Source organism: Kogia breviceps, chromosome 4 (genome assembly GCF_026419965.1).
Source record: "Kogia breviceps isolate mKogBre1 chromosome 4, mKogBre1 haplotype 1, whole genome shotgun sequence".
NCBI classification, from domain to species: domain Eukaryota; kingdom Metazoa; phylum Chordata; class Mammalia; order Artiodactyla; family Physeteridae; genus Kogia; species Kogia breviceps.
Window position 1 is genome coordinate 22,798,702 of NC_081313.1, and position 72,089 is coordinate 22,870,790.

A 72,089-nucleotide genomic window follows, 5' to 3' on the forward strand; every position below is an offset into this window, starting at 1 on the left:
TAATTTTCCAATTATTTATTGAAAAAGTGCTTGACTGTACTCGGCACACAAATTCAGAAAACTTGACAAAATCTGTAAATGTTGATTTAAATAAAAATATCACCCAAGAGTTCTTTGAAGAGAGTCACAACAAATGTTTGGGTTCTGAGTCAGCCTTTGGTATTTGTTTTCTTTGACCACCCTGAGATCACTGATTTTAGCTATCTTCTGAGGTCTGGAGAGTGAATATTTCTCAGCTGCCCAATTTGTTCTGAAAATGTTAGCTCTCAGGAGAAAACTTCATCTTTCAGACCTTTTTCACATTACCCTCTAGCTGCCAATGCCATGGTATATATACTCCTGAGAGACGACCCAAAGTTTCTAAGATGTCTTCTAAGTAGCTAGAAGGGAATATCAGAGATAGTCTCTCTCTCTCTCAATCACACACACACACACACACACACACACACACACACACACACACACACACACACACACACTTCCACAAACACAGAGCTTGTAGTCAGTAAATTGTGGATTGGTGTAGTATTTGCAACATTGCTTATCTGATTTCTTCCTAAAGATTTTAACCTTTACAGAGTATCAATCCTATGCAAAGTTGTGAAATAATCAAACCATGCCTTTAGAGCCTTTGGTCTGACAAAGAATATTGTTCCTTTTTGAAAGGCAGCTTATTCTAACTCGTCTGTTACTGCATGTCCTTCACGTGCTTCTCCTCCTATGAATCCCTCCCACCTGCCGCATTGACACCTACATAAAGATCTGTAAAGCTCACTCCCGAAAATGTATGTTAATATCTTACCAGCTTCAAGGTAGTTCCTATTTTATGTGTGTTTTGCATTTTCCTATCTTCCATCATCACATGTGCTAGAGCATCATCTTTTGCTCCCTGAACAATCTCAGCATTTTTGACCATATATGTATGAATTTATATCTAGACTCGTTATTCTGTTTGTTTATCCTTATGTTAATACTATGCTATTTTAATTATAGTAGCTTAGAAAGCTACTATAAAGAAAGCTACTATAAAAAGATCCTAATAAATCTTGAAATTATGTAGGGTATGTTGTCTTCCAAAATGATTTTAGCTATCTTAGATCTTTTGTATTTATATATAAATTTTAGAATCAGTTTATTTCTTCATAAAAAGACTGCATTAAGTCTATAGAGCAACTTGGAGATAACTTCATATATTGTTTCTCCATTTATTTTAGTTTTCTCTAGTTTATCTCAGCAATGTTTTATAATTTCTAGTCCTCAGCACTTACATATATTTTATCAAATGTATCACAAAGTATTCATGTGTGTTGATGCTACTCTAAATGGTAGTTTTTAAATGTTCAATTTCCAATTTTTCCTTGTTAATATATAGAAAAACAATTCACTTTTGTATATTAATATTGTACTGTTTCCTTGCTAAACAAATTTGCAAGCTCTAGTAGCTTTTTAAATAGATTCCTTAAGATATTCAATGTACACAAACAGGTCAGCTGTGAATGAAGAGAGTTGTATTTCTTTCTATCCAATCCACACAGTCTTTATATCTTTCCCTTGCCTAATTCTACCAACTAGTATTTCTAGTTCATTTTTGAATAGAATTAGTGAGAGTGGAAAAACCTTCTTGTGCCCAAACATAAAAGTAAATTTTATAATTTCACCATTACATAAAATATTAGCAGTTGCTTATCCAGTTTAGAAAGTTACTTGTTATTCCCAGTTTTTACCGTTTAGGTCTATGATACATTCTGAACTAATTTTCTGTTTGATTAAGGTAAAAGTTGAGGTTATTTACCTATTGTTTCATATGGATATCTACTTGTTCCAAAAGGATTTGTTCTAAAAACATCCCTTTTTCCACTGGCATTTTTGTTGAAAATTAATTAACCATGTATGAGTGTATCTATTTCTTGATATTCTGTTACATTAATCTATATTTCTATACTTACACCAATACCATATCAATGTGATAAAGTATGTTTAGAGTAAATCTCGAAATCAGGTAGTGCATGTGTTCCAACTTTTTTTTTCCCTTTGAAAATCATTTGGGCTTTTCCATGTCCTCTGCATTTTCATAAAATATTTAAAATCACTTGTCAATTGCTACAAAAATAATAAATATTTTTCTGCAGTATTAATTTAGATTGTGTTAAATCTATATATTTATTTATTAATGATGACATTTGGAAAAGTCCATTTAATAAAAAAGTTCTCATGCCTTCTTATAATCATTATCATACTTCACATAATGTATATAACAAATAAAACATATACAACAAAACAATCTATAGTCATTGGTATAAAATATTATGATCCATCAAATGACAATGAGGTGTTTCTAGAATTTGGGTCAGATGATGACTCAAGGGTTTGTTTGCTGGCCTTAGAAACTATGCAAATAATTGAGGACATACACACACACACACACACACACACACACACACACTTTGGAAATGTAACATAAAATATTGTCTTTTAGAGCAATCTAATAAGGAAAGATACATTCATATCAAATTAAACAAACTAAAAGATTAGGCCAGCAGAAGAAGTCATCACTTTCTTACAAAAAAAAAAGCATGTATAGATGAAAAGGGATAAGTAAGAGGAATATTGCAATTGTAGTTCTCATTATAATGTGGGAGCTGTAGGCAAGAAATGTTTCATAGAAGCAATGAACTTCCTGGATTACATACTATGAGTTAACTTTGTCATAGCACAATAGTTTAAAAATCCTAATTCAAACTCAATCTTTTGATATTGTTGAAAATTCATGTGGTGGGAGTATGTATAAATTGACTTTCAATTAATGAAATTACTATAACAATTCCTTTATAAATACTTAAGAGTTTAAATGTATCCTAGCATTTTTGCTTATTTGGTACTGCTTATAATTTTGCATTTATCCATTATTAATACATGGAACACATGAGTCAGAAAACACCCATACTCATTAAAGTTAGAGGTAACATACATAGGCAGGGTTCCAAATTTTATTCTACAGGTAAGTTTGAAACTTTGCTTTTGTCATTTTTCTTTTATTTTGTAATTGTAATTGGACTTACCTCAGTAGGAAACTGTTTTAAACTTGAGTGCAGTTTCCATATTCTCTTAATTTTTCTTTGCATTTTCTTTGATATATTTTCTCAAAAACCATAGTAATGGTTTAAACGTAAATAATTAAATATACCGTTCATTCTTGTTAAACATGTTTAGGTATTAAAAATGACTGTGCCCATTGGCTCCTCTTTTCTGTTAGCGGCTGGTGTAGGAATCAGGCTCTGCATGACTATGCAGCTTGAGACTGGGAAATGTGAAAGGCCAACAGAAGAAATAGGAGTTAGCAAAGAACATTAATTGTCTTTAATGACGTGTTCTGTTTAGGTTAGAGGGGGCCTAAGTTACAGTTTTTCATTTTTATAAGAGTAAAGCAGTTCACTGATATCACATTAGATTATTTTATTTATATTACAGGGCTCCTTACTAGTTGGTAATCCCTGGATGTTGTCTGGCTCACCTATTTCCGTATCACACTCTAATATCACCAAGAGTTCAAATTGAGTTGCCCCTACCTACCTTTCCATCCAGAAAAGACTTAACACCACCTATCTCATTGATTCTCCAGGTCTTTTACCCCAAAGTCTATAAGGCTATTTCTTAAAAATTCCCTGACTCACTGGTTAAAATATCTATGAATTGAGTCAGCTATGCTAGAGACAGGACTGTGGGTTGGAACAAGGCTTTAATTCTGAAGTTGGGGACTTCCCTGGTTGTTTAGTGGTTGAGACTCCACATTTCTGCTACAGGGGGCATGAGTTCGATCCCTGGTTGGGGAAGATCCCATATGCTACATGGTGTGGCAAAAAAAAAAAAAAAAATCTGAAGTTTCTGGGAGCAGAAAGGTATAAGCACCCTTTACATTGTTGCACAATTCCTTTACCTTCCAGAAGTAACTGGCAACTTGATCAAAAGCCTTGAACCTGGTGTGACATAAAGGAGGTTTAGTAGCTCAAACAGGTGGCTTTGGAGCCTCTATCCTTGTCAGAGAACTTGAGGGAATCATGTCTGGAGCTTTAGCATAGATACACAGGTATCCAGTTGCTGACTATGTGTAATGCAGGTATTCTCTTGAAAGAGAGATCATTTTGGTGATCCTCTGCTAAAGCATTAACAAGAAAGAGTCTCTGACGTACATCTCTTCTTTAATTTAGTATAAAAGAACCTCTTTTATTACCTCTTTTCATTAGTACTGGTACATAAACTTCAATGTAACATAAGGTTGCCTTTAAGTAGGCATGAACTTTTCACTGTTTCATATATTTCTCATTATAACACAGTCTTCTTCACACTCATTCTAACAGTAGGACAGGCCTCTTGAACTTAGGTCTGCATGTTCCCGAACATTGTGTAAAAACCTCGTTTATATACAGATGAGAGCAGCAAGATTCTCATCCACATGTTTCTTTTCTGGATGTGAAAAATAATTAATTGTCCATTAAACACTCCCAGTGTCCATTACTCCTGGTATGTGATTGTACTGAACAACTCTGTATTTTTCTGCTTATTGTTTTATCAATTCTCACGGGTGGGTGGGGTTGAAATATAATTTATGTGCAGCTATACTTTATCACTTTTTCACCATTATGAGATTAAAAGGTCAATATCATTCTAAAGGTCATAACTGACAGGTTATTTGCAATATTTTTATAGATTTATAAGAAGAAAAATTAATTTGTTGCATCTGTTCACACTAGAAAAACTGTTTTGGGAAAACATAATTGTAGAAGTCTTTCCTGTAGTAAAGACTCATACTTCTGCTGTTTTAGGTATGGCCTATAGTCTCAATAATATTGTGGGGCTTGGAATGTAAGTGTAACTAAAGACACAAATTCGGTGCCTCAGGTAATCATAGGATTATAAAATGCTTAAATAGTTCCTACTTTGCCCTCAATTTTATCTTATCTACCTGTCTCATAAGCATCATGTTTTAGCCTTGGTTTCCTAGAAAGCAGAACATGAGGAAAAGCTTACATATTCAATTATTATTGGAAGAGTGGTAATCAACTGAAAGCAAAAGTGTAGAAAAAGAGGGATAGGAAATAAAATGTCATGTTTTATCAAACTGAACATAGTTTCAAAAAAACAAGTACGATTGCTCAGTTATGGAACATCTCCATGAGATTACACAGCACCACTTAGAGCAGTTCCTTGAAGGAAGAAAGGAAAGACATTTCTGTTAGGTGCTTTCCACCTCCTGTCTCTTGTAATGAAAATCTTTGTGAGGCATTCATTCACCTAAACTGGGCCACTAGGAAGGCAGGAATTTGCAGTCGGACATGAGTCCAGCTCAGGTGGACTGGATGCTGAAGCTGCTGTAGCTCATGCCTTGGAGGGCACATAGGTGGTCATGTCTAATACCCATCCCTGGTCCTTTGGCACCCTGGGACAACTTACGGTGTTCAGAGATGAGAGGCAGTCACTGGAGCCAGGACTTTAAAATCATTGCCTTCACTCTGGAAGTGAGGGAAATGAATGAGACCCAAGTAACTATGAGTGATGTGTTGACAGGGTCTGTAACGGTTCCCCCTTCATGCTAATTAAATAGCATACACTCTTACGATATACAAATCTGTTATTAGTAAAAGAGGCCCTGAATTCTATCTCAAGAAAGAAGGAGCAAGTACAATCCCTCAAAGTAGAGGTCAAAGTCAATATCCTTCAGTATATTCCTTGATGTTACAGGTGATCCTAGAATCAAAGTTGATATTTATCTTATACTTCCTGTACCATTCATTCTAGATTTCACTCACCTTTGGACAACATTTTTTTTTTTCTTTTTTTGTGGTATGCGGGCCTCTCACTGTTGTGGCCTCTCCCGTTGCTGAGCACAGGTCCCAGACGCACAGGCTCAGCGGCCATGGCTCACGGGCCCAGCCTCTCCGCTGCATGTGGGATCTTCCCGGACCGGGGCACGAACCCGTGTCCCCTGCATCGGCAGGCGGACTCTCAACCACTGCACTACCAGGGAAGCCCTGGACAACATTTTTATTCTCACTCATTTGTCTGATGGAGTGATGAGAATTTCATCTCTTGAGGCATAAGACTGTTGATAAGAATTTTCCTACTTCTACCACTCAGTTTTCAAACCTTTAACTTTCACCAGACCCTGTTAAGTCTCTTGCTCTGTAGTTCACAAGGACCTAGACCATTTTGATATTCCAGAAAACAATATGCTGATTCACTATATTAGTGATATACTCGTTAGACCAGGGAAGCAGTAAGTAGCATGTAGTCTTATCTACTAAGTCACAGGCAAACCAGAGGGTGAGAGATAAAGTTTCAAAGATTCATCAATCTGCAGTTATTTGTGACGTTTATGTGAGTCTAGTGCTCTGTGACATTAGAGGAAATTCTCCTAATTTATAATACTTGTTATACTTTGAACTTCCAGCCTATAAAAAATGAGGTGTGGTTTTTAGTGGACCACTTGAATTTTAGAGGGCTTGTGGTTACTGTTCTGGTGTTTTTATGTGGTATTTTAGAAGGTTACTTGATTTGAGTGAAGCATAGAGAGGGTGCTACATGATATTGCAGCCTACCACTTAAGTATATAATCCAGCATTTCTAGTGGTAATAAATATATCTGAGGTAGGTAAGGATGCTAGGCGGAGTTTTAGAGGATTCTCTACAACCAGAAGTTGTACAGATAGAGGTGGAAAAGACGAAGGCCTGGTTGAAAGTTTGGCATGGTCTAGCGTCACTATGGAAATTAACGACTCTCTCATTGCAGTGCTCCCTCTCTCCCTGGGCTGACCAGGGTTTGGGTGATGGGAAATACTCCTAATAGGCAAAGGTACAAGCAATACACTTAGTTATCCAATATGTATGTCTGATGTGTGGAAATACTCTAAATTCTGTGCTGTGGTAGAGAACTCTGCCATGAGATCGATGGCCTGAAAAGACTAATGCAAGAAGCTTAGGGCTAAGGAGTTCTAGGGAAAATACGTATGGATTATTTAGAACACTTTAGTAAGGACTGGGTTGGTGACTACAGAAAGAGTAAATCATGATTATTCTCCCTACCATAGGAAAGAGGAAGCCATGGAGATGGATGGCTATTCTTACTGATTCAAGCAGCCAGCATCATAGTAGAGAAAGATAGAATCTTCCATTCTAAGCAATTCTGAATATTAAATTTGCTCTGGATATAGATTTGGGCTCTCCTGTTCTCAATTTACACTTTTTACCCAGAACTAAGTAAACCATACCACCTATACACTGAAGACACCCAAATTCAGTATTTGGGATCATTGGAAAGGCAGCCGTATTTTCATAGAAGATAGTGATGGAGCAGACAAGGATGTAGGAGGACTGTGAAAAAAAATGTACAAACTTGGAGGCCAGTCAAGAAATGTGAGTATTTTAAAAAGGAAAAAGAGTTCAACTGTATTGAATGTTGTTGCTAGATCAAATAAAATTAGATATCGGATCTTAGCAAAGGGAAGTCATTTGAGTGTTAGGTGCAAAGCACACATAGAGGTTGGTTAAAAAGTGAGTAGGTATATAGGTGAAGGCATCCTGAATCCACTAAGAATCTTTACAAACAATTTTCCATTTTCTAGTAATTTTTTTTTTACCTTTTCCACATTGACATCAAGCATAATTTTGCCATATCTTAAATGATTACAGCTAATCTACTTCTTTTTTGTTTTAGTAAAACCATTTACCCTTTTATCTCCCTTACTCCTTACTTCACTGACTTTTGATCTAAAAAATAAAAGTGAATATATCATGAGTCTTGACCCATTGCCATTTTCCTACTCTATTAATCTCTCTACTTTCTTATCCTGTCACTATAGATCCACTGACTAACCAAAAAAAAAAAAAAAAAAAAAATGCAAGTAACTAATTAAGATAGTGTGTCTATCATTTTACTTATTATTATTTCTTTGTATCTTCATGTAATTCTATAAGAAGATCATTTTTTTTTACTCTCTTTTTACAGATGAATAATCTGACACTCCAAGTCACAAAATACAGAAGTTGTAGAAATGGGTTTCAAACCCATTCATTCTGATTCGATACTTGTTTTTTGATCACAGCTCTCTATTAACCCCTTACCAATCATTTGAACTACCCTTTTGTTCAAATTCCTCATACCTTAAAGCTTCCCATGAATTAGCTATTGCAAGATGTCATCAATATAGAGTAACTTCTATGTCACTGCTATCCTCTTTCTCAGCTCTGACCTTGCCTTGTACTTCACTATAATTATTAAGGTCAGAAGACACAAGATAGCTATTTTCTTTGTCAATCACATTGTATTTTTTATTCAGAAACTCAACTACATGCTTCCGTTTCCTCAGTTCCAAAGGCTGGGTGCTCATTTCCTTTGCAAGGTTATATCAACTGTCTCTGCATTGGATTCTATCTTCTTCCATCTGTTTCAATACTGAAATATTGCCCTATATTTAGGACTTTCTCTCTTCTACATTTTTAGTTCTCTTATCAGTTGCTCTTTTCTCTGTATGTATAAAAATACTTAAGTATTTCCCATAGTGGTTAAAAAATAAATCAAAAACAACAACAAAAATATTCTAAAACCTGTGTACTCCTGTAACTATTTATTGAAATAAAGAAATATCTAAAGCTGCCTAGTAAATGTAGTCATAATAATCAATGCCAAGATATATCCAAAGTGAAATTATTAGATCTTTTGAATAAAGAGTCTTAGCATACTCAAGACAAAATAATAATAATAATGTATTGAACTACTCTGTGTGTACCCAGTTTATTCCTTATCATTCCATTGTGTGACTGTAGCAAAATCTGTGTATTCATTCTATTATTGATGGACATTAGGGTTGTTTCCATTTTTTGGCTACATTATATGTAGTGTTGATACCAATGGTTTTGTTCAAGGTTTTAGGTAAATATGTATAGTAATGTCTATAAATAGGTTACTTATCTAACAGTGGAATTGTTGGGTAATATGGAATAATATTGTTCAGTTTTAGTACAATACTGACAGTTTTCCAAAATAGTTGGGTCAATGAACACTAGATGTTCAGTTGTTCCATAAAATTGCCAACACTTGATACTGTTTTTCTTTTCATTTTACCAACTCTGTTGAGTGTGAAAGATTTCTTAAATTCAGAAACCACTAAGCATAGAGGAAAAAAAATACAAGTTTACCTACATAAAATAAAGACATTCTACTTATCAAGAGACACCTTTAAGAGTCTAAAAAGGCAAGCTTCAGCATGGGAAATATATTTGCAATTCATATATTTGTAAGATACACATAAATATTTACTAAGAAATTGAATAAATTTTAATTTATTCAAATAAATTTCTATGAATAAATCATAGAAAAAATGAGCAAAACACTTGAACAGACCTTTTACAGACAAAGATAACCAAATAACCAATACATACATGAAAAGGTGCTTAACTTCCCTAGATGTTGGGGGAAAGGCAAAATAACACTTTATACCAATCAGAATGGCTAATCTGGAAAATATTTTCTTTTGTTTCTATTAAGTTTCTGGAGTGATACCAATTAGTCATATCTTTAACTTTTTGAGTTTGTATTCCCTTGACTCTTGAATAATGTAAATTTAAAACCCAAATCCTACAAAATAGCAGAATTACAGTATATGATTTTTCACGAGAGCTTGCCTTGCATTCTCCATCTAGCATTCAGTCCATTTTAGATTTCTGTCATGTAAACAAATGCACTTTTTTGTGTGTGTGTGGTACGCGGGTCTCTCACTGTTGTGGCGTCTCCCGTTGCGGAGCACAGGCTCCGGATGCGCAGGCTCAGCGGCCACGGCTCACGGGCCCAGCCGCTCCGCGGCATGTGGGATCTTCCCAGACCGGGGTACAAACCCGTGTCCCCTGCATCGGCAGGCAGACTCTCAACCACTGCGCCACCAGGGAAGCCCAACAAATGCACTTTTTATTTCCTGCTGATTTTTCCATAAAGGTATAACCCTTCAAAGTGTCAGTTTCAGCCAAAATATCGATTCCAGCTGACCATCTTGTGTCAGGACAAAATATCGTCTCCTATTCCCACTAAGGCTATTCAACCTTGGGATCTGGGTTAAATATACCATCATAGGCCTTCAGGGAAGCCTTGGTTTCAGGGGCAGTTTACTTGTCTGACTTTCCACTTATTTTCACTGTCGGCCTCCTACCTCCTGGTTTGGAACTAAAAATGTTAGCAGTTGGATTTGAGTCTGAGCTGAACGTGTCTGCATATCATCCAGACTGAAAACATGTCTGAAGATCAAATTGCTGCATGAGAATATGTAGAATGAGGAGAGACTATAAGCTAGAAAAAAAAAAATCTACTGGAATGTTCACATTTAAGAGGCAAATGGAGAAAAATTAACAAAGGTGAAAAAGAGTAGAAGAAATTAAAAGTAGGAAGAAACATCTCAAGATGTTTGTTAATGAAGAAAAGGAGAGAAATAATATGATAATTCATGTGAAGTTTGCTAATAAGCACGATTTTGGTTAATTTGATGAGACAAAAATGAACAACTGCTGATGAGGAGGATTCGTTTTGAAGGAGAGATGGTCTCTGAAATATGGAGGAATAAATATTCCAAGATTGAGTCATTGTAAAATGTCTCTCTTTAAGGAATGATGTTGGATCTATATGATTGATATCTGACTGATAGTTTACATTTCCGTGTATGACACAGTATGGATCATTGACCAAATAAGTTGTTCCAACTTTCAACAGAAATTTTTCTTAGTCCTACCAGTTCATAGAGATCATATTACTCATCTCTACTCAACTGAAGAAAGCCATTGTCAATATTTGCATATCTAAATGATTATTTGACCATATGTCTCTCTTATAACCCTAAGCTTGCTCTCCTCCAAAAAAATGGCAAGATTATTTCTCCAATTAATTAATTGATAAATTTGTCAGCTTCTCTCTTTTTCTTCTCCTTTTGTTCTCTTCAATTCCCAAAACTGTGCCATCTGCTATGCACAAAATTTTTGCTAATATTAGTTATCTACTACTGGCGGCTACTTATGCATAGCTACCCTCCCCAAATTTCATGCCTAAGCCATGCCAATGATACATTTATATATATTTTTTATTTGCTTTGCAAGTGTATTCAATATGTCCTTATTGTTAAATAAAGTGGACATTTTTCAACCCTCATTTTCTTTGGACTGAAATTTTTTCATATCTATTGCATAACATTTTCATAGTTATATATGTACTTCCAGTGCTGCCCATATTACTGTTTTGTGTTCTGGATTCTCCTCCCCTAACTGTTTTCCAATGCTGAGGTTGCTCAATTAATCTTGAGACATCTCTTCTTCTTAAGAGAGTCATACATTCCCTGATGTTTAAATGGTGATGATAGTGATGGCAATAATAGCTAACATTTGTGAATATGTATAAAACTCTAGACGTATGATAAGTGTCTTGCATATAATATCTCATTGAATTTCCACAATAATCCTCTAAGGTCAATGTAAAGAGGTGCCACTGCAATCCCACTTTTGCAGGTGAAGAAACTGAGGTATAATCCTTTGATTAGGAAAATTGTTTGTAAATGGTCAAGCTTTTAAACCCAATCTATCCAGTACCTCTCTGCTTGTCTATAAGCCCATTGTACTCACATACTTTCTTTATAGCCCAGAAATCTTATTTTTTCTACTTGATAATATCTTGCAGACAATTGGACAGCTCCACTCAAATTTTACTTGTCCCAAACTTAACTTGTGATATTATTCCATCAAAGTCTCTCCTATTCCTGAATCTCTTTCTTAGTAAATGGATTGACATTCCATTAATACAGTTATCACGCAAGACACCTTTGCCCGCTTGTCACAAAGCACCAAAAATTCTTTACTCTCCCTCCTACATTATTTATTTTCTCCATTTTTTACTGTCACCTCTTTCCAGCTGCCACTATCATTCTGTTAACTACTGAAATGACCCTTAACCTTTTGATCTGAATTCCTTTTTTTTTTTTTCCTTTCCAATCCAGCATTCACATTGCAAAGGAAACAGTTTACAGAAACACAAACTCATCCTACAGTTATCACATGTAAGGTATTTCCACAGTTTCTCTTTTCTACTTAATAAAACCGCAAACCAAGAATAATTTCAGGGTTTTTTTAATTGATATGATCCCTTCCTACTCTTTTAAGCTCATTCCATAGCAGTCTTTTCCTCTCTTTATATTCATGTTGAACTTTCTTTTTCAGGACGCCTGGGCTCTAGAAAGTTTTTCATCTGTTAGGAAAGTCTTCTTTGCTTGCTTCCAAATGCACCTTACCCTGTGTTGTGTTATACCTCCCTGTGGTATATTTTCTTGTCATATTTTGACTTTGCTTAGAAGAGAGTAGGAAATTTGCCACGTGTTCAAGACACAACTTGTTTCAGCCCAATCTTAGAAAATGTGCAATTTCCATGTGTATGTAAAGTAGGGCGGAAATTCATGGCTAGCCTATGGTAAATTGGACAAAACAATTACAAAATAAACTGACAGAAAGAGGACCAGACACTGATATCCCCAGTTCTTTGTAGGGGGAGCGTATTTTTCTCTTGACCATATGTTTTCATAGATGTTAATGATGTGCTTTCCCTTGTTCTTCTCTTCATCCTCCACCTCCGCCGTCTTCTCTTTCTTCTCCATTTCTTCTTATTTTCCATTTGAGCTAATTTCTTTAAAAAAAATCTTGACATTTCTCTTCAATATATGTAGAGAAAATCTGAAATTCATTGAGAAAGAATTTAGGGACATTGAAATAGCTCCCACCACTCACATTGGAGGTCTAAATACAAAGAACTTATCTGATATCAATGGATTTTTAGTGTTTTGTATGAAAATTAAAAACTTGATTCTCCCCATGTCCTTTTCCCTTTATCTGTCTTCAATTTCTACGGAAGAGTGAATCTATGAAGATTTCTCTTTAGTCTCTGATACTAGTTTCATTTCACTCACATTTATGTTTTGCTATGCTCATCACTTTACAAATTATTGTTATTAATTAAATTTTATTTCACGTAAAATAATATACAAAGATATTTTTATTTATTTTACTTTAACTTTCCCACCTCCTCTTGCTGTACACTGTAAGATATTCTCTCATTCTACCCATTATGCCAGTAATATATTCTTCCAAAGTCTTAATGGAAAAATGTATCATTAAAACATTTTATTACCATTATGCAAAAAATGTTGTAGGACCTTATGAAACAAGCCACTACACATAGTCTTCATACTGAATTAAGCTGCATTTTGACAGGAAAAAATAAAAGAAAAAGAATTTCCTTAAGATAGCGAGAGATGTTGTCATTCCCTTCAGATCTGCTCTACGGATTTCTGTGGGGAAGGATTTTACTCTCCAGCATGGACTTTGACGCTCTTTCTACACCAGTTTTTCAGTTGAGACGATAGTACTAGATGTTTGGGGAAGTAAGTTTACTGATGGGAAATACATTTATATGCAGACCTATGACTCCCCCCAACCCCGCCTCATTACATTAAAGAAAATGTCACTAACAGGGGCTTTATGGCAAAGAGTAAGCAAAATTTTGGTTTTTGATCATCAAACTTGATATATTGATCAATATTTGAAAAGACAGCTTTAATGATTCAATATTTGCATATGTTTATACAGGATACCTACCCTTACATCACCTTTGGCACTCAAAGTGACAGTTAAGGAGATTAGCAAAGAATAAGTGCTTGGAATGCAGTTAAATGCAGCATAAATGGATCCTTTCTTATAACAGTTTTAATGGTTACTTAACCTACATATGACTCCATTTCTTCTACAGAAAAATAGGGATAATATTTATCATTCATAAAACTTTTTGCTATATTAATCTCCTATAGCTTTGTATAACCCTGAGAGAGAAAAGCTCTAGACAAAATACAGAGGCTGTAATGCTGGCACTCAATTTTAGATACAGAAACTGATATACCCAAAGGCTTGAGCTATTGCAATTTAAAGCTGTTACAGGAGTTGCAATCTTTCACAACAAGCTGAAACTAAATAACCTGGACTTTTGCCTCACTAAGTTACTTAAAAATATAATACATTAGTAATATAAGGACACACCAAAGCAATCAATATTTTATGAAACTGCTGCACTGTAATATGGATTTTGAACAGTATTAGTGTTAAATGCATTAACTTTAATGAGGAACTTAGAAATGGTCTCTTAATAACCTTATTGGGATATGACTACTTTCAAATGGCTTTTACTTTGTCCTTGGAATTCATATGATGCATGTGACAGGGCTTGTTTAGTGTTAACAGAGGATTAGATGAAGGAAATTAATTAAAGCTTCCTAGCAACGTTTTCCCCTTGAGCTATTCAGTACGCTAAAGTGGTGTGACAGGGTACCATCCTTTCTCTAAATCTACTCATTAAATAACTCAATTGGGTTTAAACACACATCCTTTTTAAAAAAAATTAGACCATAATTTTTCTCCTTGTCTTTCTAACCTGACCCCTTCCAGCCGCTGCCACCTCTGTGATTTGTAATTACCTTTTAGCTTCTAATAAAAGGACGGCCACGAAGTGTGTCCATGTGTTTCAGAGTCCACCAATTCACTTCTTGAGACCTGTCTTCAATTGAGATGACAAATATAAATAGGTTAGGGACATTTGTTTAACTAATCCCCTGGACAAAGAAGTATCTAGAATGATTTGCTATATTACATGAAATACAAGTCTATAAATCTTTTTAAACACTGTTCATGCCGCACTTGAATACTTGTAATAATAATCATTTTTCAATTTTATATTTTAGAAATAAATAGATCTATTTTGGCTTTAAATTCTCACAAATTGTGATTTTCTCTGTTTTTAAGACATTGTTATAAATGTACTAATTCTTAGCTATTAAAAACAATTACTTATAATACAAAATAAAATTTACCAGTATTTATTGTTTGTGGATTTTTTTAATGGTAGCCATTTTGACTGGTGTGAGGTAATATCTCATTGTATCGATAGTTTTGATCTGCATTTCTCTAATAATTAGCAATGCTGAATATCTTTTCATGTGCCCCTTGGCCAGCTGTATATCTTCTTTGGAGAAATATCTATTTAAGTCTTCGCCCATTTTTTGTTTGGGTTGTTTGTTTTGATGATATTAAACCACATGAGCTGTTTGTAAATTTTGCAGACTAATCCTTTGTCGGTCACATTATTTGCAACTATTTTCTCCCATTCTGTGGGTTGTCTTTTCATTTTGTTTATGGCTTCCTTTGCTGTGCAAAAACTTTTGAATTTAATTAGGTCCCATTTCTTTATTTTTGTTTTTATTTCCACTACTCTGGGAGACGGATCGAAAAAGATATTGCTGCAGTTTATGTCAGAGAGTGTTCTGCCTATGTTTTCCTTTAAGAGTTTTATAGTTTGTGGTCTCACATTTAGGTCTTTAATCTATTTTGACCTTATTTTTGTGTATGGCATTAAAGAATGTTCTAATTTCATTTTTTTACATGTAGCTGTCCAGTTTTCCCAGCACCATTTATTGAAGACACTCTCTTTCCCCCATTGTATAGTCTTGCCTCCTTTGTCAGAGATTAATTGACCATAGGTGTGTGGGTTTATTTCTGGGCTTTCTATCCTATTCCATTGCCCTATATTTCTATTTTTATGGTACTGTTTTGATGACTATAGATTTGTAGTATAATCTGAAGTCAGAGAGCCTGATTCCTCCAGCACCATTTTTCTTTCTCTAGATTGCTTTGGTTATTCAGGGTCTTTTGTGTCTCCATACAAATTTTAAAATCCACAAACAATAAATGCTGGAGAGGGTGTGGAGAGAAGGGAACCCTCCTACACTGTTGGTGGGAATGTGGATTGGTACAGCCACTATGGAAAACAGTATGAAGTTTCCTTAAAAAACTAAAAATAGAGCTACCATATGATCCTGAAATCTCACTCTTGGGCATATATCCAGAGAAGAATATGGTCTGAAAGGATACATGCACCCTAATGTTCATTGCAGCACTGTTTTCAATAGACAAGACATGGAAACCACCTAAATGTCCATTGACAGAGGAATGGATAAAGAAGATGTGGTACATATATACAATGGAATATTACTCAGCCATTAAAAAGAATGAAATCATGCCATTTGCAACAACATGGATTGACCTAGAGATTGTCATACTGAGTGAAGTAAGTCAGACAGAGAAAGATAAATATTGTATGATATACCTTATAGGCGAAATCTAAAAACAAATGAGACAAATGAACTTATTTACAAAATAGAAACAGACTCACAGACTTAGAGAATGAACTTATGGTTACCAGGGGGGAAGGGTGGGGGGAAGGAATGGTTAGGGAGTGTGGGATTGACATGTACACACTGCTGTATTTAAAATGGATAACCAACAAGGACCTACTGTATAGCACAGGAAAATCTGCTCAATATTATGTAACAACATAAAAGGGAAAATAATTTGAAAAAGAATAGATACATGTATATGTATAACTGAACCACTTTGCTGTACACCTGAAACTAACACAACATTGTTAATCAACTATACTCCAGGGAATTCCCTTGCGGTCCAGTGGTTAGGGCTCTGCACTTTCACTGACAAGGGCCTGGGTTCAATCCCTGGTCCGGGAACTAAAATCTCACAAGCCGCGTGGTGTGGCAAAAAAAACAAAACTAAACAAAAAAACTATACTCCAATATAAAATGAAAAGTTAAAAAAAATATTCACAAAGGAAAACTTTATCTTCTTGGAAAAAAGAGAACATTTGACTATAACAATGGCATATGAAAAGTAAACTAGAATATAATACATCTTTTGAGTTGTATTAAATTTGATGTTTTCAGGTAAACAAGTACAAAATCCAGAGTTCCTTATTTTCTAATCTCAGTCAAATAAAAAGCTCAAGCTTTAAAATGTTATGATACCTCCTCTTTTGATGTCAGGTATGAAGATATAAAGCTATCCCTTTAAAATTAGGGTTAGACTGTGCAGTCTTTCTTCTTTTTTTCATCAAGATTTTATTCTTCTACACACAATTTCAATGAGGAAAACCAACCTGGATAAAGGAACATGACTTCTGTTTAAAATAATTATTTAGGAAATCAGAAATAGATGGTCAGTAGCATGGTTGAATTAATAACACTCTGTTCAAAATAGAAATAAAATGTGTTCACAAAGATAAATATAACTGTATTTTAAAATATCAGTATTATAATTAAACATGTACTCTGTGTGCACACAGGCATATGTGCACTTTCACACACACACACACACACACACACACACACACACAAGGACTGTTTATCCAAATTGTTCATATACTTTGCTGATTGCATTGTGGTAATAACTCTGTGAGAAAGCCAGTGTTATTATTCCTCATTAAATTGGACTGTATCATCTGAAAGTAAAAAAATTAAAGCTGATCACATTGACAAATTTTACCTAATTTAAAACACAGATACACCAATATAAAAAGCCACTGTTTATATGGTTAGCACATTTGTTAATCCATTATTTTAATCATTATAGGATTGACAGTTTAATTCTTCTGCAAGTCAGACACATTCGATTTTTGAATTAACCCTTCTAATAAATCAGATGTCTAAGATTAAACATTTAAAATAAGTTAGAATGCAAATTTGACCAAGTGAAATGTATTTGGTGTGTTTCAGGATCATAAAAATTAAGAGATGATAGCTATTGTTCTAAAATAAAATTCTATGAGTGTAATATTTAATGAGATTCAGAAATATTATAACACATTCACATAAAATTTTACTCCATCATTAGTGAGAAGCATAGTAATTCAACTGTCTTAAAGCATGTACATAACATTTTATTGTGGAAAGGATCAGAAACATTTGAATTCTCACATGAATCTAAATTCTCTATTCTCGTTGTGCATGGTAATGAAAGTTGTATTTTACCTAACTAAAAATGTGAACTGCAAAATTGCAAGATTTCCTGTAGTCAAATATAATACCAGTTTCCTTGTGGAGTTTTTGATACATTGGTAAAGAGTATAATTACAATTGCAAACAATTTTTTTGCTTGGACATTAAAAAATTAGTTTACCTAAATAACAAATAATAGGAGTTTTGTCTTAATCAAATCACCTAGAAGTTCTGTCCTTGTAGTGTTTTTTAATTAGAATGAATCTCAAAATAATTCCAATGAATAAAGATAATGTCTTTTGACATTGAAGTGCACCATTTATAGTAAAATTCAGGTAATACGTTGGCAGCTGGTAGGAAGCTCCAAACACAGAAGTATTTCCACAGTGTTTGTTTAGATTTAGGTGGATTTCCAACAGTTACTGTGCTTTTACTTCATCAGTCCTCTACAGTGGGATTTCTGAATTTGTAATCTGTACAGCACTTTCATCAGAAGCAGCAGGAGTGCTTATTTCAAATGTGAATTCCTAGGTCCCACCAGAGACCAAATGAATCAAAATCTATGTGGCAGAGCATGCATTTGCATTTTAGTGATTCGTCCAAGTGATCCTTATGCACATTAAGTTCGAGAACCCATGTGCATCCTTAAATCCAGGTAAAGAACTACCAAGTCGTTCACGGAGTTGTTAGTCACAAATAAGACCAGGTGAGCAAATGCTGTAAAAGAAAACAAATAGTTTATATAATCTGACAATTATAACCTATTTCCCAAACTTTAAGTACAAATGAGGAAGATTAAAAGGCTCAGAGTGTGCCAAGGTCACAGACCTTCTCTTAGCCTTGGTGATTTTCAAGCTTGCCTGAAGGGTGCCCAGGAGGACTACAGATACACTATAGATAACAATGTCACAATACAATCTCCTGAATGAGAATCTCTTGGGGCAGAGGTCTGGTAATCATTACGTTTAGCTCTCTAGTCTGGTGACATTTATCATTAAGGAAGTTTGGAATATATTTCCTTGAGCATTCCCAGGCTGGCACTACAAAACACTCATAATAATCTGAATTGCTAGTGTGGCATTATAGCCTTAGCCAGCCCAGTCACTTTAATTTATGTCTCTAATATCTATTAACACCCTATATGCCATTACTTTTTACTTCAAAGGATTGACTTAATACTGACATCTTATTACTGTTTTTACCTAGGAATGTTTTTAATGAATAATCATTAATGTACTCAATATTTGTACACTCTAATCTGTGAGCTGTCTAATTTTCCTACAAGAATTTTCAAAAGTTTCATTGCATATACAAATGCATTAATAGCATTTGTACTGACAATAGTTAGGGGAAATTGTCATATCTTATAATTCGACGAGGTGTGATCATTAGGGGTTTTTCTCTAAATATTCACTTCCACATATTTTTCTATATATTTTCTATAAATTCAATATCTTGAAATATGTGTATATATTATGGCATGAGACAAACAAGCTTAGAAATTATTACTCTTTTCAACACTCACGTAAGTATATTGATTAAAGGCTTATAATTTAAAAAACGTTGTAATGAATACAAGTGAAAACAGAAAAACTAAAATTATTCATCTCTCAGTTAAGAAAACATTTATACAACTGTTTAAAAATAACTGTAAAGGCCTTCCCTGGTGGCGCAGTGGTTGAGAGCCCGCCTGCCAATTCAGGGGACACGGGTTCGTGCCCCGGTCCGGGAAGATCCCACATGCCGCGGAGCGGCTGGGCCCGTGAGCCATGGCCGCTGAGCCTGCGCGTCCAGAGCCTGTGCTCCGCAATGGGAGAGGCCACAACAGTGAGAGGCCCGCGTACCGCAAAAAAAAAAAAAAAAAAAAAAAAAGAATAACTGTAAAATTCAGTTGTATACATTCATTACTATCCATGTAAAACCAAAAACTCAGTTCCTTAAAAGAATCTCCTTCAAGAATAATCTGTAGTTTAGAGTGGCTTAAATGTCCAGCTACCTTGCCTGTTCTTTGCCAGTGTTTTCTGTGCTGGGAAGCAGAGGATGCAAAGGGGAGCACCGTATTCTGGTCCTGCAACAGAAACAGAATGGTAAGATTTGGGAGATACAAGCTGCACTAATTATGTCACAGAGACTAGAAGAGCAGTGATTTTTCCCCCATTATTATTATTTTATATCAGTAGAATCTATTTAATAAATTCAATAATTCTATTATTTCTAATACCTTCTACAAAAGGGCATTACAATCCTTTCAGTTTATTGCAAACATATATATTTTTTAAAGTGGATTCACTTTATTTATTTGTTGGCGGCGCTGCAGGATTTGTCAGAAGACAAACAGTAAGTTGTGAGTTCCATTTTGCCCAGCTCCTTTTTTCTTCACACCCTGGAGAATCTGGTGTCTGGAACTGTAGACACATCATCATGTTACTACCCCTTCTCTTCTCAGGTTGAATCCACTGTGACAGAACATTCATGTTCTTAAGAGGCAAGGCCTAGCAAATAGCCTCTCACAAATCCACTGAACATCACAATGTCCTGTTTGATAAATTCTGTTGCTGCTTCAATTATATTGCTCATTTCAGGTGCTGCTTTATTTGCTCATTTCTGAATCAAGTCTTCCTGCTTTCTTTATATCTTTTTTCAACTCTGTCCCAGTTGATTTGCACATAGTTACTTTGACTGGTAAATCTGAAGAAGATGGCCAGCAGCCTACTGTTGCTGTAAGTTTTCCAACTTTCTGGAACAAAAATCCTGCACCATGGCCAGTGCAATCTGGATGGCTACTGAGTATTGTTCTACCAGAGGTGCCAAACTATGGCCAAACATAGATTCTACCAGCGATGTCTTCTTGTATACTGAGTTAGGTCCAATATGAATCATCATCACTTTCATATTCAGGTGAGAGAAATCCCATCTAGACTGGCCTGGCCTTGGAATCCAGAACCAAGTGAAGAGGACTGAGCTGTCAAAGAGGGGCAAAGAGGGCTTGGGGTTGGAAGAAAGGGTCATAGACACAGAAGTAAGCACTTCATGAAAACTAAGCAAATGGTATTTCTAGGTAAATCAGTCTTTCTGTGCTGGACTAATTAAAAGAACTTCACAGCTCTCTCTCCCCAAGCTTTCTCACCCTCTGGAATAGAGGGCTTTTACTGCTTCCCCATTATTTTTTTTACTTAAGTAATGAATAAAATGAATAGTATTTTATTATTATTATTATTTTTCGCTGCATGGCATGGCATACAGGATCTTTTTTCCCGGACCAGGGATTGAACCTGTGCTCCCTGAAGTGGAAGCATGGAGTCTTCACCACTGGACCCCCAAAGAAGTCCCTGAAGAGTATTTTATAGATAAGAAAACTTTAGCCTCAGCAGGATAAATTTGAGGGCAGTTCCAATAATTAGTTCCCCAGAGATGCATGTGAAGTGGTCCTTATAGTTTTCGCAAACTAGAATACCTGATAGTTTTTATCAGTGCAATAGGTCAGGTGCAGTGTAAAGGTATGGGAACTGAAAAAGTCATATTGACCCTAACTATGCATTCACGCACAGGCATTTACATATTTTTCCCAGTCTTTGAATTAAAAGACAGATTCTAAGTCTGATCAACATCAGCCTCTTGAGATGCACTAAAATGAAATTCAGAAAAAGTTGAATAACTTAAACTACTCTGGAGTTACAGACACCTGAAGTAGAAAGCCTCTTAAGCACTGTGAGAGGAGAAAAAAAGGGGCAAAAATCTACCTACTAGCTTGGGTTGTAGAGCTCATGTTTTTAGGAGTTGGGAGAATAGAAACTTTGGAGCAGGTGTTTCATGTGACAGATCATTAGATCTGTTATCTAGGTCTGTATTAGATCTATACAGTATCTATTGAGATACTACAGATGAGGAATGATGTTAAGTGTATTTGCTTTGTATCATCAATGGAGATTTTTTGCTGTCTCTGAAAGCTTGCTGTCAAGATTTAATTTAATATTTAATTAATTTCCTCTCTGCCAATCTGTGATTTCCCTTAATGCCATTTCCTTTTCTAGATAGATCACAGATTACTGTAAATTATTTGTGTTCAGTGAGGATGGGCATAACGGTAGTAATAATGAGAACAAGAATAGTGACTGGACATTTATACATCAAATAAATTCTGTTAGAAACACCTATAAATATTGTACCAACTTTATTTAATTGGCTTAATAAGATCAATTGGCATAATAAGATCTAAATTGTTTATTATAAACAAAATAAATAAAAATTCACTAGTCAGCAATAGATATTAGTAATTTTCTTTTTTAAAAATCTCTTCTTTGCTAGCCCTTAATGCTTTATTTCTCAAGGGTCTGATATTGACTTCACTAGTCTTAGTGGAGTTACCAGCTTGTGGCTGAATCACGCAGACTCTAGTATTCAGACATGTTTTGACACATCTAAATTAGGGTGAGGAAGATTATTCCCGAATATGGAGCCTTTCTTTTGGCAGGAATTGGGGGATGGGGACTTATGCTGAATAAAGAGGAAGTGAAGACTGGAAAGGTTACTTGGTCAACAGAGAGAAAAAAATTAGCCTGAAAATAGAAACTGTCATTCCCAATATTCTCAAGCTCAGACTGCATGAACATATGAATACTTGGCACTGAGTAAATGGTTATAAAAAAACACATCTAATTCCCAGTCTGTAATCTACCAGTGACATTTAAAAATAAGATACCTCCACTGGTGATGATGTAAGTGTTGTTTGCGAGAACGGCTGCTAGTATAGCTTATGATAGCATCTTAATAAACAAAATATTAATTTTGTGTTGTAATGAGGTTTAAAACTTAGATGGAGAATCAAGCTTCTCTGTATATATGTATGTATAAGGAAAATCTATTTTTCCTTAAAACACCTGCATTATATCACTTTAGAGGTAAAGGATGGTTTTTCTCCCTTCTTAAATCTCCCCTTGATAAATATATTTCATTGGAAGATGTTTTAAGTGGTCCCTCATCTAAGTGGAAAGATTCCAGGTACCATAACAGGTACCATAACAGGAAACCTTCAAGAATAGAATATATTTTAGTCAGAATCATTTCTTACATGAGATGATATCAAGTCACTAGTTAATTTCTAGAAAGAATAAATGCCATGGGCATAGAAAAATAGAAACTGATGAATAAGAAGGGCAATCTTCATCTTCTTCATCTTCTTGAAATATGTATAGCTAGAGCCTATATGACACTTTTCATTTTATTTTAATTGCTAATACAATTTTTCTATATTTAAAAAATTGATATTGTTCAAATTAAGAACATTTTTTTGAAATGTCTTACATAGCATTCTAACACATCCTGAAATAGTGTAGTTTTTCTTTAGCTGCTGTACTACCTCTCTACCCTCCCTCAATAAAACACACAAAACACCTTATGACATCCTTAATACTTTTAAATTTTTAAAACACTCTACAATTACAACTCAAATAATTATTTAACCAATAAAAATAACATTATTTTATGAGACTCATTTTAGGTAGTATTAGTTATTATCTTGTAATTCTACATTTTTTCTCATTCTTTCCTTCCATTTTATTTCCACTTCTCTTTTAGCATACCTTCATAAGTCTGTCATCATTTTGCTCACGAGAAAAAAAGGTGGCATTTAAAAATATCAAGTAATATGTGTTATAGCTTTGCTAAATATTTCATCACCAGTTTGTTGCAAGAGATTTATAAATCAGATTTTCATTAAAAAAGAGAAAGAATCAACACCATATGTTGTGCTAAATCCTATGCAGCTGCTGCTACAGCAGCTTAATTATGTGTGAACTAGAAGGCATTCAGTACTCTGTGTGATATACAGGACTGTAACTTCTTTCAAATGTTGTGATTTTTTTAAATATTAAGATTAAAATCTAAGAAAACATGGTAAAATGGAATAACTTAGAAGTGTTAACACTTATTTTATAGAAAAGAGAGTTCTCTTTAAATCAGCAGCTAAATGGGTATCTATAACTGAAATTAAAATACCCAAGTACTCTTGAAATTGAAATAGAAAAGCAGGTTCAAACAAGAATGTTGTATATTAATGCAGCTCCTCTTGTAATCTTAACTTCATTGCAATGTACTTTTGCCTAAATATCAATCTAGTTGGCATTTTTATTACAATTCTGCAAATGGAAAGAGAGCAAATGAACCATTTACTGCCTTTATTTTCTAAGTATAATCATGTTTCTGTTTTCCATTCAATGATAGTCAACTTTTTTCCACTCCAACATAAAACATTCTTGAGTGTTAATGATCAGTTATGGTAAGAGGTTGATAATGTACCCCATGCTCATTTATATTACAATGTACAGAATGTCAGAATCAGTTATTTATATACTTTAGTTGAGAGGTCAGGAAATAATACCCTAATGTAAAACTGTGCATATATTAAGTAATATTTATGAGCCAACCACATATAAGATATAAACACTACCCTACATATACATCTGAAATTTATTAGATTTGAAGTAACAACACTGAAGGAGGAAAATCATTTTAAAAAGCACCATAAAACAAGACAGTAATTTTCTTCTTAAGTGTGCTTTTTTTAGATTTGTTTTTTATTGAGGTAATGTCAGTTTATGACATTATATAAGTTCCATGCGCACAACATGATATTATCTACTTCTGCATACTTTTCAACTTGCTCACCACCAAAAATGTAGTTTCTGTCCATCACCACACAGCTGATCCCATTAAATGTGCATCTTCACATGGAAATTACATGCTTCTCTTTCATTGAAAAGAAACACCTCATGATAATGATGATTAATTTTCCTATGTTAATATAAATTTGCAATATTTCTGCATGTATCATGATAGAAACAGAATGAGTTCATGAATTAGTGTGGAAAAATGTTTCCTTGCTATAGAAATAAGACAGGTGGCTATTTTCCATCTAGTATAAGGACATTATAAGAACAAGCTATACACCAATATTCTTAATGAATATAGACAAAGAATGTTCAAAGAATACTCGGAAAAAATGAATCCAACAATATATAAAAATAATTATATACGGCTAAATGGGCTTCATCCAAAGACTGCATTGGCAATTTTATACGTAAAAACTATTGATACAATATACTCTATTAATAGATTAAATGACACACAGCACATGATCATCTCTGATACTGATATAGTAGGATATTCACAGTATATTCACTATTTAATACCTACTAGGATGACTAAAGTCAAAAGGACAGATCATAAAACTAGCTGGCCAGGATGTTGAGAAATTGGTGGTAGGAATGTAAAATGATATAGACTCCATGGGAAATAGTTCAGCTGTTTCTCAAAATGTTAAAACTAGAGTTACCATATAATCCAGAAATTCCCCTCCTAGGATTTTCATATGTATATAACTATGAATAATAAAAATATATGTCTACCATAACTTTTCTTCACTTTTTCACAGCAGCATGATTTATTAATAGGCAAAAAATAGAAATAATCTAAATGTCCATCAACTGATAAATGAGCAAATAAAATGTGTTATAGCCATAAAATGAAATATTATTCACTGTAAGAATTAAGTAATGATACATGCTACAATGTAGAAAAACCTTGTAAATTTTATTCCAGATATAAAAAGACATCCATAAATACGACATATTATATAAGTCCATTTATACAACATAATTAAATTAGTAATTCACAAAAAGGGGCATGTTAAAATATTCAAGTGTATGGAAACTAAACAATTCACTTACAAATAACGCTTGGGACAAAAAAATACTCAGGAAAATAGAAAATATTTTAATGAGTAAATATGAAACACAGTAGAACAAAATTTGTTCAATACAGCCAAAACAGTCTTGAGATATCTGTCTTTAAGTATTTATGTTAGGAAAAAAAAGAATTATGAATACAATGACTTAAATTATTCCCTTAAGATGCTGGAAAAAGAAAATCAAATTAAACCCAAAGAAAGTAGAAGAGAGAAAATTAGAAAAGTAAGAGTTGAAATGAATAAAATAAGATAATTGTACTTATAATAATTAATAATAATAATTAGATTAAAATTTTAAAGAGAAAATGCAATAAAATAAAAATCTATGAACTCAAAATAAATTTCATTAATTGATTGCTATGATAGACTATTGATGGAATTCTCATCTTCATTTGTGTTCTTCCATCTCTGATGTTTCACCTTCTTTTTAAAGCTTATGTAATTAGGTCAGCCACACAAGAATAATCTCCGTTTTGCATAACACACAGTCAGCTTATTAGTAAACTAATCACAGGAGTGATATCCCATTATATTCCAGACTACACCCACACTCAAGAGAAGGAGATTATATAAGTCATTTACACTACCATGCAGGGATCTTAGGGGAATATCTTAGAATCTTCTCTACCACATGATTAGAATATACAGACATGAGGGAATTCCGTGATGGTCCAGTGGTTAGGACTCTGGGCTTCCACTGCAGGGAGTTTGGGTTCCATCCCTGGTTAGGGAACTAAAATCCTGACAGCCACATAGCACAGCCAAAAAAACCCCAAAAAAACAACAACAAAAAAAACCAGGTATGAATTACCATGATTAGTTGTGTACTTATTTTGTGTGCTATTTCCATAGTTTACATTAATCATTTAAAAATTATTTTAAGTATTCTTGAAGCATTAAAAATGAGCTACTTTTTAGGGGGTACACTAATTTTGTTAAACATATTAGTCTAGAAGCCTCCTTCATCTTTGCTTCTAGTAGCAATTCCCAAAGGAAATCACTATCCTGATTTCTGACAATATAGATTATATCTCTCAGGCAATTTTGAAGATCAGTTCTGGAATTAGTCTTTCCAGTTTTTATCTTTATGTCTTTCCTTCTTTTCCATTGCTTCAAAATTGACATCTCATCCTCCTCCCACAAACAATAACAACAACAACAAAATATATATATTTCCTTAGAGTAACTGAAAGATTCTTAGAATTAGGAGGGGAACAATGTTATTTACCAGCAGAGTGTTACAACGATCTGCCCCAGCACCATTCCCTACCCCAGCATGCATTTCATTAAGAGTTTGCTATGTCAAATAAGTACAAAAATATTGAGAGTGCAGATAGCATGTGGAATGTCATCGTTATTTTTCTGCACTTGTTGACTTTTTTACTGATATAGAGAAACTGACAGAAAAATCTAGTCTCTAGCACCATTTACATGTTTACAAATTTGATGATAAGCTTAATTTTATAATAAATATTATTTTTTCTTGAGTTTCCATCTACATGCCACTCAAGAACATTTGGCCTTTACTTCATATTTTCAGAGGAGTCATTGTTACTAAAGTTTGTGTTTTTTAATATGTTACTTTGACATCCATAAATCTAGCTTCAATAATAAACATTAGAAAGAGGCAGATGGAAAAAACAAGAGAATAAACTTAAAAAATTGAAAAAGAGCAAAAAGTTGCAAAATAGGGAAAATAAGAAAGAAGAAAGGTCTATACTGCCTGAAAAAAATCAGTTGTATTTGAGTGTTATTAATGTTATAGTAGATATTTTATGTATTGATTAATTTAATTCATGACTAAAGTTAATAATTTTTTATCTTCTCAAATATCCTGGTGTTCCACTGGGCTTATCAAGATCCAGTATTTATTTTACTATTCCTAAATCCAGGCATCAAAAATTACAAGTTAATTCTGTTAAAAATGTGTCCTTATATCTTGTTGATGGTTATTTAGCAGGCTTTACAACATGAAATTTTATGTTAATACTAAAATAGATTTTTACTATGTGAAGATACCCAAATTTAGTGCAGTGCACAAAGTTTTATGAGATATTTCCTGTTATGCTCTGCCAAGATATACAGTTTATGATTTTTAATTTATTTTTCATGATATTCATGATTTTTTATTCATTTAAAAATTTTTCCTTTTCAATTTGATTAGTTTTACAGCTATTCACTAGTCTCTTCTCAATCTTTCTCCCTTTCATTCATTCTTTCTTCCTTTCCTCTTTTTAACATTTCTGACTATGTCATTATTGCAAATTTTCATTTTGATCTTATAGTTTATTTGGCCATACAAACTCTAGAGCTTCTCATAAGAGTGAATGAAACCTCGATTTCAACTACATCAAGGTTCAAACTCTCATTGTTTCCTTTCCTTTATGGCAATTGTGACTAAGAGCACCGTCTGATACATCTCATGCAAATAAGTGTCTCTGATTTGGTTTCCAGAGGACCTCAATCCAGCATAGTTTTTAATACATCAACTCCTTTCTTCCTATCTAACCTGTACCTTCCTATCTAACCTTACTATCTAGCAGATATCATTGCTGTTCCTGACAACCAAACTTGTCTACTTCGTGCTTCACCAGTTCTCACTGACAATCATTAAGAAATTGAAAATGAGTACAAGGACATCATGTCTTTGCAGAAAGAATGCACATACCTCCAGCAGATATTCCACTTGGAGCAGAGAGAAGGCAGGCGAGTCACTGTGAAACCATCCTCCCTAGTTCATTTTCTACAAATGAACATGTAAGAGGCTTCCAACTGTTAAATGCTTAAATCTAGTGGTATGAAGCCAAAATGGTGCAAGAAGTAACGCTTGCATCCCACCCACGTCTTTAAAAAACACTAAAAAGCTGGAATGGATAATAAATTCACAAATTTAAATGATAAAAAATTTAAAGAGGTTTACTTTAAATCACGCTTGTGTCATTTGGAAGCAGAGTGAAAATCTATGATGACATGTTTGAACTCAGAGAATTTCTACAGAAACTGCTTTCATATTTCCTCTTCTGAATTACATTTTGCATTAGGTCCCCATAGAAATCCTGAAATTTATAGTTTTATTACATTTGGTTTTTATGACTTTTACTATTATATCTAACTGATTTATAAATAAGGAAACATTTTTAAACAAGTGCTATTGTGTTAAAATAATGTCAATGTATTTAATTAAAATTGAAATGAAAGAAAACATCCACCCTCTAGAAATTCCTTCCAGAATTTTTCCTTAAATTCCAGGTCACCATGCATCACACAGTGGATGAGGTTGTAAAAAGAGAATATCAAGTATCGAAATATTTAAGCATAAACAATTCAGAATTTTCAAGAAAATTCTTAGGCAACCTTCAGAGTAAAATATGTGGTTTGAATTAGTTGAGCATATTAGAAACGGTTGCCCATGTGAGGCATAAAATGAGGAAAGGAACAGTTGCCGATATGAATAAAGTGTGTGTGTGTGTGTGTGTGTGTGTGTGTGTGTGTGTGTGTACAAGGAGATACAAGGGGAGAAGTAGTATTGGTAAAGATGACTTAACTAAAGGTGTTGGTTTGCATAGTTATAAGAAATAAGCATGACTCTGAAAAGAACTCATTCTGCTAGTTACAGAAAAGTCTTAGATGCCTAAGGGATTTAGTTTGATGACAGAGGTACTAAAAAATAAAGGCATTTTGTGAAACAAATTAAAGCAGGAACACAAGCCCAGAGTAGAGCAATGGAAGGTACTGGACATAAGTGGACACTGAAGTAGAAATTGAAGCCCTCAAGTCTGGGCAGAGGACAGAGTGGGCATGATCTACAGGTGCAAAAGAAAAGTCTAGGGAAAGAAGAGGCACAAGAGCAATAGAAAGACAGCTTTTTGTTTATGACTTAAATTTGTGTGGTTGGGAGAAAATAAAAGTGGAGATACCTTGAAGGTAGCTTTGAATAGATAATTAGAGAAGCAAAAAATTAGAGCACTGGTTGTTAATATGAGGTTTGTGGCCACAAACATGATAGTTAAAGCATAAAAGTAGATGAGCAATTTGGGAGAAGTATTCATTGAGGAGGATGGAGCTGTGAGCTTAGACTATTCTTTGGACAATAAACTCAGAAAACAATGTCATATACACTACTCAACAGAAACTTGCTTACTAGTGAAAAATCTGTGCCATAGAAAACATCCCCAAGTCTGCACTAAAGAAAATAAATGGTGTAAACACTTTTACTACTTGCCTGCCATATGTTATTAATTGCACTGACTGAGTGACTATTTGTGCAACTGCTATAAAATGAATTAAATTTCAGGAATAAAAAATATATGGCATTCATTGAGTCACAAGTAAAGTTGACTATTAAATGAAATATATTGAAAAGCATTCATTTTAAAATGCACTTTAACTTCTGGGGTTGAAAATATTTTTCATATTTACAGCAAAATTCATTCAACTATATTTATCTTACAAGAGAATAAAACCAGAGGGATATAATTCAAAACTTGCAGAGGCTGGAAACTTTCTATTTGATAAATTTCTAGAACTTATTGATTAAAGATATCTGTCATAGATGTGATAATATTTTTATTTTATTTTTGTTCTCATTTAACACATAGTTTTCACACCTTTTTAAGTGAAAAATTTAGAGGGCTTACTAATTATTATAAAAACATTATAAAAAGTATTTAATGACCTCCACCTATTAAAACTATAATCATGGCTAATTCAGGTTATAAAATAAATCTATTAACAGACTTAGCTTTGCAGGATAAATCATATACAAGATAAAGAAAATAAGAACACATTTGACCAATTTCTTATTTCTGATAGAAATACACCAGTAACTTATCTTAATATTAATGAAAAAATGAGTATTTTTGTATCATTGTAGAAAGACTTTGAAAACACTTTCATAAGTGCACGTGGAAATTCACTCTGCTGCTACTTCAAATAGGCAAATAGGAAAATGGTGAAAAATCATTTACATAATGGACAAATGTAAATTCATTCTAGTTGTAGAAAGAAGCTCCCTGCTGTCTTGATTATATTATGCTTTCCTGCAGCTACATGAGCTCACACAAAACTGAAAAAGAAATTCACATTGTGCAGTTATAAGTTTGAAGCAAAGGAACACCAGTGCAAATTTTCATTGGTTTGTTCACCCTTAAAATCTCAGCTCATGAATTATCCTTGCTACAGATATTTGACACGCAAAATCATTTGCTCAGAAGATATGGAATGGCATATATGAGAAACCAGCTTTAGCTGCTAACTTTAAAGAATTTAAGGTAAAGGAAATTACATTTTATTGTGGTTTCTCATGATTGTTTGCTCAATGAGTTGTCACAGAATCCAATTTCTACATTACCCATTTTCTGTGTAATAAATTGATTCTTTTGTTTCATTTATGGGGAAGTGATATTTCTACAGTCTTCTTAACTTATTATAAAATGTATTTCATAAACCATCAGTCTTATGGAGGATGAAACATTTGTTTACATAATAGTACTCGCTCAGTTTTAATCAGTCATAAGTACGTGACTTGGCAACCAGTTGACAGTTTGAGAAATATATTTCTAGTGATATTTATTTCATGGCACAATTGTGTCTCACATAAATAAAATGAAAAATAATCTTAAAAGGTAGGAAATAAATACAAAATAAACACAAATATAGCATTCATAACCCAAAGAAGCTCAGTGTTCTAGATTTACTCTATCAATTAATATAAATCAAAGGCTAAATTCCCTCTCCCCTCATTTTTGTGAATGGAGAGTATACTAGTGTAGGGGTGATTAGCTAAGTCTACCAACTCTGACTCTGCAACTTTCATTTGTAAGAAGTTTGATCTTTGGCAAGTTTCTTAAATTTTTGGTGACTCAAATTCTTCACTGAAAACAGAGGGAACAATAGTTTTACCTCATATATTATAGTGATAATTAAGTGATAATCCAGGTAAAGCATTTCAACAATACCTGAGTCAGATAGTGGACATTAATGTTGGCAGTCATTATCATTGTTTATATTATTACAATTACCACTATTGTTGTTGGTTTTATTATTATAAATATACTTAAAAATTTTCCAAGGGAGTTCTATTCCAGCTCAATCTGAAATCACTAAAATTGAGGCTTATTTTTTGCAACTGCTGACATCCTACTACTAATGTGTCCTTTGCATTACTCTCCAAATTGTCAATAACAACTTTGATTGTATGCAGTAAACAAGATATGGGCATTAAAGAGGTGTTGGGTTTCGCCCCACTGGCCTTCAAGACCTGTAGTTGCCCAACTTCAAGACAAAGAAAGAGCCCGGAATCAGTGACAGAGACATCAATGGTTTAATGGATAGCGGGATCTTATACTTCTGAAGCAACACCCCACCATGTGCAGCAGATGGTGGGCAGGACATGATGCCAGTCTTTGCTCCTGTGGGGAAGAGGAGATTGCCAGTTATAGGGGGAATTGAGGTCAGGTTAGCTCATTGGTTACCAGGGAAACTAGCAGTGGGCGTGCCCCTCAGCTCCTCTTTGATAAGAACAATCTCTAGCTGGGGCCTGGGGACAGTATGTAGGAAGGTTAGTCATGTGAGTAGGGTGTAGGTGAAGCAGGCACTGGTCTAGCTGGGAATGTAAAGAGAGCTAGAGAACAGCAACTGCCAGTGACCTGACCACACAGGAGAGAGCTCGTAACCAAACACAAAACAGCAAATGACTTAACTGTGGAATCTTTGGCATCCTTATCTTCCTCAGTTTATCCATAGAACCCAATCATCCCCTTGTAGTTCATCACAGCCTTTTGTGTTCAAATCTTTTTTTTTTTTTCTTATTCCAAGTTACCACACGTTCTAGGCTTATCATAAATTAAAGAAAATATAAAAATCCCTTTAGAAGAAAGCTAATTTAATATTTATTATTTCAATTCAGACTTGCAGGAGATAAAGTGGAGTGCGAGAAGATGGTCACGTCCCAGGTCTTAGGCGAGTCCCTGGGATGGCTGCCAAGTGTGGGTTCTTGGCTTTGCACAGAAAAGAATTCAAGAGGGAGCTATAGTAAAGTGAAAGAAGGTCTATTCAGGGAGACACACACTCCACAGACAGTGCGTGGGCCATCTCTGAAGGTAAGAGGCCCCAGGGTACAGGGTTGCCTGTTTTTATAGGGGTGAGTAATTTCATAGGCTAATGAGTGAGAGGATCATTCCAACTATTTGGGGGAAGGGGTGGGGATTTCCAGGAATTGGGCCAACAGCCACTTTTTGGTCTTTTATAGTTAGCCTCGTAACTGTCATGGTGCTGGTGGGTGTGTCATTTAGCATGCTAATGTATTACAATGAGCATATAATGAAGCCCAAGGTCCACTGGGAGTCAAATCTTCCGCCATCTTGGATCTGGTTGGTTCTAAACAGTTTTTGTCATGTCCTATGGCTATATCATTCTTTTAAAGGTTGTGCCCTACCCCCTTCCCTCCTGATTCAAGACCATTTGTCATTTATTGATTTACTTAAACAAAACAAAACAAATAAACCATTTTTTTTCTTTTTTTTTTTTTCTGCACAGGGGCTGGTGCTGTCAGGCAGCAGGCTTTATTGGGAAAGAACACAGCTCAGGAGCAGGGTATCTGGGAGGCAGAGTCTGCCTTGATTACAGTGGTTCCCAAATCTTTAATCTTTGTTTCTCCTCTTTGAGGGGCTTGTCTTGCTCCCAATATCAATTTTACTACAATGATAAATTCTGTAAGTTGCTTAAGACTTATACGCATTTGAATATAAAAAATATTTTCCTTTAACCGAAAAAAATTAAAGTATTATTTGCAAAAGTCAGTCTCCATCCTGTATAGAACTTTGTAAATTTGAATTTTTGTATTCATGTACTTTCTTAGCAGTAATTGGTTTCCTTGAGATAAACCCAGTTCATGATGGACGTCTCAGGCTTTATGATAACTGGCTGCCCTGTGTTAAAGCACTTCATCTCTGCTAAGGCAAGGTATCAAAAAGAAGTGATGTCTCAGAAGGAAAGTTATATGTAGGAACTGTTATAGCATTCTCCAAAGTTCCAAAACTCCATTCTATGAATCATTTATACCAGCCTGCAAAATGTTCAATACAACATTTGTTTTCTGCCATAAACACTTAAAGCAAAATTGGATTCGTTGAGTCATATGGTCCAAGCAGCAGAACAGCTTTCTTGGCAGATGGACATTTTGCAGGAACTTAGTCTCACTGAAAACTGGCAGCTTTTCAGGATACTAAATAAATGGGCAAGAATAATACAGCAAAGTGAGATATATGTGGCATCCTAAATCTAAAGAGACCCATAGACTGTTAAAACTTTTCTCAATAGTAGAGGGACAAGATGCAGCAATTTATCTCTCATCTTGGAAGGGATATTTCAACATTCCTATGAGGTGGATCCCCTAGAAATGTCACCAAGGTGGCAAGTTCCTAAATTTTGTGGGATGCATTCCCAAATTCTAACATGCATGTCTTACCTAAGTCTCTAGAGTTGCTGATACTTCCTGTTCATCAGATGCAAAATCATCACATCATAAATGTAATGTATAAACATGACATCCTTTTGAATTGAGAGGTGTTTCAGGTCATTACAGACTAGACTATGACAGAAAGTTTAACAGTTGATATACCCATGAGCTAGAATAGTACAATTGTGTTTTTGGCTCTACCTGCTGAAAGCAAACTACCTCTTGGCTCAAAAGTTTAGAGAAGAAAAACATTGTCCACATCTATCATTGCCTATCAGTTGACAGGAGAGGTAATGATTTGCTCCAGCAATGAAACTATGTCTGGATTAGCAGATGCAATTGGTCACTGCATGATTATATTTTCAATAATCTCATTTCATAATGGTTATTTACATCTGTCCTCTGCACAGCAAAATAGGTAAGTTGAATTAGCTGTGGTAGGAATAAACTCCAGCATTTTTAGGGGCTTGATAGTGACATTAATCTCTGAAATCCCTCTTGGGATATGGTGTTGTTTCTGGTTTTATATTTTATATGTAAAGGGAGATATAGAGGTTTTCCCTAGGCTTTCCCTACTATAACAATGCCCTTTCCATGGGTTAAAGAACCAAGTCCGCTGATGAGCATGTGCTATCTGATTATGTATTTTGGAACTCAGAAGATAGTCACAGTGTGGGTTTAGGTGTCCATTGGGTCTACTATGAAATGGATACACTCCATTGATTATCTGACCTTCATAAGCCTCTCTTCTGACTAGTGCATTACAGTTCTATTTTTATCTCCAGGCATAAGTGAGAGGTCAGAGTCAATGTCAAATGTCCTTGAAAAGTCTGATGATTTCACCTTCACCAGTTCATAGTAACCATGGTAAATATTTACAGGTCTTTGGGGAAAAGCTAGGAGAAATATTAACAATATCCATTTTGGGCTATATAGGTAGGTCTTTCCTCAAGAGGACTCAGTCTTCTTTTCATTAAAGTGACTCTGGTTACTGTAAACTGGTTGAGGGATGTCTGTGACTGTATTGTGATCTAAAACAGATCATGGTTAACACATTTGGGAATTTTTACTTTTACAAATTTAACAGACTACTCATTTATTTTAGTTCTAGGTACATAATGATGAACTATTCAACACCTAAATCTTTGCAGCATAGACATGCTGATTCCTGCTTCAGCTCTGCTCTGCAGTGGAGTTACCATTACTATTTTGTCTCTGGGGATTAAGTGCCTCTATTTGCCATCTGCCACCCTGGAATTCCATTATCCCCATTGATTTCTGGGAGCCCAGATCCATGACAGTAGTTTCTGCTTATATTTCTGAACAATAGAAAGTAATCACAAGGACTTCCCTGGTGGTCCAGTTGTTAAGAATGCAGGGGATGTGGGTTCCACCCCTGGTTGGAGAACTAAGATCCCACATGCCACAGGGCAACTGAGCCTGTGGGTCACAACTACTGAGTCTGCGCACTCCAGAGCCCATGCACCACAACTAGATAGCCCACGTGCTGCAAACTACAGAGCCTGTGCACTGTGGAGACCATGAGCCACAACTAGAGAGAAGCCTACACATTGCATCAACTGAGCGTGTGTGCTCTGGAGCCTGTGCACCACAACTAGAGAGAAGCCTGCCCGTCATAATGAAGAGCCCATGCACCACAATGAAAGATCCCTCAGGGTGCAGTGAAAGTCCCACTTGCCCCAACTAAGACCCGATGTAGCTAAATAAATAAATATTTAAAAAGAAAAAATATGTAATCACAAAGGAGCTCATTAAGGACACTGGGGACTCCCCATGAATATATTTCTTCCAGACTTAATGAAGGGAGTGTATTCTGGTCCACAAGAGTGGTACATTAGGAGATAAATAAACAAATATGACATCATAAATACATTCTCCTGTTCCGATCTCACTAAGACTTTGGCTATATCCCTCAGTAATATGACAGGGAATTTCTAGTATTTAATTTAATTAAATGTAAGCACTTTTTGGTCCCAGAGTTTGGTCATTTGCAAAGGAAAATGTTAAAGCTACCCCTATCTTCTTGATTTAACGTACTGAATCCAGAATCTTGGCTAAGTGAGACCTTATCGCTCTACTCGGCCTGAGCCAAATTTGTATTTCTTCTACCTTAATCTAACAACCTTAGGATTAATTCTCACTTGTTTACCTAGGTTTTGGTAAATGTAGAATGTTAAAATCATATGTGAAAAATTTTTGGTATGTGTAATACTTTCCATGTCACACTTAGTACATTACCTTCTGGGCCCTGTTGGAACTTGACTCTGGTTATAGATCTAGGAGCATTAAGAATTGTTGGAGATAGGATATGGAGAGGATTAGCAGTCTCTTCTTGCAAGAGAACTGTTTCAGTGGGGAGGAAATTATAGTTTCTTCAAACAAGAGGAAACTAACCTCTTTAAAACAAGAGATTGAAGAGATAATTCTAAAAGAAAGGCAGTTTAGCAGAGTTTAAAGGTTCAACTTTCCAATTTATTTGGAATTTTTCCATATGCCTCTATCCTAATAATTAGGACCCCAATCCTTCCCAATCAATACCCTAAATTTATCATAAAAAGCCTTGCAAGCTTGAGAATTCAATTCTGTAATCTTATAGTTTAGGTATGAATTTTTTTATAGATCTTTATTGGAGTATAATTGCTTCACAATACTGTGTTAGTTTCTGTTGTACAATAAAGTGAATCAACCATATACATACATATATCCCCATATCCTCTCCCTCTTAAGACTGCCTCCCCTCCACCATCCCATCCCTCTAGTTTATCCACAAAGCACCCAGCTGATCTCCCTGTGCTCTGCTGCTGCTTCCCACTAGCTAATTATTTTACATTTGGTAGTATAATGTTCCCTATATCTATATTATTATTCCTGCCCTGCCACTATGTTCATCAGTACCACATTCATATAGAAACACAGAAGACCCTTAATAGCCAAAACAATACTGCAAAGAAAAGCAGAGCTGGAGGAATGAGGCTCCCCAACTTCAAATTATACTACAAAGCTACAGTAATCAAGACAGTATGGTACTGGCACAAAAACAGAAATATAGATGAATGGAACAGGATAGAAAGACCAGAGATAGACCCACGCACATATGGCTATCTAATTTATGACAAAGGAGGTAAGAACATACAATGGAGAAAAGACAGCCTCTTCAACAAGTGGTGCTGGGAAAACTGGACAGTTACTTGTAAAAGAATGAAATTAGAACACTACCTAACACCATACACAAAAAATAAACTCCAAATGGATTAAAGACCTAAATGTAAGACTAGACACTATAAAACTCATAGAGGAAAACATAGGAAAAACACTCTTTGACACAGGTATGATTTTTATAAATATGAGCACTATGTCTATAGAAGATGAGGTTTTATTTTATGGTAGTCAGCTCCCTTATAAGAGATTTGGGAAGGAAAATTAGTGTTGTGAACTCATCATTTTTTTTTGCTCCAAGTTTCACAGCTCATTTGGAAGCCATAAAAGCAAAGAAAGAAAAACAAAGAAAAAAACCTTCCTGGGCTTCCCTGGTGACTCAGTGGTTGAGAGTCTGCCTGCTGATGCAGGGGATATGGGTTTGTGTCCTAGTCCAGGAAGATCTCACATGCCGCGGAGTGGCTGGGCCCATGAGCCATGGCCGCTGAGCCTGCGTGTCCGGAGCCTGTGCTCCACAACAGGAGAGGCCACAGCAGTGAGAGGCCCATGTACCGAAAAAAAAAAAAAAATTCCTAATGTAAAAGTAATGTGTCTGCTACATAGTTCTCCCTTCCAAATTTTCTTGCAAAGTGCTTCATTTGGTCCATGCTAACCTGTAATTAAGTAGGAAAGAGAATTCTGGAAAAAGACTGCATCAGCCTAGCTGTGTTGGCACAGTAGAAATCCTCTATGCAGTGGTCCATCTAGAAATATTAATTTGGGGGGAGAATTTTTGTGGATGAGGATAGTGGCTTCAGTACTATTTAATTTGTTACTATGAGTAAAGGATTGTTTTAAGTTTTCATTTTCTTCTTGTGTCAATTTTTGTAGGTTATGTATTTCCAGAAATTAAAAAACATTTTTTTAACCTCAATTTTATTTACTGACCTAGAGCACTGGTTCTTAAATGAGGGCTAATTTGACCTCAAGGGGACTTTTTTTTTTTTTTTTTTTGTCATAACAGGATTTTTTCTATTGACATTTAGTAGGTGGAAACAATGATGCTGCGAACTATCCTGCAATATTGAGGACAACCTTCCCATCAACCAAACCTTATTTGATCCAAAATGTTAATAGTGCCAAGGTTGAGGAACCTTGGTCTAAAGTGTTTTGTGATATATCTCAATATAATTTAAAAAATCTACTGCATATTTTGTATGTTATCTTTTTGTGTGTTACCTCTGTGGCTTTCTTATTTTACTCAAATCTTGGCCTGACAATTTTTGCCATTTTGACAATTTTTCAAATGTATATAACATTTTTGTTGTTGTTAGCATCAGAACCCATCCTAAAACTTATCCAGCATTTTCTTCTAAATTGTATCATTTCTTTGTTGTAGTATCTCCATAATAGGTCATATCTTGTTAAGAGAGAAGGTGAATGATAAGTTAATGGTAAGCTGAGGAGGAAAGTAATCAAAAGAATAGCAATCTTTATCAAAATGTGAGATTCATAAGTAACACCTTGATTTTGCTTAATTAATATGTCATTCTCATTTGGACAGTAGTAGTGGCCAGTTAAAAAAGAGAAGGAAAAACATTGATATCTCCTTGTAAAATGTAAATTTCCCCACATGTTTATTAGGAGGAATTTGCAATTAATAAATCTTTATTTTTTTTCTCCCTAATGAGAAGACAAATCTTGTTCTTAAATAATCTGCAATTGTTAGTTAAAAGAAATGAAAATGACTCCAAGTGAAAAAGCAGGATATAGAAGAGAAACTCTGACAAACAATTCTGAAAGATTCAAGTGATAAATACATTAACGTGGAGAATACCAGAATTTACTTATAGATTCTAAAATTTTATATATAGACTGTATAAATTTTGGAATTTATATATAAAATTACATATACATAAAATTATATATATTTTATAAATAGTCCTGAATAAAAAATAGCTATACATTGCATATACATTTTAATTTTCTTTGCTTTTCATGGCAAATAACTAAAATTATTTCTGACATATTGTATTTTTATGTTCATGAATGGTTAAAAGATTTAGGTGTCATCTCATTTAACAACAGTTCTACAACTTTGGTGTGCATTATAGTTATCTGAGCAAGGTTGATGAATATGTAGATATCTGGTCCCTCTTTCAGAGATTTTGATTCAATTTTCAAAATAGAGCTGCTCTATCTATCTATGCATCCACACGCTCCTTAGGGATATAATAAGGTTTGAGAAATATGAGTAACTGTGTTTTAACCTAAATACCAAAATAGAGAAAAACAAAATATTTAAATATTCTATGGCAAGTTTGTACTTAATACATGACAGCAAAATTCAGTCATAGGAAAAATAATTATTAAGCACCTAAAATTTGAAAAGTAACATTGCTCTTTTTTGGAGCAATATATATGCAAAACAAACAAACAAAAAATTGTGTACTCACATTGGTCAGCCTTAGCTAAGTTATGCTTAAGTTATAAACCACAAAGTTTCAGGGGCACATACAAAAAAAGGAAATAAAAATGATGCATTACCTATTATTGTGACATGTTCATGATGGTTTGTCTGTGGATGTGCTTCTCATTTTTATTAAAGGAACTGAGCTATATGACCAGTCCCAGTTAAATATATTTCTGTTTTCATGGGAAATGGAAAAGATAAAGAGATGGCACCATCAAAATTCTTAAAGATTTTCCTTGGAAGTGCCTCATCCCTCTTCTGTTCATATTTTATTGGTCAAATTCAATGTAAGTACAATAGTCAAGCCTGGAGTTAATGAGATAGGAATGTAAGTCCTCTCATAGTGAAGAGACAACAAATATTTTGTAAACTAATACAATCCTAAAATTGTAGGATTTTACAATCATAAATTTGTACAATATGACTTGAAGAAATTTTAAATATGATGTTGGTGAAATATGCTATCTAAAATTTATTTTCAAGTATTCTAGCAGAAATGCAATTAAAATTATAGATAAATCTATTAGTGAATTTTAATCAACATGCAAAATGTAAAGGAAAAAAAAGCCAGAAATTTTCAAGGATGCTCTATAAATGGGGTTCAATTAATTATGTCTTTCCTATCTTGGATGGTGTCCTTGGTTGATCATCTTATTCCTGGATGGTGACATTGAATTCCTAAACAAAGTCTGTCACTCTATTAAGGGCATTTAGTTATTGTCAAAATAATTGTGAATAATTCCTCACATCTAACCCGAGCTCCAATAAAGTTTCTAGATAAAACAAAAAATGTCTGAGTTCAGAGCTGCTTTCCAGATGATTAAACAAAAAAACCATGAATCATTAATATAATTTTTTTCTAAGATTCCCTCAGAGATAAATAACACATAGTAAATTGTTCCAAATGACATAAACCTAACTAAGAAAATAGAAGAAAGAATTTTTTTTTTTTTCGCAGTACGCGGGCCTCTCACTGTTGTGGCCTCTCCCATTGCAGAGCACAGGCTCCGCGGCCATGGCTCACGGGCCCAGCCGCTCTGCGGCATGTGGGATCTTCCCGGACCGGGGCACGAACCCATATCCCCTGCATCGGCAGGCGGACTCTCAACCACAGCGCCACCAGAGAAACCCATAGAAGAGAGAATTTAAGAAATGACTTGAGTTGAGAGTCAGGAGCTAAATAGCAGAATAACATTTTGGAAGCCAACTCTAGAGCTGTAGATGCAAATGATGGCGAATAATCTCAATACTGAACTAAGAGATTTGAAAATCGCTCCCAAGATAGAAGGTACATTCCGTGTGTCATGTTTTGTGCTTCCTGTTCTTAGTAAATTGTGAAGAGAGAGAGAGAAGAGGAGAGAAAGAAAGAAAGAAAGAAAGAAAGAAAGAAAGAAAGAAAGAAAGAAAGAAAGAAAGAAAGAAAGAAAGAAAGAAAGAAAGAAAGAAAGAAAGGGGAAGGGAAGGGTAAGAATGGGAAGGGATGGGAAGGAGGGAGGAGGGAAGGAAGGAAGTTAAAAAAATAACATTAAATAAACAGAAAATGGGCACAGTATTTTTCTTCAAGAATTAGTCTTAAAGGAAAAGTTAAAGTATTTATTTAAGATCTATCCTAAGATAAGAACAGTGCAATTACTTGGAAGTATAAGGTTTTTGAGTAAATATCTGAATTTTTTACTTTTCTGTAAGTTCTTGAAAGGTTTCACCTCACTTCTATTCATATACTAATACTAACACCAATTCATGCTAATTAAAAGGAATAACAGTAAATATAGTAAGAGTGGGTTTCACCAGAACTTTAACTAAAATTAGGATGTAAACTCATAAGTTAAAATGTAGATATTTGTCTATTATATCACTATCTGAAGTTTTACTGCTGAATATGTGTGCTTTAAACTGACTATAATTCTACTAAAAAAAATAATTGGAGGCTTGGATCTGTGAAATCTCCCACAAAGAGAATACTCTGAAGCTTTTTTTCCTCTAGAATTTTTTCCTCTAGAATTTTTCTTCTTTTTTTTTTTTTTTTTTTTTTTTTTTTTTTTTTTTTTTTTGCGGTAGGCGGGCCTCTCACTGTTGTGGCCTCTCCCGCTGCGGAGTACAGGCTCCGGACGCGCAGGCTCAGCGGCCATGGCTCACGGGCCCAGGCGCTCCGCGGCATGTGGGATCTTCCCAAACTGGGGCACGAACCCGCGTCCCCTGCATCGGCAGGCGGACTCTCAACCACTGCGCCACCAGGGAAGCCCTCTTCTTTTTTTTTGAGAATATTTTTAATATATGTATTAGGTAACGGCATTCTCATTTTCAAACACTACAGTGAATTCCCATTGGAATTAGAACCCTATGAGAATTCTCAAAGAGATTAAATTTTAAACACATCTTCCAAGGCCCAGTCCGACCTGGTTTACTTCTCTGTTCTCACTTTCATTTCCCCGTTTCCCATAGTCACTTGTCTTTTTAATATTCCGCTTTAACGATATATTTTCTCTTTCCTTTTGATGGAATATTCTGCCGCCAGATCTTCCGAAGGCTGACTCCTTCATTTATGTATCTGCTCCATTTCACCTTTCCAACATGTTTTTCTTTCTTTTCTTTTCTTTTTTTTCTTTTTAAGTGTGGTAAGGGCACTTAACGTAAGATCTACCCACTTAACAAATTTTTAAGTGCACAAGACAGTATTGCAAACTATAGGCAACTTGTTGTACAACGGATCTCTAGAACTTACTCATCTTGCATGAATCAAACTATTCAGGCTTAAAAAAGAAGGAAATTCTGCCATATGTGACAGCATGAATGAACCTGGAGGACATTATGGTAAGTGAGATAAGCTGATCACAGAAGGACAAATACTGCATGATTCTACTTACATAAGGTACCTAATATAGTCAAACTCATAGAAGTAGAGAGTAGAATTGTGGTTGCCAAAGGCCAGGGGAAGGAGGAAATAGAGAATCGTTGTTCAGTTTTTCTTGACCATTGAACTCCTGCTCCTTTATCACTCTCAGGAATACGTGCTATTTTATTGCTTTCTTAGCATTTATGCCTTTCTAAAATAATTCTGTTCATTTTATTTTTGCACATGTTTTTCATAGTCTTTTTCCATGAGCCACATAATACAAAATTTTAAAATGTTTTTGAATTCCAGATATTTGAGAATTAGTATTTTTATAATTGTTATTGTAAGTAGAATTTGTACCAGATTTTTTAAGTTATAAAGCCCAAATCAATTTATAATGAAAGCAATAATCCCCTACTTCACCATTCCCTGAAAGTAGCCCAATTTCCTAGAGGCAAATACTTTTAATAGTTTCTACTTTTACTTCTTCCTTCTTTTAGTGATTACTTAATGTTCTGTATTTTGAAAAGTGAAAACTTGATAGTACTAAGCTGATCCATGTGATTTTTGAGAAACTTAGTGAGGAGGGTAACAAAATTTTTAAAATATGAAGGGAAAGGAAAATATATTAGGTACTTACTATGTATCTTTTCCTTACTCACTCAGTATAAAATTTATATATAATGTTTTTTTCCAAAGTAATAAAGGAAAATTTAATATCATGTAGCAAATATTTAAGCAAGTGATGAAATATTATTAGACTTTATCTCTAATATCCAGGTAAATCATGTTATGTGTCAAGAAAAGTAGCACTTAGGTGGAGATAAATTGGATTTAAAGAGATAAATCTAGTCAACAAAGGATTCTTGTAATAGATTGAAATGTCAGAACCTAATATGATGCATTAAAGAGACTAGTTTTGCAACTATAACAAAATTATCTCCTTCTAAAGTGCTTAGGATTTTTTGACATTTTACTCCAGCATCTAATATAATACCTTATTGATGATTAAGAATAAGGAAATGAAAAAGTGAAACCCTATATTTTAAGAATGTAGTAAAACAATGTCATTATAAATATAGCATATTAATGTCAAATGATATATACTGTAGTATTGGTAAAATAAAATATAACTTAAGAATACATATATTCATAGCTATTGTAGTATCTTTCCATTTTTTATTTTTAGGGAGGAGAACATTTTTGTTTATTTCTGTTACAGATTTGTGAATAAATTGTGGGAATTTATAGCTGGAATTAAGGTGTTCCAGTTGGTAGTTTAATACTCCAGTCACTCTAATTTAGTATTAGAAGGAGCATAAAACATTGGGAATGCAGAAGTAAAACATTAATCCTTGTTATAAGTCTCAATTCAGTGAATTTTCAATCTAGATACTTTTCTATTCTTTATCTAAGAAGAATGGAATTTTTATTGATATAATACATTTGCATGTGATTTTACTCACAATTATTATTTACAAACATAATTAATGAAACAATAGAAATTTAATTTAAATAATTTTATTTTTATAAAGATTATTGGTTATTTCCAGTAGCATGATTCGTTTCAAATTAGAGCAAAACACAGTAAGCTCTTTAAATTAACTTCAGCAAGTTTAAGAATATGTAAATGATAGATTCATATTTATTTCAGAATATCAATTCAGATTTGTAATGACAGAAAAAAAATATAGTTCTTTCAAATTCTAAATTTTCAATGTTACTCAAGACAATTTTCAAAAGAGAGTTCCTTAGTTTCTATAGATTATATTTTAGTAAGAATTCCAGTTCTAATTTTAGATTTGTGTGTTTACTTATTTATTATCCAACAAATAATTATTAGCTATCTCCTGTTATCTGGTCAATGATTTCCAAAGTGCCTACTATTTGTCAATCACTGTTCTAGATAATGGAATTATGGTTATTAAAAAGCCAAAAAAAAAAAAATTCCTGCTCTCATTGAGCTCACAATTCTGGGAGAAAATAGGAAATACAATATTAAAGGTAAGTAAATACAAATCATAATAAGTGCTTAGCAGAAGATTAAACAGCTATTAAAAAGATCCAATTATTAACTAAATAAGCAGATCCCTTTAGAGAAAGTTTTTATATTTTCTCATTTTTGAGTTTTTAAAATTTTTTTTACATTTTAAAATTTGCTTCATGAAAATTAAGATTAAGCTTATGAAAGCACATGCCAATAAAATGATTTTATTAAGATTGTTTTGATATACAAAAGGTGCAACTAGGTTTGTTGATCAAATTTAGTTTATGTGTGAATGGAAGGGAAGATTTAGAATTTTAGGTGTTATATGTGCAAAAGAGAATGAAAGAGAGTTGAGAGAGATTGATTTAGAAGGGCTGGGGTATAAAAGCTCCCAGCAGTAGTGCAGGAATGATATCTATCACCCAAGTAAGTTGACAGATGTTTGTACCCTGTTCGTGTCACTTTAATAGACTTCATTGCATAGAATTAATGAATAATGAATAAGGTAAATATAAATGTGTAATGAAAAGGTATAAAACATTTCCAGTTTTGACTTGTTCCCAATATTCTTCAAGATAAATGAGATAGATGTAAAACAATTGGAGAGAAAATTCAAACACTGTGAAAATACGTTTTTAAAAATAAAGCCTTTTAAGAAAAGAATACAGCTAAATCCATGAGGTATAATTTTTTGCAAAAGATCATTCAGACAGACAAGAATATATATTTAAGTAACTTATGATGTTCCTAACTTGCAATTCAAGTTATAAATAATTCAATATATTCATATATATTTATAATTACATTCAATTAAAATATTTTCTTAATTTAATTTTTGGCTTTTTGAAAATAATAAATCATATAAATAAAGTCAAATCAATTAATATCTTAATACTAAGTTCTAATAGTATACAGGGTTTTAAATTTCCATGTCTCAGCTTTTGTTCCTTAAGTCCAAAATACCAGTTCTTGTCTTGCATTAAATATTAAATGTTTATTTCATGTTCAGATAATAAGATATAAAAACATGGAGAATAAGACATACATTAGTAGTTGACCATGATTTTCAATGAAAAATATTGTTTTATTTGACATTGAAATAATATTAAGATTATTATTATTACTATTATTATTTTAGTATGTTGTCACTATCAATATCTTTGAAAATCTTTAATTTGGTGAAAGAAAACTTTCTAATGTTGATATTTAAGTACTTAGCATAATTTTACTGTTTTGAAACAGTAAAAAATCATTAATTCTTTCCATTTGATTTTTTCTTAACAGCTCTATCACCTTACTCAAAATAACACTGTATTTCTTCTTTTTACATTTAGTATTTAATTGTCATCATTAGACTGTGATTTTTTAAAATTAATCAGTGTACTACATAGTAAATTCTTTTTATTTTAGAATCAACCTCAATATAGTTAAGTCAAGTGCTCCAAGAAAAATGTGGATTGGTAAATTTCATTAGCCTCCCTCTGTGTGATTTATAGTCTTGTCTCTTAAATAATGTAGTTTGAGACAATAAGTAAGATCCTTCACAGTGAAGGTGCCTTTCTTCTCTTGCTACATATCACTTATTCCTTCTATGAATATTAAAACACTGCTTAAATTATAACAGCATCTTTCAGGGGTTATCGTTAGTACTTCAAGAACAAATTTAATATCTTTCATGGTAGATGATCACAATAAATGAGACAGTAACTAAAGAACTCAAATGAAAAATGTAGGTCACATCCAATCTGTGACTTTTGACCCTACATCAATTCTTTTGCTCAGCATGGTGAGAACTGATTCACAGGCTTATGGTGGAAAATTGATATATAAGTCTGTCTTTTAAAATTCCATAATGATTTGAGAAAATTTAGCAACAATATCTTCTCATTCCCATAGAACTTAGCTTCTGGAAACATAATCTAAACGACTTCAAGCCTTACTGCCACTTCCTATTAACTGTAATCCTGAATTTTTGACATCTGTGACCCTCAGTTTCCCAATTTAAAAAAATTATAAGTAAAATAATTATCCTTTGGGTTTCTTTAATATTACATAAAGAATGAAACAATGAAATGTAGAGGACAATATATGTGTTAATTATGAATTTCTAAAAGGATAGGGTAAGTACTACTAATGTGCTGGCAGGTTCTCATTATGGGGAAGGGTTCCTTCTATAAAGTCTGAAACTTTGTAGAAAGACAGACCATTAGTGAGGAAGTATTAGCCAAAGCATCCCTATTGACTAATTAGAAGACATACTTTGCAACTATGTCTGCCATGTGCTTTTTAAATTTCCACATCAAAGTTTGTAATTATAATACTCTTTTTTATCAAGAAAAGAATCTCACAATGTATTAAAGCTTTTTGAGAAGACTCTATTAATGACTGAAATTTTCAAAAGGTGAAAGAAAAATGTGTGAAACTACATGCTATGTCTGAACAGACAGGCCATTTTCTGATAATGAACTTGGCTTGCTTAACTGTTATTTCTCTTTGAACATAACTTTGAATTGGCATAACTACTTAAAGTTCTAGATCATCTGGCTACTCTTTAGTGTTCAAATATCGTGGAAATACTCTTGATTATTTTCTTCATATTTTTTACATACTTAAGTCCACCCTTCTGTCAGCATTCATATAGCAAATTCTCTAGGAGACTATACATGATACCACTTCTATTATATAATATTATCTTCAAATTGATTATTAGCAACAAGATGAACCTATTTTATATCAATTGTTAGGGACAAGAATAGGGATTTATTGTTTTGATAATGAAGAAATCATACTATTTCTTCTTTTTCAATATTACATTTCTTAGGGAAAAAAATGAGTTTGTTTATAATAGTAGTTGCCTGGGATACATTTTCCACATATGTATTTACTTGTCTTATGAAAATCAAGGGGCAAAATACATATGGTAAAATGAATCGAGTGAACTAAATCTACAAATACAGCATGATGATGTTTACATGTGTATTCTCCCATGTAATCACCACCCAGAACAAGATAAAGAACTGTTTCAGCACCCATAAAGGCACTTCCTTGCCCTTTCTCAGTCTAAACTAGCCCCTAGGTTTAACTACTATTCTGAATTCTCTCCTCATCAGTTAGATTTGACTATCCTAGAACTTGCCATAAATGGAATCATATAGCAGTTACTACTTTTATCTTGAGTTGATTTCACTCAGTACTATGTCTGTTAGGTTTATTCATGTTGTATATATTCGAAGTGTATTCTTTTGTACTTCTCTGTAATATTCCTTGATAAGACTTACCACAATTTATCCATTCTCTATTGTTAAGCATATGGGTTTTTCCCAGATGCTTATTATTATGAATAAATATGTTATAAATATTTTTGTCTTTGTGTGGACTCACTTCTCTTGTGTATACATTTAGAAGTGGAAATAATGGAAGTGGCCAGCTATCCTGAAGAAGTTTTTTAATGTTACATCCCTACCAGCCATGTATTCAATTTTTCCACCTATTCCACACATTTGGTAATTTCATTCTTAGTTAATTATAGTTGTCCTAGTAGCTGTACTTATTTGTACTTTTAATTTGTATTTATGTAACAGTATTTCTTTGTATTTTTAATTTGTGTTTTCCTGATGAATAGCAATGTTGACTATATTTATTATGCTTATTAGCTATTTAAATATCATTTATATGAAAATTCTTTTCAAGGGACATTTCCCATTATTTTTAGTTTTTTCCTATTGATTTGGAGGAGTCTTTTCTATAGTCTGAGTATGAGTCCTACAGCACATACATATAACAAATATATATTTTCTTCTACTATTTCTTTGGTGTTTTCACTTTCTTCATGAGTTTTTTGACAAAGGAAAAAATCTTTATTACAAAGCCAATTTTAAATTTTTTGTTTATGACTAGTTCTTCAGTGTTTTTGATTCCTATAAGAGATCTTTACCTATTTCAGGGTCATATAGATATCCCTTGGGTTTTCTTATAAAGACTTTAGATTTCTTTTCACAGTTACGCCTATGAACTAAGTTTTGTCAGTTTCATTGAATGGTATAAGACAGTTGTCAAGTTTTATTTATTTTTTACCATTATAGAGATAAAATTACTTGATTCAATTATCTTTCATTAATTTATTGCTTCAACATAATTTCACCTGTTTAATCTTCGATATAAGTCAAGAGCCCAAATATATGGATCTATTTTAGTACTATTGATATTGTTTGTCTATTCTTATGCCAGTACACTATGATGCTAATAACTAGCTTTTTCAGTAATTTGTCAAATCTGGGATGTATGTCCTCCAATTTTATTCTTCCTCAAGAATATATTGACTATTGTAGGTTCTTTGCATTTCAAACTAAATCTTAGAATCACCTTCTCACTTTCTACAAAATTTTAAAAAATCTTAGACATTTTCATTGAGATTTTAGTGACTATATAAGAATGTGAGGAAAATGGATACTTTTACAATGTTTTTACAAATTTGGTATCTGTTTAATTATTTAGAACTTCTTTAATGTTTTTACAGAAATGTTTTGTACCCTTTATTGTAGAGGTTTTATAAATCATCTCCAATGTATTCTGCTGATTTTATATTTTTGATGTTATTAATGGTATTTAAAATTTTACTTTTGAACTGATGCTACTATTCAGAAATATACTTAATTTAGTCATATTGACTGTGCATCTGGCAACTTTTAAAGTTTACTTATTAACTGAAATACTTTGTTTAGTATTCAAAACCATGATTAGATATTTATAATTTGATATAATATTAAGCTAAATACAAACGAAAATTAATTGAACAATGATTCTTTTAAATAAAAGGCTCAAGATGGGTTGACCCCCAGACATTGATAATTAAAAAAAAACAACAACACATATCAGAGAGTAAGAAAGTAACAGAAAAAAATAAGTTAGTGAAAGTAAGGTTATTCACTGTGTAAGTACTCTAAAGTTTACAGAAATCTAGTAGAGGTTATTACATTCCAGAGTTTGATTTGGTATAGATATCATTGTACCTATATTTAATAGGCAGGTCCTGGCTGGAAAAAAATCTCTCTGTCTATAAGTTCACCTGTTTATATGTCTGTATATACATATAATTAGCATTTAGCAGTGGTTTATAGTTTTGAATTCCAATAATTGCTCCTATTATAAGGTATTCAGAAGTAGAAATAAGTAGGCCAATGATAGAATGACAAGAAAAGCTAAAATTTAAGAGGAAAGAAGCAAAAAAAACTAATTTTATGCCCATTGTTTCTTTGTTGAAAACCTACTCATTATTCATAATTCACTTTAAATGTGCCTTCTTTATGAAACAGTTAAAAAATAAATTCCTAGCTTCGCTAAAATATTACCATGCATTCTTCTATCATAACGTATAAAATAATTTATCTAAGTACATATAATTATCCCAAACTGGACTGTAAGTTTTTTGAGAGAAGGCAAAGAATTATATTTGTCTCTAAGTGCCTGGCAGAAAACAGAATTCATTTGGAGATGAATTGAAGAGCCTCCTGGAAGATGGAGATGAACGGAGGTACCACAGCCAACAAACAGTCCTAACTGCCAGACCTGTGAATCAGGCCATCTGAGACACTCCAATCCTAGTGAAGTCATCGTGCGCCTATGGCCATATGAGCAAGGTCAGGCATGACCAACAGAAGACCTATCCGTACTGACAACCCACAGCATTGTGAGAAATAGTAAATTGCTGTTCTAAGTCATTTCAGGCTGCGGTGATTTGTTATGCAGTAATAGGTGAAGGAAGCAATTGCCATTTTGTGTAAACTATTTTTGATAATAGCAGATGGAAAATGATTTAGTTTATTTTGTGAAGTAGTATTTATCATAAAAATAAAACCAAAACTTACAAAAATGAAAACACCTATAAATACAGATGATATGTTGAGTGAAATATTAAATGAAATTCAGTGAATTTAAATTTATATCTATAACTACTAAGAAAATAGGCAATCTAGAATAAAACCTCATATTACATGAATGAAAAGTTATTTGATAAAAATTCAGCTCTTGTTTCTGATTTTTAAAAAATGCAAAGGACGTAGACATGTATATACACACATACACACCTTGGAAAAACAGAAAACATTATAACCAAACTGTGTAAAATAATATCATTCTTATATTCCTATACATCTTTCCCATTTTATATGCATTATCACTGCCTAACTTTCCAAGTTCACTACTATCCTTCTTTGTCCATTTCTTTATAATGTATTGTTATGGTTTGAATTATGTCCCCCCCCCTAAAATTCATATGTTGAAACCCTAATCCCTAGTACCGTAGAATGTGACACTATTTGGAATAGCGTCTTTGGAGAGGTAATTAATGTTAAAAGAGATCATAAGGGTGGGGTCCTAATCTAATAAGACTATGTCCTTATAAGAAGAGGAAGAGACTCCAGGGGTACAGGTGCACAAAGAAAAGGCTATGTGAGGACACAGCAGGAAGGTGGCTGTCTTCATGCCAAGGAGAAACACCAATGCTGCCAGCACCTTGACTGTGGTCTTTCAGCTTTCTGAACTCTGAGAAAATAAATTCCTGTTGTTTAAGCTACCAGTCTGTGGTATTTTGTTATGGCAGCCCTAGCAGATGTAGGGGAGGAAAGACTTTCTTTCTACCCTCCTCGGTTCAACAGCTGTCTCTATGAAATAAACTGATAAGAGGCAGACTAACAGGAGAAAAGATACATAAGTTTATTAATTTTTAATATCACATGCACGAGGCCGTTACAGAAGAAAAGTGAATACCTCCAAAAAAGCAGAAACATGGGAGAGCTTATATACCATCTTAATAGGGGAGTGGGAGGGGAGATGGAAGCCACTTAGAGAGTATATCACTTTTAGGAGAGATAAAGGTGCCTTTAGAAGGATAGACAGGAGATATTAGAGTTTGTGGTAAAATTTGTCTGGGTGTGGGATCAACTTTTAGTCTCCTCTTCTGTGATAAGTATCAATCTTTCCTGGTTGATGAAACTCCTGGAGAGGGGACTTGTGACAATCTGGTTCCTTTAGAGGATTTGTCTTTGAACCAATAACAGGAGTTCAGAGAAAGACTTTCCCTGCATTTGCTGTTTTTTCAAATGCCTTCCACTCAAAATAATCAATAAACGGAAGCAGCATGTTTTGGAGTGGCATGTCTTAAACTGCTGCACAGACTGATAACATTTACCTTATTACATGTATTTTTCTCATCTCTTATTTAAAATTCCTTCTAAAATCATATGCTATTTTTTGTGAAGACTTCACTGAATGTAGTCTCTCCTCTCTGTTAGTATTAATCTTGCCTTCCTATTTCCTTCATGTGCAATATTTTAAAATTTTATTTGAAAGAATTATTATTGGGTATGAAAATATGAATGTCTCAGCTCTCTTACCTTCAAACACACAATTGAGTCTGAATTGTCGGCAACTGGAAGGGAAAAGATGTCTCTTATAGTTAAATTGGGACAAAAATATAATAATCTGGCCCTCAATAAATGCATATGGGTATATTTGTGGAATACTGCTCTTTTAAAGGTAGGTAGAGTTATATGCAAACAAAACCCTGTCATTTTAATGAGTACTCTATGCCTTATGTTTATCACTGCATTAAAATTAAATTTATAGTCTATTTTATTTTGTAAAATCAAAATATCAAACATTTTATAACCACTGTCAAAATACTACAGAGAGAAAAATAAGCCTGCTGTGTATCTTTTGAAACAACTTAAAAAACTGTTTCCTTTGACAACTCATACTCAAGAGGCTTACCCCAGGGTCAGACCTAACACTTTTATTTCATTTTTTAAGACTCTGTAGGTACAAGCACGTGCTTCAGTTCATTTTGTGTTACACTGATATGATATGTCATCCAAGGATTATTAGTGATTAGGAGTAATATTAGGTCGACACAAAGTTGATGTTTCACTTCAGAAGAATGGCATGGCACACCTGAAATATGTCTGTCAAAGCTTGCCTGGTGTTCTATTTTAAAATGACAAAATCTCAGGTTTCGTTTATATATATATATATATATATATATTTTTTTTTTTTTTTTGCGGTACGCGGGCCTCTTACTGTTGTGGCCTCTCCCGTTGCAGAGCACAGGCTCCAGACGCGCAGGCTCAGCGGCCATGGCTCACGGGCCCAGCCGCTCCGCGGCATGTGGGATCTTCCCGGACCCGGGCATGAACCCGCGTCCCCTGCATCGGCAGACGGACTCTCAACCACTGCGCCACCAGGGAAGCCCTCGTATATTTTTATAAGCACTGAAAATATTGTAAGCTAGTTTAAAATTTCCCTTGATTCCAGATCTATTCATTTCTTACATAAATCTAAATGTGAGAACAAAAAGAACAAAATGTTACTAGGGCTTCACAAAATATCAGAGGGCAAGTGACATATACCATCCTACTTTCAACATTTAAAAATAAATTGGCTTGTCCTTGATAAGGTTGAACAGCTATGATAGAGCAATAGACAGAAAGAGCATTGAGCTACTGCCCTTCACAATGACTGGATTATATTGTAAGAAAAAGAGCATGTGTGAAAAATGTGCTGCTCAGTGCAAGTTTGTATATGGATCTGTTAAGTATTGTGGCTGAACCTGGTAAAAATGCAATTAATGTGCCTGTGCTAAGCTAGTTGATCCTCAAGAGCTAAAAGGATGAGAAAAAAATTTGCGACATGACCAAAATGAATTGTAGTGAGGTGAGGATTGAAAGTCAGAAACCAGAGCAAGTGAGGCATCATCAAGAAAGACATGTGGTAAACAGTGCTTATAAGGAACGATGAAGGAGTTAAGGTGGAGATCAAAACAACCCCTCCCACATACACACACACACACACACACAAAATATACATCAAAGCCAATTAAAGAGGAGGTGGGAAATTTAGAATAAAGCAAAGTTTTGAAAAACTGTTTTATTTAGGAAAGTGACCACACCATGTGATAGAATTTGAATGAAGTAAACAAAATGAAGCCCCATAATTAAAAAAAAAAACAAAAAACTTGCAAGCAACTTAGTAAGGGAGGAAGCTAATGAAAGTGTGTTTTCATATATCACACGTGAACACAACGACATCGAAAAAGATTAACAGTAATAAAAATGATGTGCAAAATTGCCCCCAAACTAAGGAGAACAGTTGAAAAAAGTTAAATTATGCTAATATAACAAATAATCCAAAAAAGTCCCAGTAGTTTACAAAAAATGTAATTATTCCTCATCCAATATGTCCATTTTGTAATAGCAAATGGGGCTCCCTCTCAATACATACTTCTATAATTTCAGAAAAAAGGAAGAGAAAATGTGGTAAACCATTCACTATTTCTTAAATCCTCAGTCTGTAAATAACATATGTCATTTCTACTCTCATTCAGTTACACGAAGCATGTTATAGCTGTGTCTAAAGTTCAACAGGGAAACACTGTATAATACTCCTGCATGGACTGGTATCACAGAGAGGGTGAAGTTAGATGAACACTAATATATTCTACCATGCTACAAGTAGAGCAAAATGTTGAACATCTGTTATTGGGCTTCACGGATTTAGAGACCAAAATCAGATAACCTAACATATTATGTCGTCTATATAAGGGCACATTAATTTACTGTTGTTATTTTTATTAATAATGAAATTAACTACATTTATTATTATTATTATCTATCATTCTCTAGCAGTCACCTCTACTGAGGGGAAAAAAGTAAACCTCATTTTGAATATAACAGCAACATAAATCCATACCCCTAGCCACAATCTTTGAAGTTTATTGGTCACATAGTGAAGACTGGTGGAATAAAGGAGAATGTAGTTTACTTATGACTTGGAGTAGAATAAGGAATAACATGAATTTTAGGTCAGAGTGAAAAGAGACTCTCTAATAAGTAGTAGGTAAAATTGTAATATGGCCATGAAGATTGCCACCCCCTGGTGTGCATGTGCTTTTTATAATTCCTTTGAGTGTGGGTAGAATCTGTGAATATGATGTATGTAACTCCCATGATTGGATTATGTTGTATGACAAAGGTAAAAGGACTTTTGCACATGTAATTAAAATCTCTAATCTATTGAGTTTGATTTAATCAAAAGGAAAATTATCCTGAGTGAACTTTACCTAATCAGTTGAGTCCTTTAAAGATAGTGAAAGCAGGGAAGAGCTTTGAGCAATAGAAAATTTAAACACAATATTAATATTACCTTGACCATAATAATAAATCCTGGCACGAGGATGATTTAATGAAAAAAATACAATGTCTCCCTGGACACTTATTTTAACACTTGTATCACTAGAAGATGTGACTAGGAGATGTGATACTATAAAAGATACCTTATTTCCCTACATAAGAACACACATGGAATACTTCAGGAAGAAAAAGGACCTGTGCCTCAGGGTGAATACTAAAAGTGAACAATTATTTAACACTTATAATATGCCAGACACAGCTGCAAAAACTTTACATATGTTAATTCACTAGAGATCATATATTGAGGGAAATAGTAAAGATAGCAAAAGACTTATTGAGAGCATGTTGAACAAAGAACTAATCTGAAGCAATAAGTTTTCCTTGGATGCCTTTTATCAGATTGTGAAAATTCCTTTTAATTCTTAAAGAAAAAGTTTTAACATGAATGACTTTTAGAGTTTTGTCAAATGCATTTTTTTAGTGTCTTTTAAAGTAATCATATGTTATTTATCATTTATAGCATTAATGTGGAAAAGCACATTAATTAATTTTGAATGTTGAACTAACTTTGCATTCCTGGGATAAGGCCTACTTGTTCTGGCATGCATTTAAAAAAAATAATTATTTGAATTCACTTTGTGACTACTGTGTTAAGGATTTCTGTGTCTAGGTTTTATGAGGGATATTCCTCCACAGCTTTAAGTGTAATCTGATTGTCATGTGTTGTCATTAGGTACAGTCTATGTAACCCCCCCAAATAAGTTAGAAAGGTCCTCTTCTCTCTTTTCTAAAAGGAGATGGGTAATGTTTTTGTTTTTTCTTGTTTTTAGGTTTTATAGAGGTGCAGAAATTTAGTATAGGAGACAGATATTCCAAGAGTTGAATGAACTAACTAAATTTGTAACTAAAGTTTAGCAACTAAAGTTTGATAACTAAAGCTTGCTCAAAACGTTTATCATTTAAAAAGCTTAAAAATCAAAGATGTCTTAAATGTTCAATGCTTTGTTTTAAGAGCATTGCCTTGAAAAAATTATATTTAATAGGCATCTTAAATTTTATAACAGGGAAGTTAAAATCAACTTTTAATAAAAAGCATTTTAATTTCCATTATTTTCTTATAGATTTTAATGCAGCATTACTTTGATAGATTCTTGATATCTAATATAATGGAAGACTTTACCTAACACATGCATATAATTTCTTGGTGCATTATATATGCTTACACAGCCTACATGTACAAACATACACAGACACACACATATTGTGCTTTCATGCAATGCCCTTTAATGAGGAACACTGATAACTTTTAACATATATCCTGATATATATAGAAAAATTTAAGAGGCAAATAATAGTGGAAAATAATACCTAAATAATAGTAGAAAAATTTAAGAGGCAAGGGGAATTTGGAGGCAGTATTCAAAGGATACTTTACACTTAAGAAAGAAATGACGTAGCAATAAAATATAGAAAAATCAAAATTTAGATAGCTTTTAATATAAATTAGACAACTTTGAAAATATTGATATATAGTTTTCTTGTTAATTATTCTTTGAGAAAACAGATACAAAAAGACCATTTTGAAGAGATGAATTTTACTTGGAGTATTTAAGTTATTTTAATCAATGAGTATTAATGAGTACATGAAAGAAAGTGGTATATACAATGCACATCTTTGGTAAAAATTATATAATAATATATGAATTCATTATTTTTTCTGAGATTATATTTTTGATAAAGAGACAATAATGTTTTTACATTTACATCAAATAGTTTCTATATAGTTGTGTCTTTTTCTTTAACAATGGGTCATGTATTGTGCTTATTCAAAATACAAAAACAGTGGATATTTTTTTCAAAATCTCCAAAAGGGAACAATATTTAAATGTAGTTAAAATGAAATGATTTTCTTTGCTGTTTTCCATTCTAAACATTCTATAAGGAATGTTTTGCAATCTGCCTCCTAATTCTCTGTCAAAAATTATCTTTTAAGTAATGCAGCGACAACAGCTGTTGTTAAACAAGAAAACATTGCCTCGATTCAAACACCATTGAACCAAACAAAGCACCATGTGCTGAGTAAAACAAAGAAAAGTGGAAAGTTTTCTGACTCACCTTTTTTAGCGTTTGAACTCATATTTACTAATTTAATGGTGGTTTTTATTTCCTCTATTTATTTGCATTAGGTTATTTTTTCCAAGTTGATCATCACCTGTATTGCTATACATTGCTGATTGTTAATATTTTCCATAAATACAACCTGAAACATCTGCAGATTTCCAAATTACCAAGTACTAGTATTGCTTTTAATTTCTACTTGCCTGATCTGTATAGTGGGATAAATACTTCCCAAATTCACAGGTCCCTCTGATGATTAAAAGAGATCACGTATCAAATTAGGTGAGTAGCACTACAGTGCCTGTTACAGAGTGGAAGAGGCTTGCTCAGTAACTCAGGTGCTCACTCAAGTGAGACGATTCAGCACAAAGATGATCTTTACTTGTGTTCTGAAGTCGAGGATATTTGAGGGCTCTCCACATTATGTCTAAAAAAGCAGACATCTGATATATAAAAAATATCATGTGTCTACTTGTATTAAAGAGTGTGGCTCAATTTTTAAAAGATGACTGCTCACAGCTTTTAAGCTTCACACTCCTCCTCCCATCCTGTTCCACATTTGGGCAAGCTGATAAGAAATCCCAGGTGTTCCTTCCTTTAGCCCTTGCACACGGGAAACCTTCCCACTGACCCAGCCCCTAACAACTAGAAACCAAGGTAATCTTCTTTCCCTGCCTGCTCAATCCATTTTTGAATCTATATGGGAGTTACTCTGTGCTCCCCAGAAAGAATCTTTATGCAGTAGTAACTCTTCATACCATCTTGATGTGTATGTGTGGCATCATTAGTTTCAATAGCTAAACCGAATTTTGGGTGGGAGATCATCCTTTATCTGCAGATAACTACAGCACTACTTTATTATGTCTTACCCCGGCCTTATTGTGAATTTAACAATTAATAAAGAAGATAAAATGTCATTTATTTTTTCACAGATATATAGACATTTTAAGGGGAAAAGTAGTCAAATATTACAATTCTTATTTTTAATGTAAATAAGTTTTGCTTAAGTTAATGCAATATATATACTTGTTAGAGCTCCTGAATCAAAAGTCACATTATTATTCCGAGTCTTATTTATAAAATGAGGGAGCTGGCTATAAATAACCGAATTACTTTTACAATGCTGACTTTCCATAATGCTATTAAAAGTATGTTAATAAATGTCATAATGCATATCTTAATAAAGAAGGCTTTGTATAGTGTCTTTAATGATAAAATTTTTAAAAAAACAACACTCATTCACGGTTTAGGTAATACATTGTTATGTAACCAGGAAATAAAGACGTCGTTAAATAATTCTTAGATTTGGATTCACTTCCCTATTCTATTATGTATATGTGGCATGCACTTATTTTGGGTTTTTTAAAACATCATCATAATAGACAATACAGGGCAGGTGCTTCTAGAGGTCATGTGCAGGTTTTTCAGCATAGAACTCTAGTTGACTTCCAAGCTGAGAGGGGACATCAAGTGCCAGGCACATGCGTGTGTGAACCTTTATCTGAATCCTATATCCAGCCATGCTTTGGTTCACCCTAGCTGATGCTACCCAGCAAACAGGGGAGTTGCACCAGCAACCTTATTGAAAATTTATGAGCAAAATAAAATAATGCTCTTTGGACATAAATTAATATGGTTCTCCTTGGATATATGGCAGATTTCAACCCTGTACCCATATATATTTACTTACCTATTAAATTTTAATCTATATTAATTTAAGGGTAATATGTCTAGGCTCTGAGGACATATTGGTGAATAAGTTGAATCGGGTTTGTTCACCAACATATCTTCACATCACACACACTACACACCCCAGACAATATTGTCATTAATACAAACACTAAACAACATGTTACCACACTCAAGCATGAGTGGAACAAAACAGACAAGCAAGTATTAGCTGAATAATTGACTAAGAAAGAAACTCTGTGTTTCTAATAAATTTGTTTATTATACAATTCAAGTTGCTATATAATGACTTACAATTTTCAGTCCTATTATTCTCTTTTAAAATATTTTTCTCTTCCCTGTTTTTCATTTCTTTCCTTTTTCTAATTTTGAAAGACACAACAACCGATTTCCTAATCCCTGGTTTAGCTTTCATTTAGAATTACTTTTGCATTACTTTTATTTGACTTCTATGGCCAAGTTACTGACCTGATCATGGTAAGACAATTTGTCTTGAAACCTTATTGTTACTAGCTGTAAGTCCCAGAGTAGTCTTAAAAATTCAACAGTGTGGCTCACTGAAGCCTTATAGCAACAATTTTTGCCTGCTGTATAAAAGTCCACAGAAGTTTTATGGGAATATGACAGAATATGATGTAATTTTTCCTTTGAAGAATCAGACACACATTTCTCAACTATACACAAATTTGTGGAGTTGGTTTCTGTTGAAAAACAAGTGTTGTTATTTTTGTTATTGTTATTTCTTTACTACATTGCTAATATCACATACATTTTTGTATTTGTTGTCAGCATATAATACCGTGACTTTAAAAGTATTACATACACAGTAATTCTTACCATTTTTCAAATTAACTTGGTAAAAGTGAAAATTTTCACTTTTTATTTGTTCCTCAAGTATACTTTGAATTTAAAAAAAGTTTCTCATTTATCATAGAAGATAGAGTATCTTAGTTTGAGCTGCTGTAACAAAGTACCATAAACTGGATGGCTTCTCAAGAGTAGAAATTTATTCATCACATCTCCGGAGGCTGGAAGTCTGGGATCCGGGGGCTCAGGGTGCCAGAATGGTCAGGTTCTGGTGACGATGCTCTTCTGGGTTTCAGGTTGCTAATTATCTCTATATGTTTGAAAGAGGACTAGCTAGCTCTCAGGTCTCTTCTTACAAGGACACTTATCTCACTCATGAAGGCTCCATCCTCATGACCTAATTACCCAGTGACCCCACCTCCATATAAAATAACATTGCGATTAGGGTCTCAACATATGAATTTGGTGGGGGGACATAAACATTCAGTCCATTTCAGAGAGTGTATACTAAATGATCTTGTTATTTCAGACATAATCAAGGGGTTAAAATCTAAGATAAATCATAAGGCATATGACCAGCATTTATAGAAGCCTAGCTCATTTGTGTAAAATGTATGTGAATTCAATTTGAAATTCCATGAAGCATTAGATACGTTGTTAATTTTTTTTTTTTTCTTGAGAAGAATGAAGATAGGTTGGAGAGAATACATAGTGTGTTATCGCATAGAAAGTCAAAATAGCTCAACATGGAGCCAAGAAATTTAGGTTATAATTTTAAATCTATCACTTACTAAATATGTTAACCAGTGTCAGGCACTTACCCTGGACAATTCTGTCCATGTAAATAAAAAAGCAGAAAATAAATGTGGAAGGGGGCTTGTAGGGAGCATGGTATGCTGAATACAGAGCGAGAGAGAGAGAGAGAGAGAGAGAGAGAGAGAGAGAGAGAGAGAGAGAGAGAGAGAAAGAGAGAGAGAGAGAGAGAGAGAGAGTGCATATCTCCTAGATAGAACATTTTATAAAGCATTTATACTTGTAGCCAGTATCAAAAGCAAGAAAGAGTTTCCATGTTCCCCCCCAAAAGAAGGAAAGTTTAACCATGCAGTTACTGGAATTAGAAGCCATAGAAACTACAAGGAGTCCTTAAGTGGAGAATCAGGTCTGAAACTTTAGAACAGGTTCAAGGGTATATGTACTATATTTTTCAGGTATTCAAGGATGGTGATTTGAAAAGTTCTGATCACCAACCCAGATCTGTGGTAGAATATAGCTGTCAAACCTGAGATGTGTGTGCAAAAGTACCACATGAAAGACAGGAAACCATTCTTGTAGTGTGTGCATCTAGAGCCTGCATGGCAGTGTAGAATATAAAGTTTGCAAAAACAATGGCAATAAAAAAACTAAGAAAAGCCTAAAAAAAATCTGGTTTTAGAAGCAGTGAATGTCTAAACTAGATCACTGTAATCCAAGTGAGAAAGATAACTTTTGCTGAAAATAAGCTCACAAAAACAATTATAAAATATATTAGAGAATTAAAAATAGCGGGGGCAGGGGATATATGGAAAATCTTTTACCCTTCAGTGTTGTTGTAAACCTAAAACTGCTCTAAATAAATAAAGTCTTAGTTTAAAAAAAGGACAAATGTCCATTTCAAAAGGCAAAAATAAAAATTGAGAAACAACAGCAACAAAGTAAACTCAAAGATAATAGAATGAAAGAAATAATAGATTTGAAAATAATAAAATAGAAAATAAGCATATAATGGTGAAATTTTTAAAATAACACAATAACTAATAGGTGAAGGATAAGGTTCTCTGAAGTATGCACCATTAGAATACAAGAAAAAGAAACACGAGAGGTTAGAGGACTTAAAATTGTGAGTTAGGTACCAGAAAAATAGAACATAAATTAATGGCTAAGATTTCTCCAGAATTAAGGAAAGCTATTTGTCTTCATATTGAAAAACACACTGAGTCACTAGCAGGGTAAATTAAATAAAGAAAGAAACAGAAACTACTATCAGGTTCTTTTTTACTATTGCTTTTGCACCACACTTCATTCCGGTTTTATTTTTCTCTGATATTGAATAGCTAGAGGGAAGAATTACTAGTAATATACTCTCATTATATTTGAAATGTATTTATTCTATCTTCACCATAATTGACAGTCTACTTGGGTATGGAATTCTAGCTTGACAATTATTTTCTTCAAGACTTTAAATAGATCATTCTATTGTATTTTGGTTACTATTATTGTGTGTAAAAAGTTGCTGTCAGCAGGACTGTCATTCAACTGCATAAAATTTGTCTATTATTATTAGTGCCTTGCAAGATGTTTCCTTTATTAACCCCTGTGAGAAATTTAAGATACATTTAATATAAAGGAAAATAATACATGAATATAGCAGTGGGATGCAAGGAGCAAAGATGAAAAGAGACATTGACAAAATGTTGGTAAACTTTCAGCATTAATAATAGAAAACAGTAATAACTATATATAATTTTTTAAACAAGTGTAAATTAAATACCAAAAACAATATTACAGAAGATGGGAAAAAGACACAAGGGCAGTTTAAATTTCTTAAAATTGTGGCATGGCTGAAGAAGATAAATATATGAATTAATATTAAATGTAAAAGCAGACCTAAATTAATGCAGACATTTACTCTATAAATATGTGGTTAAAAAAACTCAAATCGTAAATGTTGACTTGGTAAATTTAGTCTATCAATGTAACTCAAATAAATTTTCCAATAAGAATTTATGTGGAATTGACAATTATTTCATAACAAATATTAGATTATATATACATATACATATATATCTTAATATATATAGTGAGGTGCCATTTTACACTCATGAAGTTGTTAAAAAATAATTAATTAAGTGTAAGCAGGGTTTCTCAACTTGGCATTATTGACCTGTTGGGCTGGATAGTCTTTGTTGTGAGACTTGTCCTGCGTATGTAGTATATTTTTAACAGCATCCTTGAAATCTATCCAGAGATATCAGTAACACCCCTCAGGTGATGACCATCAGAAATCTCCAGATAGGGCTTCCCTGGTGGCACAGTGGTTGAGAGTCCCCCTGCCAATGCAGGGGACACGGGTTCGTGCCCCGGTCTGGGAAGATCCCACATGCCACGGAACGGCTGGGCCCGTGAGCCGTGGCCACTGAGCCTGTGCGTCCGGAGCCTGTGCTCCGCAACGGGAGAGGCCACAACAGTGAGAGGCCTGTGTACCACAAAAAACAAACAAACAAAAAAAACCCACAATATATTCTTATGACGTCTACTTAGCAAATAATATGCTGTTCCACTGATAGTTAAAAAAATAAATACAAATTTAATAATTTTAAGGGTGAGACTTGACTACCTATTTATTCATTCAACATGAGTGGCAATGTGTTCTGTATCTAAAAGGAAGCATGGTAACACCATGTATATTATTAAAGTGTAGAAAATAAGACTGGGTTAGTTATGGAAGAAGTGTATTTGACTTATAAAGCATAGAAAATATTCTGAAGGAGTTTTTTCTATACTATGTGTTGTTAAAATTTGTAACTAAAACCTCAAAAAAAATTGATATTGAGTGAGACTGGAAGACAGAAACAGTGAAAAGGACATTTCCCCAAGCTCAAAGCCAATAGAAATTCAGGCAGTGATTGTTTTTGACATGTCTGACAGCTCATTATACTACAGGTTCATAGAATGGACTGAATTTAAACTTTGATATCTTGCCATATTTCCCTTATGTTGAAAAATATCAATTTTAAATTTGTCAGATGAGAAGATGTCTAATGCATTTGGTAGGAAAAGATATCCATTTATTTTTAAATATCTCTTGCTCTAATATTAGATCATAAATTACTTGACAGTTGAAGGTGGCAATGCACTTTGCTGATAGAGTTCCTGGCCAGATGAAAAAAATTTATGGAGCTATACAATCTGAAATACTGAAAAAGAGGTCAAAGTGACTTAGATTCTGAAAGAATGCCATTGTCAGAGTGAAGTCTGTCATCACCTTCACATTATCTGCCAAGAATATTTAACTTTCACTCAAATTTTAACTTTTTGAGTGATTTTGAAAAGTTAGCTACCTTACTAATATTGACAAGCACTAAATGATAAGATAGCATAACCAAATTATTAACTAGGGGGTAAGCCACTCCCTAAACTTAATGAAAAACTAAGGCAATTTCTTTATAAATATGGAAATATGTGTCCTGAAAATAAATACGGTTCTTCTTGTTAATTTAATTTTTCATTAGGTGAATACAAGAAGATAAAATGGCTCATTTTTCTCTGTCATGGGTATAAAAATATCTGGATCTTATCCACAAATCAGAAAGAATAAGCAGAGAGATAAGATATACAGGTTTTAAAAATTTATGAGATGAAACTTGTAACTGTGGAGGTGAGTACTGATATAAAGACTTAAATATTGTATACCTTTGTGTTGAAATGGTTTTGGAATCTATAAGAACCAAAAATGTCCACCAGTTATATACTTCCTGTTGTAACTCAATCACACCTTCTCTGGCCTAAGTTTCAGAGTTTTAGGTCCTCACCTCATTCTATTGAATAACTTTCTAATCAACTAATGAGTTCACATTTCTTTAAACAAACTAAAAGCTTAAAAGTCACCAATTACATATTTTCACCTTGCAAGAATCAACATGAAAATGTACCCATTTGCCATCATTAAGAAGATAATGTTTAATGAAAATATAATAACATAGACACCATTTATTTAAGTACTGACTGAGGAAAAAATAATCATTATTCATCTTATATAAATGGACAAGATACCACTCCCCAATGTCCTTAATTTTTTTAAAAAAATTTAATTATGGTACAAGACACATAATAAAATTTACCATCTTAATCATGTTAAGTATACAAGTGCTGTTAAGTACGTATTGTGTGCAACTGATTTCCAGACCTCTTTTCATTTTGCAAAACTGAAACCCTATACTCATTAAATATCAACTCTCATTCCTTTCTCCCCAGTCACTGGCAATCACCATAGTACCTTGTCTCTATGAATTTGATTACTCTAAGTTACTACCACATGTAAATGGAATTGAACTATAATTATCCTTTTGTGCCTGGCTTATTTCACTTACATAATGTCCTCAGTCTCATTCATGTGTGACATGTCAGAATCTCCTTCCTTTTTAAGGCTGAATAATATTCCATTGTGTATATATATGTATTTTATTAATCCATGAACACCTGGGTTGTTTCCAACTTTGGGCTATGGTAAATACTGAACATGTTTGTACAAATATCTCTTTGAGACTTTGCTTTTAACTGTTTTGCGTGTATACTCAGAAGTGAATCTTAGTGCTACACCCATCTGCATGCCCAGGAGTGGGGGATGTCCTACAAACCCATAGCCCCTGTTCCCAGCAACACTCCCACTCCAGCACCCCTAGGTCCCAGCACCCTGGTCCCTGAAGCTGGAAACGTCCCATTATTATTGGGCTTGGTGTCTGCAGCCCCTGCCCCTTTCAGACCACTGTTTAACGACTTTGCCTGCACTTGATGGGCTATGGGTAGGCAATGAAGCCACCTGGCTCCCAGGGCTCAGCAGATCTGTCATAGAACAGGTATGGGTAAAGAGATCCGGCCTGGCTATGATGGCAGCAAGACCAAGATGGAGCCTGAAGAGAGGTATCATCTTTGCTCTGGCAGAGACAGAGCCAAAAGGTCAAAAGAGACAAACTTTCAGTTACAAGATAAATAAGTTCTGAGGATGTAATGTATAGAATGGTGAAAATACTTTTTAAAAGATATATACACACATATATATGAAATTTTAAAAATAGAATATATATTTCATTAAAAATCTCAATCGTGAATGGGAAAAACTGATAAATTGAACTGAAAAATGAATAAGATTCTGAGTGATAATTATAAAATTATTTTTTCATTAAAAAGTCTTGTCTACTTAGGAGAAAGACAGCAGATTACATATCCCAGTTATGTAAGAAGTTATGTGAGAAAAACCTGATTAACTACCACCACATGTACAATTTAATCTAGTGATCTTTCTCTTTCTTTTTCCTTCTTCCATTCTTCCTTCCTTCCTTTCTTTCTTTTCTTTCTTTCTTTCTTTCTTTCTTTCTTTCTTTCTTTCTTTCTTTCTTTCTTTCTTTCTTTCTTTCTTTCTTTCTTTCTTTCTTTCTTTCTTTCTTTCTTTCTTTCTTTCATGCATTTTAGTTCCCAGTTTAGATTGGGGGAAAAGGAAATGTATGTATGTATGTACCCTGCTATTCAGCTACTATCAATAAGAACTCAGCTAGACTTTATGAGTTAATTTTACTTTTATTGAAAATAATAAACATCAAAAACTCTTAAGCAAAATAATATCACAAATTCATTAATTAGATCAAAAGTCTAGAATGAACCTAGTCCTTCCTTAGAATCACAGCCAAGAAGTAAAATGGTTTCAGAATCCTAGGCTCTATACCACATTTACATATCACTTTACTCATCTCTATCCTTCATGTTACTTACTGATTATTTCCCCAGAGGTTAAGCATTTTTTGCCCTCTGATCCACACGGTGAATTCAACTTGTCATAAATCCCAAAATGACTTGTCCAGCCATATGAGAGGTGTGTCATCTCTCACTTCCTCTCTGTCACAATTACAAAACTCTGGAAAAGGAACCCTAATTATTCTTGTTCTAGTAATTTACATGTTACTGGACCTGGAATTTATGAATGGTAGTGATATGAGGTAAAATAGGTATTAGAAAGTAGTGATCCACACCTTTGAAATTGGAGAACTATTGAAAGGAGATGTGAGATTATTTATACTTTAAACATAAAATTCAGGAGCTCTTAATATCTAGTAATTGTAGGAAAGAAAATACTTTTTTTTAAAGTTCACCATTTTCAATAATATTGAAATCCTGTGGCAGTGAAGAAGCAAACTTATCAATAAATGTCTTGTAATGCAAAATGTAAATTCCAACTGAAGAATGAATGTTGGAACCCTTGGGTGGCCACTCATATGCTCAGAACTTCTGCCATACTCTTTCAAAAGCAGGGTAGTACATTTGCAAAAATAAATAAATAAATAAAAATATAAAGAATGAGGTCAATCTGCAGATTACCACAGATCTGAGAACTTCTGAGTTTGAATTGCCTATTTTCTTGGCAATTTTCTAGTCTCCAATACTGTGTTTTTCTCAAGCTAGTTAGACTTGATTTCACTTAATCACAAGCAAAATAAGTTTTGACTAACACAAAACTATAAAGTGGGCATTTGTCAAAGGGACTGAAGATTAGAAATATCTGATACCTACTTGGGTGACAAATTTTCTTAACAGAATACCTGTCTTTAAATATTAATAACTGAAAGCACTGGTACAATGTATTGATACTTAGAGATAAAGAGAATAGAATAACCAATTCACAGTAAAAAGAAAAAAAAATTTAACTTTACCTATTTTCATGGTAAATATTTACATTATTTTATAATTACTAAGAACTTAGCTACTGACTTTGAGGAATGTCAGTATACTCTCCGATTGACATTTTTCTTTTATTTACATTTTAATGAGACTTTAATGTTAAGAAAGAATGGGGTTTGGTAATTACCAAAATGTGTGTTTGAAACAACAGTAAACTTTTTCAGATATGTTAATGCTAGTTGTTCATTATGGTATAGTAATGACAGGAATAGTTAATCTTCAGCAAATAAACTGAAAATAAGTATTTACTTCATCATGCCGCAACACACATTCTAAATGATAAATGATTGGCTGAACATCTATGAATACTGGCATTTTAAGTGAAACTCTTAATAAGAATGAAATGCACAGGAAAGGGCTATACCCAAATATTTGTCTATTAATATTTAGAAAACTGATAAACCTTTAATGTATTAACTCATTAAATATTAAACATAAAGCACTCTTTGATAAGTTTTTCTTATCTATGCCTCTATCAGTCAGTTTCATCAGAGAAACAAAATGAGTAAGATATTATATACCTACAATTGACTTTTGAACAACATGGGGAGGGTTAGGGGAACCCACCATCCACTCAGTGGAAAATCCACTTAGTGGAAAATCCACTTAAAACTTTACCATCAGCCCTCCAAATCTGCAGTTGGAATGGAATCTGCAGATTCAACCCACCATAGATCATCCAATACTTACTTTTCAGTAAGTATTTACTGAAAAAAAATTGTGTTTAAATGGATCTGTGTTGTTCAAGGGTCAGATATATATACATATATTTTTTATTCAGGGAAGACTGAATAAGTGAGCATATCGCTTTTTTTTTTTTTTTTTTTTTGCGGTATGCGGGCCTCTCACTGTTGTGGCCTCTCCCGTTGCGGAGCACAGGCTCCGGACGTGCAGGCCCAGCGGCCATGGCTCACGGGCTCAGTTGCTCTGCGGCATGTGGGATCCTCCCGGACCAGGGCACGAACCCGTGTCTCCTGCATCGGCAGGCGGATTCTCAACCACTGCGCCACCAGGGAAGCCAGCATATCGCTTTTTATTACACTCTTTGTACCAATGCTGATATTAAATGTATGCATGTAAGTGAAAATTGTTTCAAAGTGAAACAATTTAAATTAAAATGAAGGGTGCTCTTATTATTTAATAATGATTTGTGAGCCTTTATGCTGTGCCACAAATTTCCCAAATTTGAGAAAATACATGGATATACAAATCTAAGAATTTCAGCACAATCCAAGTAGGACAAACCCCAAAAGACCTACAGAGAGACACATTATAATCAAACTGTTGAATGCCAAACATGAAAGGAGAATTCTTGAAAGCTGCAAGAAAAAGGTGACTTGTTAAATACAAAGGATCCTCAGTAAGATTATCAATGGATTTCTCAGCAGTATCCTTGCAGGCCAGAAGTCAGTGGGTGATATATTTTATTTATTTTTTTAATTAAAAAATTTTTTAACATCTTTATTGGAGTATGTATATGTATAGGTGATATATTTTAAATGCTGAAAGAAAAAAACTGTCAATCAAGGATTCTAAATCTAATAAAACAGTCCTTCATAAGTGAGGAAGAAATTAGGACATTTCTTAATAAACAAAAGGTAAGGGGGCTTCCCTGGTGGTGCAGTGGTTGAGAATCTGCCTGCCAATGCAGGGGACATGGGTTCGAGCCCTGGTCTGGGAAGATCCCACATGCCGCGGAGCAACTAGGCCCGTGTGCCACAACTACTGAGCCTTCGCATCTGGAGCCTGTGCTCCACAACAAGAGAGGCCGCGACAGCGAGAGGCCTGCACACTGCGATGAAGAGTGGCCCCCACTCACCGCAACTAGAGAAAGCCCACGCACAGAAACAAAGAGCCAACACAGCCAAAAATAAATTAATTAATTAATTAAAAAAAAAATGCTAAGGTAGTTCAGTACCACTAGACCTGCCCGATAACAAATACTAAAGGGAGTTCTTCAAGTTGAACTGAAAGAATGCTACACAGTAATTCAAGACCATACAAAGATATGAAGTTCTCCAGTTAAAAAAAAAAAAGTAAATACATGGACAAATATCAAAGAAATATTATTATAATTTTGATGTGCTCCACTTTTCATTACTCTAAAGGATTTATAAAGCAAAGCCATAAAAATAATTGTAAGTCAATATTAATGAATACACACTATGAAAAGATAATTTGTGGCATTAGTACTACAAAGGAGGAGGAAGGTGTAAAGGAATAGAACTTTGCATGTGATGGAAGTTAAGTTGGTATCAGTTTAAAATATATTGTTATAACTTTAGAATATTATATGTAGGCACTAATGATAACCACAAAGAAAATATCTATAGAATATACACAAAAGAATGAGAATAGAATCATGACATGTCACCACAAAAAATCAACTAAACACAAAGATAGCGAGGGAGGAAATGGGGGGCAGAAAGCTCTAAGACACAGAAAATTAATGACAAAATGGCAATTGTAAGTTCTTACCTATCAGTAGTTACTTCAAATAGATTAAAATTCTGAATTATTACTTATTACTGTAAATGGTCTAACCTCCTGAATCGAAAGACATAGATTGGGAGAATGGATTACAAAAATAGAGTCCAACTATTTGATGTGTATAAGAGACTCACTTTGGTTCTAAGGACAGCATAGGCTGAAAGATAGAAAAGAGATATTTCATGTAAAGAGTAACCAAAAGCAAGTAGATACGGTGGATCCAGAAAGGGGAAGACCACAGAGGCTTCCAGAATGGCCCCTGCACAAGTAAACGGAGAGTAAATTTCTTTGTAAATTCAGATCATTATCTGAAGTGGCCAAGGCTGATGTCTGAGGTTAAGCAGAAGTGCTAGGTTGATTATAAAAGGTAAGCTGAAAATATGGCAGCTGTGGTGATAGAATGAATACTGCTGGCCATGGTAACAACCCTGACCTCTTTGGACACATGAGACAAGGGACAGTTGCACAACCTAAAAGACCAACTGCAAGATGAAAAAGATTAAAAATAAATGCTATTATGACTGTCACTTGGAGAGCTTTCATTGATAAGAATGCACAATGAGAATATGAATCTCTCACACTAATAAGGGCTGGCTATAAACACAAGAGACATTTAGTCCTTAGAAGCCAAATAAAACTCAGAGAGTGGGTATATGAGTAAGAAAGCCACAACACACAGAGGAAAATTATAAGTCTTTCAAATTTAGAGAGCCACCAATTTTGCTCAAATATGTGTTTCAAGTAAAATAAGATATATAATTGTAAAAAAAATGTTTCTTTTAAAGTTCAGGTGATGTTACACATCATGCGATTTACAGAGTTACTTCACTTAAGACCTTGAAGTAATTAGAGAATAAATGTCAGATATCTAAAATATTCCTAAAGAGTACAAGATTCATAAAAATACAGAGAACAAATGTACTGAATTACATGCAATAGTTTTTTTCTTATTTCTTCACTGCATATAAAATGCTTTGATCTTCATATAATTCTGATTAAAATAACAAAATCAATAAAACATATGCATTGTATTAGGCTAATAAAGTCAGTTTTGTTTAAAGCTAAAATATAAAACTTAGATATTAACATTAACATGGTGTATTATGATTACATATGTGTTTAAATACATACATACAATGGTACACTGATATCAGTAAACAAAGTACAAGTAAAATGTGGGATAACAGATAATGCAAAAGAATAAAAAACTCATTCTGAACTATGATCTGCTCTCCAAATGGCGGAACACCTAAGTATCCATTCTCTTCTCTGTATTCTACTCAGGTAATACAAGTTTCATTCCCTTACCTGTATATCTACTTTCAGTTCTCAGATTTCTTAATTTCTGCTTTTTTGCTTCTTCTTACCATGAATATAGGTTTCCTCAAATCATAAAACAAGAACTCATCACTTTGGGAGAACTAAACATTTTAATGATTATTATGCTACTTTCTGCCATGCTTACTTTTAATGTATTAATATTATGACTCTGGTTAAGGCATTATCCAAGGATATAATAATTCCTTATACACTGGCACCAAGTCTTCCCTCAGTTGAATGGCATTTGTTTTTTTTTATTTTCAAGTTATTTTCCCCCCAAGGTCAGAAAATTTGAATATGTCAATACAAATAAAGATTTTTTTCTAAATTTCAGTGATGATGAAAACTATGTGAATTGCAATCAATCACAGATTTTTAAATTTGGAAGAATAAACTCCTGAGGTTTCCTCTCCAAATAAATTTTATTAGATGCTACTCATATAGCTGATATTCAGCATTCAAAGTGTACTCCTCACTTTGTAAAAGGAAGAATGATGGAAATAAAAAGGTATTTTTGGTGTGCCCATATGTTTTACATTAACTCAAAAGTATTGTAAGCTTGCCTGTTTTTTGGACATCCATTGTGGGAAGTCTCTCAAATCGAAGAGATAAGATCAATATTTTCTAAACTAATTTTATATAGGTTAAGTATTATTTAGACTATGTTTCAGTGATTTCATCCCTCCTTTTTTTTTGGATGTATAGTGACATACAAATATTTAAGTGTAAATGAATGATTACAATAAAAATGCTTATAACATATTTAATTGCTAATCTAAAATATCTGTCTTGGAGTGATGACTGTTGCTCAAACCCTTTAGGATGTAATGAAATACCCTAGAGATTTGCTAATCCTTTCAAGTCTATAATACAGTCTTACATCAAACTTTTTGTCTTTAAAAGTAATTACAGATGTTCATATATTTACCCCCAATAGAGGATTCTACTCTATGTCATTCAGATGTTGTGACTGTAATAAAACAACACAATCTATCCATTTATTTCATCATTAGGCAGTTTCTGCTCTCACCTCACCTTGCCTGAGGCTCCCTGCAATACACTAGAGGACAATTATTAACTCCTCTGAAAGAAACATCTAACGAATAGAACTTCAAAATAAAGAGCTGTGCCATGGCTTCTAAGAATCAAGATCTCCAGCACTCTATCTGTACAAAAGTGGATGAATTCTTGATAGGCAGACTAGAAACCCAGAAGCAGCAAAACAAACATATGACTTTGAGTGGTAGCCAGCTGACCCCAAACTGTTAGACAAGAATTAATGACAGAAAACTGAGTCAGAGGTATCAGAAATTGTTTACTTTAGTGTTTTCCTTGCCTTGTTTAGGATCCTTTTTAAAATATATACTAAATGTTTTATATCATGAAGTCTTATTTTTTCTGGTTTTATTTATAACTCTCAATCTAACAGGATACTGGAAATAGATTGTTCT

At 33.7% G+C, this 72,089-nt stretch overlaps 1 long non-coding RNA gene and 1 pseudogene across 1 annotated transcript; both read right to left on the minus strand.

The window, feature by feature from the left end:
- Positions 1–12,131: 12,131 nt before the first annotated feature.
- On the minus strand, positions 12,132–28,388 carry LOC136794156 (uncharacterized). The gene is made up of 5 exons (XR_010840523.1): positions 28,310–28,388; positions 19,894–19,965; positions 16,929–17,059; positions 14,535–14,614; positions 12,132–12,744 (listed from the first exon to the last, which is right to left on the minus strand). It is a non-coding gene; the product is annotated as an uncharacterized lncRNA (long non-coding RNA).
- Positions 20,376–20,811, minus strand: LOC131755649 (FUN14 domain-containing protein 1 pseudogene; annotated as a pseudogene).
- Positions 28,389–72,089: the final 43,701 nt, after the last annotated feature.